At 44.4% G+C, this 72089-nt stretch overlaps 2 long non-coding RNA genes across 6 annotated transcripts; one reads left to right on the top strand and one right to left on the bottom strand.

The window, feature by feature from the left end:
- The first annotated feature begins 3369 nt into the window (after nucleotides 1-3369).
- Nucleotides 3370-21679, top strand: LOC108352977 (uncharacterized). 5 transcript variants are annotated; one of them, XR_010058068.1, is made up of 4 exons: nucleotides 3370-3973; nucleotides 4444-4496; nucleotides 5385-5457; nucleotides 21525-21679. It is a non-coding gene; the product is annotated as an uncharacterized LOC108352977 (long non-coding RNA). The 5 variants fall into 5 exon arrangements; XR_010058069.1 differs by lacking the exon at nucleotides 21525-21679 and adding an exon at nucleotides 17722-18614; XR_010058067.1 differs by lacking the exon at nucleotides 21525-21679 and adding an exon at nucleotides 14484-14651.
- Nucleotides 21680-44440: 22761 nt separating this feature from the next.
- On the bottom strand, nucleotides 44441-52427 carry LOC134482022 (uncharacterized). Its single transcript, XR_010058070.1, has 2 exons — nucleotides 50943-52427; nucleotides 44441-44599 (listed from the first exon to the last, which is right to left on the bottom strand). It is a non-coding gene; the product is annotated as an uncharacterized LOC134482022 (long non-coding RNA).
- Nucleotides 52428-72089: the final 19662 nt, after the last annotated feature.

The following is a 72089-nucleotide window of genomic DNA, read 5'->3' on the forward strand; positions in this document are numbered from 1 at the left end:
TGCTTGCCCTACATTTTTCATCAGCCACCACTACCCCAAACTCAGGAAGTGCCCAAAAGTAAAGCAGGTCCCAGAGCATTCCGCTGACAGGATTAGCTTGAAGTAATTGACTTCTGAATGATAAGTTTATTCTTCAAAGGAATAAGGATTTGGTGACAGTAAGAGTGATGGCCCCACAGGAACTGACAGCCAGTGAGCTGGTGAAATGATTGATATGCATGTGAAGTGCCTTCTATAAGCAACTATATTCTGTGAGCACACACATACACAGGCACACACACATACACATATACTCACACAAACACATACACAGCACACACACACACATGCACACACACATACACTCACACACACATACACAGGCACACACACATCCATAGCACACACATCCACAGACACACACACATACATACATACACATACACAGCACATACACACACATACACATACATAGAACACACATAGACACAGCACACACACAGCACACATACATATACACACATACATACACATCAACAGCACACACACATACATGCACATACACAGCACACATACATATACATATACACATACACATATACAGCATATACATATACACATACACAGCACACACATACATAGCACATACACATACACACATACATACACATACACAGCACATATACACATACACAGCACACACAATAAACACGCTTACATACACAGCACATACATATGTACACATAAACAACATACACACATACATAGCACATACACACATACACAAACAGCACACATATACAAAGAGCACACGTACATATAGACACATATACATATACACACACATACACAGCACACACATATATAGCACACACCCATACATATAGCACACACACTTACATACACAGCACAGAGAAAGAGAGAGAGAGAGAGAGAGAGAGAGAGAGAGAGAGAGAGAGAGAGAGAGTTGCTGCGACCTGGCAAGGGTATTGCCGTCCAAGCATATTGCTCCTTACATACCAGGCATTGTACTGGGCACTGAGCCTTGACAAAGGCCGGGGAAATGAGGATGATCACATGAACAGGCTGAGTTAGCACTGGGAATGATGAATTCTGCCAAGGACACTGGGGAGAATACTCAGAGGGGTTAATGGCCAAGCCGAGCTCTGAAGAACAAATCTGATGAATGCATTGGAGAGCTGACTCACTATGGCAGGGATGAAATCGCTTCATTATCTGATGCTCTGCTCACTGACTGTCTGTCCTCCGCAGAGTTTCGAGCTGGGAACACGGGATGCAGATAAGCTCATCTGGGGGGTAGCCAGAGGCTCTTCTGGGGCGGTGATTTGGCAGAGGAACTCTACAGATGCATGACTTCTCCACAGGATGGAATATATGTGCCATGTCTCTCAGTGACCTCCTGCATTTCTTATAGCTGACCCTGGGAAACGTGCGTCCTTCTCTTATAAGGTTCAGAGCAAAATTGTGGGTTGCTCTGTAGAACTTGGGACCATACTAGAATTTGTAAACAATGTGGATTTTACTTTTTAAATGAAATCTGCACAGGATAAAAGAAGCTATGTAAAGGAGACAACTCCATCACATAACATTGCTTTTATCTAGTTTTAAAGGAGTTTTCATCACCCCAAAGTCACCCCACACCTACTGAGCAGCTACTTCCCAGACTCCTCCCTCCCAGGCTCCAGGCGACCGACCACACACTACTTTCTGCCTTTACTTACATGTGTCTCTACTTTGCATAGTGTACTTAAACAGAACCCTATCATGTGCAACCTTTGTCCTCAGCTTTGCTGGCTTAGGATAAGGGTTTAGAGGTTTATGTATGTTTTCCCATGCATCAGTAGTTCCTTTGAATAGACTTTCATGGATAATAGTGTGTGTATGTATGTTGTGTATACTGTGTATCTGTGCTTTGTGTGTATGCTACGTGCGTGTGGTGTGTGTGTTCTGTGTATGTGTACTATGTGTATATGGTGTATGTGCGTGCTGTGCTGTGTGTATGTGCTCTGTATGTATTGTGTGTGCTGTGTGTGTGTGTGCTGTGTGTATGTGCTGTGTGTATGTTTTGTGTGTGTGTGTGTTTGCATGCCGTTTGTGTGCTATGTGTATATGGTGTATTTGTGTGTGCTCTGTGTGTGTGCTTTGCTGTATGTATGTGTCTGTATGTGTGTGTGTGTGTGTGTTGTGTATGTATATATGTGCTCTGTGTGTGTTTGTGTGCCATTTGTGTGCTGTGTATGTGTATATGTGCTGTGTGTGTGTTTGTGTGCCATTTGTGTGCTGTGTGTATATGGTGTATGTGTGTATGCTCTGTGTGTGTACTTTGCTGTGTGTGTGTGTGTATGTGTGTGTGTGTGTGTGTGTGTGAGTGCGCGCGCCCACGCGCGCGCGTGCGGGATATATGGTATCTGTGCTGTGTGTGGGCTTTGTGGGGGTGTATGCGTACCTTCTCTCACTTGCTCCTGTGGAGGTTAGAGAACAGTTTTGGGGAGTCAGTTCTCTCCTATCCGTGCGCAGATTCCTGGCATGTAGCTGAGGCCATTATTCTTAGTTTTGAGTACTTTTACCGGCTAACCTGCTAGTGCACCTCGCTGGCCTCACACTTTATTGAGGCATAATCTCCCACTGAAGCTGAAGTTTACTACTGGCTGGAAGGTCGGTCCTGAGACACACCCGTCTCTCCCCTGTTTACTCAGCACAGGGATCCTGAATAGGCACAGCCCCCGGCTTTTACACAGACCATCTGAGGATCTGAGGATCTGAGCTCAGGTACTCGCGCTAACTGGGCCGAAACTTTGTCCATCGGGCTATCTCCCTAGCCCTCACTTACTGCTCATCATTTTAATTTTAATTAGGCTAACTATCTCTATCTGGTGAGTTCTAAGAATATTTTTTGTATCCTAAATATCGATCATAGACCGCTCAAAAATCTAGCACGACTTCTGCATCTTTCCTGCTTTCTGCAGGCTGCGGTTCCTCTCCTGTGATCACATCCCTGCTGTGTGCGTGTGTTTCACTGTAATAAAATTCCACTTCTCTCTTTTTTTCCTCCTGATTTTTATGACTTCAGTATCATATCTAAGAATGTTGGATCCAAAGAGACTTACCACTGTGTCCTTTGGGGTCTTTGGTTTCCTTTCTATTTAGTTTCCCAGTCCATTTTAAATTCATCTTTGTACCCAGTTCGAAGTAGAAACTTGACACTGGAGATTCTGTTCCCTGGAACTGTGTGTTTGTAAGATCTCCCCCCTGCCACACTTGTGGCTCCAGCGTCCTTGTTGACAATCCGGCCACCACAGATACAAGTACCATTACCATATCCTTACTCCTTGTATGTATCCGATTTTATAAAAACTCTCTTGACGAAGATCTCAACCACTGCATGCTCCATTTTATTCAGGTCTCTTGGTAACTTCAGGACATGAAAGCTCACCTGTTATTTTCCTTCCCTCTCTCACTGAAACACTTCTTGACTTCTAAGGCTGAGAAAAACTCCACTTTTAAGATTACGTTTGACCACGGTGTTGAGGGAGCCTCCACGCATGCTCCGGAAATATAGCAGCTCCACGCATGCTCGGAAATCATGGCAGCTCCAGGAATGATTGGGAAACACAGCAGCTCCAAGCATGCTCCGGAAACATGGTAGCTCCACGTATGCTTGGGAAATATGGCAGCTCCATGCATTCTTCAGTTGCTCTCTAGGCCCCTTCAGAGACCAATTATTAGAATTTAGACCTCCCCCGACACCTTGGACCTCCTCTGTTGACAAGGTTTTATTGCATATATATATTGTGTTCTTTCCAGGAAGTGGAGAGGCTCTTGTGTCCAAGGCTGGCTTCAAACTAGCTACAAAGCCAAGGATGGCCTTGAATTTCTAAATACCCGGATTAAAGGTGAACATCACTGAACCTGGATTGTGAGGTCCTAGAAACAGAGCCCAGAGCTACCCGCAGCCAAACAAGCAGTCTAGCAGGTAAGGTATGCCTCTAGCTACAGAGGTTTCCTTTCCTAAAAACTCTGTGTAGGAGGGCCTGTGCCCTGCCCCACATTGGTAGTCTGTTGGCCCAAGCCCTCTGACTGATTATTTACCTGTTAAAATATTTACACTGACTCTTTGAGGACACAGCTGGCCCTGGCAGAATTATGGTAGAGTCCCCAAGGGCCAATCTCTGAACTTTTCCAATTGGAAAGGTCAGGCCATTATGGGAACTGACAAGTTTTAATTTTGTAACCTCTGGAAAGGTGGATGGGAGTAGACTCAGACAAATAAATTAGTGTGAGCTTGACAGGAAGTCCAGGGAAAGGTACCACAGGAGGAGAGAAGAGGCCATTTGACTCCAGTCAACAAAAGAGGGAAGCCAGGTGTGCCACAGACACACGCAAGCTGTGTCATCATGCGGACTGAGGGAAGGCTGAGTTATTAATCCTTTAAATCTCCTCCAGGCCTTGTCCAGCTGAGGTTCGCTCACTCTGTTCTGATCCAGAGGAGATTGCTGGTGAGTTATGGTGCCTCAGAGGTACGGATGCCCCGAAACTGCTCTCAACAGGCCGTTTCGAGAACTTTAGAAGCGTTAAATGCATTGACCACAAAGAGGCCCTCACAGTTTTGCTCTTAACAAAGCCAGTTCCTACTAGCACTAAGAAAGTAAGAACGTGTTCAGGCCCTGCTTTAAAATACCATGACAGCGCTGGCCGTTTTGTTCTTTAATTCTCCTGTGTGCACAGTGGGAAGGAAAGTATGCTACACCACCATTAAGTCCTCTCCTCACCCAGACTGCTTCTGCTTCGGGCTTAGTACACTCTCCACATTACATTCTGGGCTTTGTATGAAAAGTTAGAGGAAAAAAAATGTCACAAGAGTCATGAGAAAGTCACAAAGCACTCAAATTAGCATGTTGTATATCTAGGCTCAGGATATATAAAGTTGAGAAATGCCTTATAATGGTTCTTTACATCCCTTTATTGTGTGTGTGTGTGTGTGTGTGTGTGTGTGAGAGAGAGAGAGAGGGGGGGGGGAAGGGGAAAAGGAGAGGAAGAGGGAGAGGGAGGGGGAGAGACATAGTGTGTGGTTACCTGAAGAGGTATATGTGTAGAGGCCAGAAGAAAGCACTGAATCTCATGGAGCCGGAGACAGGTAGTTGTGATCTCTCTGACGCCAGTGCTGGGACTTGCCTACTAGGAATCTGTGGTACCATGAATGAGAACACCTGGTCCTTGGTTGGTGGAACTATTAGAGAAGGATTAGGTGCCACCTTGTTGTGTAGGTGTGGTCTTCTCTAAGATGTGTCATTGGATGTTGGGCTTTGAGGTATCAAAGGCCTATGAAGTCCCCAGTTAGCCTAATGGTTGTGTCTCAAGATAGTAACTCTTGGCTACTCCTCCAGAGCCATGTCAACTTGCCTGCTACCATGTTCCCCATCATGACGGTCCTGAATTCTAACCCTCTGGAATGGAATGGTAAGTCTCAAATTAAATGCTTTCTTTCATAAGGTGCCTTGGTCATGGTGTCTTAACACAGCAATAGAAAAGAAACTAAGATAGACCCAAACTGGGCTTTTCCAGTAAAGTAGCAGATGTTTTTATATTTTGAAACATCCCTCACACAACTCCTATACTACTATTAACATCTCTTGAATCAGTTTGGGTCTCCTAAAACCTATTTTACCTACTAAAACATTCACGTCAAAAGCACACCTCCTGTGAGATTCAAAACTCCAGTTTCTTCAGCTTTTGGTCTTACTTTATAGGATCTCTCTCTGAGTCCTTCACCAGTTTCTCAAAGACATGTTTCAGTAAATGTGACCCAAGTCTCTGCTTCTCTTCCTCCATATTATCTCTTCCTGGATAGTATTATTATTATTATTATATCTCCTCTCCTCCTGCATTCAGGTGCCCCTCAAATCTGTATTTCTCTCAGGCTTCCTGTGGATATCCTCTAGTGAAGTTCCCTAGAAAAAGTACCCTACTCTTGCATCTACAGAATGTCTTTTAGAAGATGGGAAATGATCCAATTCTCTGTACTGTGCCTTAGTTAACAGCCATCAGCTGCTGTACCAGATTTTCACATTAATTGTAACAATCAACATCGCTTAAACCGGGTTTACACGCTTATCTAGGACTTGAGTCTTTGCTCTGTTTCAGATCATTGCAGTCTAATAGTCTGACGATCAACAACTCAGAGGCTCAAAATGAACAGGATCTTTTGTCTGTTTTGCTCAAAATGTATTCCTACCACATAGCACAGCCCCCAATGTATTATAGACAAATTAAAACATGTTAATAAACAAATAGTCACACTTTATTTTTAGATTTTCTCTCCTATTCTGCATAACTATCCCAAAAAACAAAAATAAACTCATGAGTTCAACATCATTTATCAATAACCTGTCAGTGGTCACCTTCCCTGTACATGAAATAATGACGACTATATTTGCTAGTAACATTTTGTCTTAGGGTTTTACTGCTGTGAACAGACACCATGACCAAGACAACTCTTATAAGTACAACATTAAACTGGGGCTGGCTTACAGGTTCAGAGGTTCAGTCCGTTATCATCGAGGCAGGCGCCTGACAGTCTCAAGGCAGGCATGGGACAGGAGGAGCAGAGTTCTACATCTTCAAGAAGACTAACCAGAACTATTCTAGAAAAGTGCTAGAAAACAGGCAGCTAGAATGAGAAAAAGGGTCTTAAAGCCCATTCCCACAGTCACACACCTACTCTAAGGCCACACCCACTCCTACAAGGCCACACCCATTCCAGCAAGGCCACACCTCCAAATAGTGCTACTCCCTGAGCCTAACCTACTTAAATCATCACACATGTGCTATCCCATTAATCTACCATCGAGTTGGTCTGAGAAGCTATGCCTCTGGGTCTCCTGTCATACATCTGTCTACCAGCAGCACACTAGTTGTGTACATTAAACCATCTCTATACCTTTGGTGTGCCACAAGTCTTTTTGTGTGAGCATTAATGTGAGTATATTTATGTGTGAGTGTATGTGAGAATATGTATTAATATGTAAGTGTATATTTATGTGTGAGTGTGTATTTGAGAGTGTGTATTTATGTGTGAGTGTATATTTATGTGTGAGTGTGTATTTATGTGTGAGTATGTATTTATGTGTGAGTGTGTGTGTATTTATGTGTGAGTGTAAATTTATGTGTGAGTATGCATTTATGTGTGAGTGTGTATTTATGGGTGAGTGTGTGAGAGAGAGTGTGTATGCATGTGTGGGTGTGGGTGTGTATCCATGTATCATACAAAGGATGAACAGCACTCCACTCCATAATTCCCACATAGCACCTACATGACAGTACTCAGTGTGCACATGGAGAAGTGAACAGAGCAAAGGGATTTTTCCAACCACCCAAACTGAGAGGCCAATTTCACTTACTGCTTTGGAAACAGTTGCCTCCAGCTCCCAGACATAAATCCTGACAATTCAGTCACAGACATGTGGTTTTCTTCTCTTATTTCAAATGTTACCTCCCCAGACACAGGCAACTGTTCCGTCCTCTGGCTGCTATTGCCTGCCTTGGGTCTCAGTCCTGCTCAGCTAGATCATGAGTTCTTGGCGAGCAAAGCTTTTGACTCAATAACCTCAGAACCTCACTTAGGGGTCCTCGTGCCTTGTGGCCACTCAGTAAATATTATTGATTTGGCTTTGACAGATGCTGTAACTGTGGCCCAAAGCAGCTAAATGGTTTTTCTGGGGCAACAATCAGCAGCAGAGTCATGATGGAATGTCAGCTTTTTCTCTTGGAGGGAGAGTTCATTTCTGCAGCCTGAAAGTTTTTAATTGTTTGCACATATTTGTCTCTAGAAGACAGTCTTCTACAGAATAAGTGTGATCCTTCTATTCCTCAACTATGAAATAGTAGTCTATGAGTTTTCAAGCAAGTAATGATGCCATGTAGACAGTGCGAGGACAGGCTTGTAAAACTAGATAGAACATTGCACCACAGAGCAAAAGAAATTGAGAGGTGGGGTGGGGTTGGGAAGACATTTCAGTGAGAGAAACACAACATGAGCAAGGTTGAGGTGGCAGAAGGTGAACAAAATATATCAAAATATTGAGTATGGAGCCATGAAGGACAAATAAGCAAATACAGACAGACCAGCCAGGCCCCTGCTTTGGTTTTGTGGACAAATCCCACTCTCCTGAACCCGTTCATCTCTCCCATGAGAAAACACTTGCAAGAGCTGAAACTCAGCCTGTGCTTACCTGGAACAGAGCAGAAGGAAACCCATGGGTAACTGTTTCTCAAGTAGATTAACTGTTTCCCTTGTTTATGAAAATTTGCCAAAACAAGAAATTCACGTTGTAAAATTAGCCCAAATATCAAAAAATATGAATGGAATAAAGTCTATGTTATTCGTTGACATGCTGCTTCTTCTATAATACTTGACCTCATCTAGTTTTTATCGAGGTGAAAACATAATGAAATTCGCCATTGTGGCCATTTTAGGGCACCCAACTCAGACATTAAGGAGTCCACATGGTTTGATCACAGCCACTTCCTGTTCTATCACAGAGCCTGAGGGAGCTTCTCTCTTACCGAAGTGCAAATGACACCCCACGTTCTGCAGCACCCAGGCCCTGAACATGTTGCTTTCTCTCTGACTTGTCAGAATTTTCTACTGAAAACTCCCTATTTCAAACCCTGCTGCCTCCTATGCTTCCGGGATTCCACATTAGGACTCTGTCTCAATACAGGTAGGTGTGCAAACCCTTACACAACCCCTGGAATGAGATTGGGTGCCTTTCCTCTATGCTCCTAGACATATGTCTCCCATCCTGACTTCTACTGGCCTTGTTCTTGTAGACAGTGACTCCTCCAAGATAGAAACTCTGCTCTGTTTGCCAAGATTCTCCTACACCAATGATTGACATTAGGTGACATCACAGAAATATCTGATAAATGAAGGACCAGCCAATCATCTACTAACTCTTATCTGAAGGCTACTTATTATTTCCCTTCACCAGATTATTGCACTTGGATCCTTAAACTCGTGAGTTAGCCATCCCTAATAATTTAAGAGCCAACAAATAATTTAAGAGTATTCTCTATGAGCCAGACACTGACCTTGAAACTACCAGAAAGAGACACACATCAAGCATATTGTGGAGGATATATTATACTTGACAATTGGAAGACAATGAGAAAGAACTGGAAAATAAATAAATAAATTATATTATCTTTTACAAATGCCCTGGCAGTAAGGAAGATGTCCTCTAATAACTAAAATCTGACACAGACCCACAGCTGTACACTGTGCAGACAATGAGAGACAGTGGAACACTCCACCCTAAGCAGAAAATAGTGGTTACCCCTCTTCTCAGGTCCTCCCCTTCCTAATCCACAACTTTTCTTGCTCTCATTAGGAAATAAGAATCTAAGTAATAATAATAATAATTATTATTATTAATTATAATAGAAGATGAAGAGGGAGGAAGAGAAGAGGGAGAGGGAAAGGGAGGTGGAGGGAGGAGGAGAAGGAGAGAAATAAAACAAACCTTAAAAGGACAAAACAAATAGCAAAAAAAAAAAAAAGGACAAGAAACAGATGCAGAGACAGATGCAATTGCAGCTGGTACACGAGAAAATTCCCTAAAATGCAAAATTGGAAACTATACTATATATTAAAAAAAGATATTTAGGGTCAGAAAAAAGTAATTAAAATTTTTTTAAATGCCCAAAGTATTCTGAGACAAAAAAACAAACCCTCCCCAAATACCACAGAATTAGTTTTATGTTCACCATCTATTGCAGAGCATTGGGACTACCCATTAGAGTGTCTTCTATGCCCAGTGAGAGTTAATTTAAGAAAACCAAGTTTTCTCAATTGGAGATAACTTTTGGGTTAGGGATGGGAACTTTCATGTCAAGTTCTCTCAGGGCTGGGACCCCATCTGGTACAAAAGTGTGCAGGCTCTGGGCATGCTGACACAGGCTCTGGGAGATCATATGAACATAGGCCCTGCTGTGTTGAGAAGGCTTGGTCAACTTGTGTCATTCATTCCCTGTGGCTCTTACAATCTTTCTTCCTCAATTTCTGTGTGGTTTCCAGAGTGGTTGTACCACTCTTGCTCTGGTACATTTTGCTTTCAGGTCAATAGTGTAGATCAAAGGGTTTTTTGCCTGGTTGATGTTTACCTTTTCTTAGTAAGGTGCAGAGTATCTTCCAATACCACAAACAATACTCAGTAGGGGTGAAGGCTCAAGGTAGGCACCAGATCAACTTCTCTGTGTTCAATGAGTTGTGTAGGAGTTATCTTTAGCCTTACCATCAGTTGGTGGAGAACAGCCAATAGCTTTGATGTCCTCCTAGTACCTTCTGAAGGGCTGGATTTGTAGATGATATTGCTAAAATGTGATTTTATTGTGGATTATCTTTGTTTGTCCATCTACTGTGACTGAAAGTTTTGCTGGGTATAGTAGTCTAGTATGCCATCTGTGGTCTTTGATAGTTGGTAAAACTCCCATCCAGACCCTTCTGGATTTTAGAGTTTTCATTGAGAAACCAGGTTTCTCTCTGGCCCAGTCTATTTGAGGCTCTATATGGTTGTTCTATCTTGATAGGCATCTCCTTTCTTTATATTGGGAAATTTTCTCTTCTGTGATTTTGTTAAAAACATTTTCTGGGCCTCTGACCTGTTTCTTCTCCTTCCTTTATTCTTAGTATTCTTAGATTTGACCTCGTAGTCTTCTAGATTTCCTAAGTGTTTTATGCCAGGATTTTTTCTTTAGATTTGATATTTCCTTTGTCAAAATATCCATTTCTTATAACTTGTCTTTAATGACCTGAGATTCTCTCTTCCAGCTCTTGGTTTCTGTTGGTGAGGCTTTCCTCTGAGGTTCCTATTCAAGATCCTAAATTTTTCATTTCTACATTTCCTTCAGTTTGTGTTTTATTGACCCTATTTCCACTTTCATATCTCCAGCCATTTTGTCCATTTCATTCCACTGGCTGTGTGTGTTTTCATAGATTCAACGTGGATTTATGCACACCCTACTTAAGGTCCTTGATCATATTCATATCAGCTAATTTGAAATATTTGTCTTGTGCTTCATCTATATTTCACTTCTGAGGACCTACTGCAGTGGGATTGCTGGGCTCTGGTGACCTGGTTATTAGATTTTATGCTAACATGTAGGCATATGGGTTTGGGATGATTGTCATTCTAGGTGTTGCTATCTGATCTTGTTTTGGTTAAATGAGTTTTCTGTTCCTTAGTTCCCGTTGCCCTCTCTAAATTTTAGGAGTGTGTGGTGGCTGTAGGTTGTCTGGGCCGTAGCTCCTTGGGTAGCTCTGGGTAGACCCAGAGCTTTTGAGACTCTGCCAAGTGTAACCCCTAGGGATTCTAAGTAGGACTTCTGTCTAAGTATTGGGAGTTGACACGCAGGGAAGGGAGTAAATTAGAAGAGCAGGGATCTGGGGTTGGAGATTTAGCTCAGTGGTAGAGCACTTGCCTAGCAAGCGCAAGGCCCTGGGTTCAGTCCCCAGCTCCAAAAAAAAAAAAAAAAAAAAAAAAAAAAAGAGCAGGGATCTGAGAGGTTCCACAGAAGATAGAAAAGCTGGGTACTCCAGGAGCATCCAATTCCTTAGCCAGCATGTCCTATGGGTCTCAGGAGAGTGATAAGAAGACTGGCTTTCCTTGAGGATTCTGGGAAGGCAGACAAGGAAAGTTGGACGGATAGAGAAAGGGAGGCAAAGTGCTGGAGTTGGTTAGTGTTAACAAACTCTAATGAAGAGTCTGTATCTTGGTAGGGGGAAATCAGAGATGGCCTGTGGGAGAGTTGTCTTTTCAAAGGAAGGAGCCAAGGACACTTTGCCTGACCAATGTCATACCATCGCACCTCCTGCTGTTACCCATCTACAGCACAAAAGGAATTTGGGACGTAACTGGCTTTTAACATGCTGTCAGAGGTGACAGCATGCCTCTTGAAGTCACTCATTAATTTTAAATACAAAAATGAAATATTGGGACTGAGGGGGATGTCTCAGTGAATAAAATGCTTGCTGTACCAGCATGAGATCCTGTTTGGCTCCCATTCCTGTTATAAAAGCAGGATAAGATCACCTGCCTCTATGACTCCATGTAACCCTAGCACTGGCTGGGAGAGAGAGAGTTGAGATAAGGAAATGCTTAGGGGTTGCTGGCTAGCTAGCTCCAGGTTCACTGAGAGACCCTGTCTCAAATACAATAGACAGACAATTTGACACAACATCCCCGTAGAACAGTATTCTCAGGTTCAGTCTAGGGTCCCGTGGTCCCCTCAACTGTGAGTTCTTGGTCAAATTTGCAGTACCAAGTTATCTGTTTCATCCTGGGCTACAGGATTCATGGGGGGGTTGGTTACTCCTATACCATGTGTGCTACTTCACCACTGTACACTTCTCCGTGGCCTCAGCAGATACCATGCACTTCGCTGGGTTCACAGCTGGATGAGATTGTTGATAACAGCAGTGCCTCCCAGTGCTGTGAAAGCTGGCTCACACGAGGAAAGAAGCTTCCCAATCTGTACTAACTTTATCCCTCCATACCCTGTAGCCAATGGCTGTGTTGTCTCCCACAGTGTGATCATACATCAAATTCTTGTACAAAAGTAATGCAAATGACCTGGAGCATTTTGGAGATCTCTGGGACATCACTGACCAACAACCCAAGGGGACATGTAGAAGAAACTCCCTTTTAGTTTAACTCCAGCTAAACTCGTAAACTTATAAAATAGTAACTTACCATATGGCTTACTCAAATATCCTTCATGGTAGCTATCCATCCGCCAACCTGTCCTGTTCACACCCTCCCGTCATTCTCCCCACACAAACTTCCAATTATTTTCCCTTCCCCTTCATAGCACCATGTTCTACTGTAATCCTCCCCTTGAGTTCTTTCTTCCCACTTTCCCACCAATGGTCCCTCCGCAGTCTCTTGGGTTCCACACATGCTTAAACACAGACATACAAAAATGTAATGCTTAGATCCACATATGTGTGAGAACAGGCATCTCTCTACCCATGGATTAGTCAAGTTCTCAAATGTTAACACAGAAATTTCTCCATGCAGTGGATGGTAATAAACTCACCACTGGTCAAAGTACAGGGAGTAAGAAACCTCGGGGTGCTCAATAAGGTTGGGAAATCGTTCCCCGTCCCCAACGCTTGTGGACCATCTCCAGAGAGAAAGTGAAAAATCCTAAGAACTATAGACTTGTGGTGGGGGAGAGGCAAACCAATGTCTTGTGGACAGAATGGATGGCTGTACTCATGAGAATCACAAGAGCTGTAGTTGCCTGCCCAACCTGCACGTCATCAAGGCAGCCAACACTCTAGCACGGAATAGAACATGCTTCTACCTCCAAGCATGGACAGTGGGTGGTTTCTGAGGAAGAGTCACTTTCCGTATGAGTGTGCCTGCTGGTGGTTGATTACACTGATGGCCCCACAGCCATCTAAATGGATACCAGAAATTGAAGTAATGGGTTATTAAATCTAAAATGAATTAAACATGAAGACACGGCTCAAGTGGAGAGATGAGGTGGGAGTGGGTCTGTGAGCAGTTAAGGAAAGGAGTTGGGGAGAGTATGATCAAAACGCATTGTATGAAATCCTCAAGAAGTCATAAAAATATATTTAAGTACTAGGAAGAGATGAAATAATGAAGATAACCTAAATTAACCTCTTACCTCTACATAGGTACCCATGGATAATGGATAAATACATACATACATACATATATATACATATATGTATGTGTATATGTATATATGTGTGTTATTTATATTCAACACATCATCGTCATCAAATAAAATAAATTCAATACAAGCCTGCATATCAGGATAACTACCTTTTGAAACTCTTTCAGAACTCTTTCAGATTGTGAACTTTTTTCTCTTTTCTTTTCTTTTTTCTTCTTACTAGCTTACAAATAATTGAGTTGCCTTATGTAATTTTTAAAACAAAGTTTGCCTTTGACGTTTCTCCACCCTTCTTGAGATTCAACGCCCTCCCACCCTTTCCCCTTCTACCCTGCATATCATCTTTTCCACTTCATGTTATCTGTGGCTTTTTCCTGATGCAAACATCTTTTGATCCTGTCTCAAAGACTCCTGTACCCATCCCAGGACCTTGTTCACATAGAGGAAACATTAAAACTTAGGATCCATGTTAGACAACATGGATCTTTCTGAGACTGAGTTACCTCACTTAGAGTAGTACTTTCTAGTCATACATTTTTGCACACTTAATAGTTTTGTTTTTCTTAAAAATCTCAGTAAAATTCCTATGTACACGTACATGGGCACATATATGTACTTGTGTGAGTGCATCTCTGTGAGTGTGCTTGTGTATACCATATTTTTATTATTTATTCTTGTATTGAGAGGCATCTTACTAGTTCCATTTTCTTGCTGCTGTGAGCAGCTATGATAAGCTATTTTAAAGCAGGGTGGCATTTTCTATCTTTCTTCTCCAGACTCAAGCCCAAGACCTCTGACGGAGCAGAGCAACATGAACCATGTAAGCACAGACCAAGAAAAGAGTTTAAGACTTTGTTTGGAAATACCTTAGCTTGTCTATGCATCTCCCTTTTTCACTTGAGGGCTTTTCCTTTCGTTTATTAAAACATTTTTCTCAGTATAAAGTAACATTTTCTTTACATGCACAATGCTTAGAGAACAGGGAAATACACAATCTATATTTTCTTGGTTCAGGTGATTCGAAAGCCTATAAAGAATTTTCACTGGTGTTTTTTCTCTTTCCTCCTAAGGCATGTCCTCAGATCTCTATATAGCTATTACTTCCCATTTAATAATTTTACTTTTCTTAAAATCTCAGTAAAATCCTTGTGTCTATATGTGTGCACATATGTGTGCATGTGTGTGTGTGTGTGTGTACCCTATTTTCATTTTCTAGTTTTCTATTAACAGACATCTTACTCGTTCCATTTTCCTGCAGCCCATTTATTTATAAACTGCTTTAGAAATCTGTATCACTTAGGATCACTCAGAGTGAAAGAACCACAAAGTGTATACTCACATTAATTATTGAGGCAACTATGTCCACAACTGTGTCATTGAGAAGAAACAGGTCACGTGATGGCATCTTAGTCAACCTGGAGATCAGGCATTAAATGATGTATCTCTCCATCCTCTGCCTTTTGTCTTCTGATGTTTAATGGAAGCGATTTATGAGGCTCTTCCTGGGAAGATTTGTATAACCATCTAGTGAGAGATCAGACGACAGTGTTCACCCAACCTTGCCTGACAGTAAGGTGGTTTATGGGGCCTACTTATATGTGGATAATTATGTAGATAATGCCCACCAACAATGAGGAGGGCTATCTAGTTTGTCCATGGGGAATTCATACCATACATCCAATGCTAATCTCATCCAGAAACACCCTTAGAACATACCAGGAAAATCATGTATGTTCAGGGAACTCTGTGCCCCCATCACATTACCACAAAACTAACCCTCAAAGAGTACAAAAGACCAGAGGACATAGGTTGGCCCACTGTCTGAGACATTTGACCCATTCTTTATTTACAGTTCTATCTACACTCAAAATAAGTCAGCTGCTTCCAAACTTGATGATAAGACCATGGACTCATCTTAATGTAACTGCTCCAAACTCCCCTTTCCTTGGAAATTGGACCTCTAGAGGCTTCTGTTAGCCAAAGAACTCTTGATGCACCCAGGGCTCTGAGAAGTTTCATGTAGACACAGGCATTAGTGATGATTAAGGAGTTTTGATCTTATCTTGGTACTTCCTAGATCTCTTAGGCTGGACTTGATGACCACAAAGTACACTCTCTGACCCTTCAATGACTGAGCCTTGGGCTCCTCGTTCTGTTACCATGGTCTGGATGCTTGTCACCTGAATTCAGCTAACATGTAATTACTAGCTTCTGAAACTATTGGGTGGAAGTGATTAAATCATGACACCCAAGACTGTGACTGGAATTAATGCCCTCTTTATGATGCCCCAGGGAGCTGTCTTACTCCCTCCACCATGTGAGTATTCACCAAGAAACTAGGAACTATTACCCAGAACACAAGTTCTTCCCTTCCAGACAATGAATCTGCCAGTGACTTGATCTTAAACAACCCAGACTGCAGAACTTTGGCTGAAACACTTCTATTGATCCCAAGCAACCCCACATGTGGCATTTTGTTACAGCAAGGTGAACAGCCTCTCTTCAAAAAATGTCCACCACTCTCCCCTCACCCTACTCTGTGCCAAAACACGCCTACACGTTTTAAAATGAGTGTTTGACAGATGGTTAGAGGTTCTCTTTGTTAACATTTTAATTTTTTTCATTCCTCTTGATGTCCATTGCATATTTATGACAAAGTTGCACTGTGTCGGTGTATGAGTTTAATATATGTTTTTAATTTGCTAATCTCAGGTACAGCACATTAAATATATATGCTTTCAGTTACAGATGGCTTCACCAATGCCTGTCAACATAAGAAGATCTTGTGTTTCAGGGTAGGGATGTAGCTTAGTGATAGAAATAGATAAGTATGTACCACTTAATATGTACATTGGATAAAATTGTTTTTTGTACTTATTCATTAATATACATGCCCTTTTCAAGAGTCTCATTTTAAATTTGCTGCTTTGCTTAGCTCTGCTCTTCAGATATATGGAAGCATACGCCATCCACTTGTCAATCCGTAGCAACTGTCATAGCCTCCTTCCTTTCTCCTCCAGTGTTGAATGTGCCAAGTGCTTTGCTTTCTGTCGACCACAGTCGCCATCACAGTGAACACCCCATATATGCTGCTCAGGTCCTGTGTGGGAAGATCTTCAGGGGGTGTATTCCAGCATGAGGTTACCTAGCCATAGGGGGACTCGTGTTTTTGGGAATACTGTCATGTTGTTCCACAGCGTCACCCAAGCCTCTACCCGCCACGTTGTTTGGATTTTGAATAGTGGACCCTTACATATTTTAGCACAATGCCTACAAACCCATATGGTTTTCTGTCATTCTTCATATTTTTGATTGCTACAGAATTTTAGCATGTTTTTATAGAACTGAACTTATCGGAGGCTGCCCCACTTTGAAATTTATATTCACAGTTTTATCGGATTTGTCTGATAAAATTCAGATGATTTTTGCACTAGGCAATACATCTTAAATATTTCCTCATACCCCTCAATACCATTATTTAGAACGGGTATATAAGGTTTCACAGTATTGCTTATACTGTTTAACTATCGTTCTTTTATTTTACTAAACCTTTGAGTGCTTTGCCATTTTTCTAGCCCCGATAAGCGTTCCTGTATATGAAATCTTCTCTACACGGGTGACTATTTCCTTTGGATCATGTAATGGGAAAATTGATTCATGTCGTGATTGATTTGAAGGGAATGAAACATTCTGAAGTCTCTTAGTGCCTACTGTCAAATGGCTTCTGGAGAAAGGGCGCACCATTTACGCTTCCATTAGGGGCTGTACAGTAAGAGTATCTGTCTTCCTAAACACTCACAAATATTTTCCAAATCGTCACCAAGCTCAGACATAAAAAGCTCTAGTTCAGACAAAACATTTCCCTTTAGCCATATCTAGACCTATTTAACATAAATTAGAGGTTTACATTTGATATAAACCTAAAGATGAACAAAAAATGATCCGTTCTCTCTGCTCAGCTTCTCGAGACTGCTTGGCTACTTTGGTGACTGCAGGAATTGTTTGTCTACATAGGGCTCTCACGCAGCTGCTAGCCGCTGTTTGGATGTACCACGATACTTTCAAAGATGGTGACTGTTTGGTGCTTGCCTTCCACGAGTACCTAACAACAGCAGATTGCTCCAGCAGACGTTTTAAAAGGTCTATATGCATAAAGTGTCTCCAGTCCCAAAGTGACATTGGGCTTGCTGAAACCAGAGAATCATCCAGAAGGCCTCCCATTTCCTCTCAACAGAAAGATCCAGAGTCACCCTCGTTCCACCTCTTGCTCCGCCTCTCCATTACGCATCATCTATTGGATCTATTGCTCCAAGCTTGTTTGCAATTCTCAGTAGGTGGTGACCCAGTTCATGTAACCCTGTCAGATTCTTCTGGAAGGTAGTACATTAACCTACAGGGAGCTTCTAACACATGTGACCAGTGCTCCTGTTTACATTTGGCCTAGACACATGTGAGGCTAATCATGGATCCATGTAGACATCTAGGCTGAAATCCCACCTTTCACTCTCTTCCTCTCTCTCCTGGGAAGGGACGGTGCATGGAGTCATTTAGCTGAGAGCTGTTTCTAAATGAGTACAGAACATAGGACTCATACTAAATGAAATTTCTCAGTTGATTTTTTTTCCATCCATTCCACAGTCAGGTAAGCTTCTGCGCAGTCCCAAACATTCTTTGTTGACTGAAGCACAGAGTCTCTACAAAGGTGCCTCAATTTATAGCAGAATTACACCTCTATAAACCTATCGTAAGTCAAAACTATTGCGAGTCAAAATGCATTTAACAGCTGTAGTCTATTGAACATCATAGATTATCCTAGCCTACTTCAAATATATCCCGGATGCTTATACTGCCCTACAGTTGGGGAAATTCTCTAATACAAAAACTATTTTATGAATAAATATTGAAAACCCTTCTGAAGTTTATTGTTCGTCTGTGTAAAACACGTAAACATCACGGTAGACTGCAGAGTGTGTGCTGCTTCCCCCTCGTAATCGCATAGCTGGCAGGGGCTGTGACCTGCTGCCACTGCCCAACATCATGGGAGTCTCACACTGGTTATTGCTGGCCGCCTGAAAAAATATCAAAATGTGAATTACAGCTTCCGCTGAATGCGGGTCCCCTCTGCCCCGTCGCAAAGCTGGTCAATCCTGATGGAAGTTGTGAAAAGGTGAATACTTACCACTGGAAAATCGTGAGTCATCTTCATTCCCTGTCACTAGAGTCCGCGCATCTGAACAGTATATTAAACACTGCCCTCATTATTTCAACAAAATCCCCAACCGAAGTAGTGTAAGGGTGAAAGGTCATTTTCTTCTAGCTCACAGTTTTAGGGAAGACAATCTAAAACACCGAGAAAGCCTTGGTGAGAGACAACTCCACAGCCATGAAAACTTATTTGTATAACCGAGACCCCTGACTTCCTCGCATCTCTCTGGAACAGGAATCAAAGATGAAGAAGTTAATGGGTGGCTTGTAAGTCTGCCTCTGGTACAACCTGCAGAAATGAGTTGGGAGGATGGGGGGGGGAGCGGGGCGTAATGGGGGAATCAGGTGTAGGGAGAGCAGGGGAAGAAAGGGGAAGTCAGAGTGGGAGGGAGCAATCTCTAGGTCATGCCAGAGACCTGGGATGGGTGGCCCAGCGGGTAAATAGGGGCAACTCTAGCTGAGATTCCTATCAGTGGGGCATGTGGATCCAGAAGTGGCCAGTTCCTCTAGCGAGGCAGGACTCCCAGTGGAGGGGCAAGGATAGTAACCCACGCACAGAACCTTTAACCCAAAATGTGTCTTGCCTACAAGAAGTGTAGGGACAAAAATGGACCAGAGATATGGCCAACCAATGACAGTCCCAAATTGAGACCCATTTCATGGACAAGAACTAATCCCTAACACTGTTATGATGTCTGTGATGCTTGCAGACAGGAACCTGGCGTAACTGTCCTCTGAGAGGTCCTACCCAGCAGCCGATGGAAACAGATTCAGAAACCCACAGCCAAACATTAGCTGGAGCTCAGGGCGTCTTATGGAAGAGTCAGGGGAATGGTTGAGGAACCCGAAGAGGACAGGGATTCCACAGGAAGAGCAACAGCCAACTAACCCGGACCCTTGGGGATTCTTAAAGCCTGAATCACTAACCAAAGAGCAGCCATGGGCTGGGTCTAGGCCCCTTGCACATGTGTAGCAGACGAGCAGCTTGATCTTCATGTGCGTCCCTCACCAACTGTAGCGGGGGCTGTCCCTGAGTCTGACACATGCCTGCCTGTGGATCCCGTTCCTCTGAATGGTTTGCCTTGTCTGGCCTCAGTAGAAGAGGATGTGCCTAGTCCTGCATCAACTTGGTGTGTGTGGTGGTGGGGTGCTATGTGGGAGGGCTAACACCCAGGAGGGGAAGGAGAAAGAGGGGTGCGAAATGAGAGAAGGATCTGAATGAGGGGATATAAAGTGAATAAATAAATACATTTAATAAATAAATAAATAAATAAAACCTCAAGTCTTGCCAATGTGAGTCAATGATATCACAAAGCACTCACCAACATTTCTGTAGAAGCAACAAGGCTGTGTGTGTGTGTGTGTGTGTGTGTGTGTGTGTGTGCGCGCGCGCGCATGTGCGTGCATGCATGTACGTAAAACAATACAATCAATAAAACACTTTGACAGAAACTCAAAGTTGTGGGCTCACCTCAAGTCTTAATGTAAAGTTCTATTAATCAGAAAAGTGTTGTATTGGCACAAGGATAGAAATAGATCTAGTGAAGCAGAATGGAGAGTAAGGAGTTAGGGCTACATACAATCGTTTTCCAACAAAGTTGCCAAGTCATTCAATGGGCAAGGGAAGCGTTTTTAACAGATTTAAGTGAAAAGTTGTATTGCATAGGCAACAAAAGATTAAAAAAAAAAAAAAAAGAACTCACAGCCTCTATCTTCCTGCACGCACAAGAACGATTGGAATATCTACAATAAGATTAAATTTAGAAAGCTCCAAGAGACAAGTACTGAAGAGTAAAGAAAATGAGTGTCTGTTTCCAATCTACAATTAGGTAAAGATTTCTGAGGCAGGGTGCAGAAAACACTTCACTGTAAAGGAAAGGAATACAAATGACTGGAATTCATCACAGTAAAAATTCTCTTCATCAAAAGACGCAGACAAGAAAACAGACGTGCACGATATGCATAGGGAGAAAATATTTGCTCTGTAAGTATTTGACAGAGAACTTTTCCTCAGTATCTGTAAGCAGCAAGCGCGGACAGCTGACTAAGATGATGACCCAGGGCAGGAAAGTCAGAAAGAAACTGTAGGGGTGGTCAATAAGTAACTGAGGAGTTTCAGTCAGAGGAAGCAAAGGCTCAAATCTGTACCGACTGGCCTTGTGCATCAACTTGACACAACCTATAGTCATCAGAGAGGGAGGAGCCTCAGTTGAGAAAATGGTCCCCTGAGACCCAGCTGTAAGGCATCTTCTCAGTTAGTGATCAAAGGGGAGGAGCTCAGCCCATTGTGGGTGGTGCCACCCCTGGGCTGGTGGTCCTCGGTTCTGTGGGAGAGAGGGCTGAGCAAGCCATGGGAAGCAAACCTCCATGGCCTCTGCAGCAGCACCATCCCGCCTCCAAGTTTCAGCCCTGTTTGAGTCCCTGTCCTGACTTCCTTTGGTGATGAACAGCGAGGTGGAAGTGTAAGCTGAATAAACCCTCTCCTCCCCAGCTTGCTTTTTTGGTCAGAGTGGTTGTTTTGTTTTGTTGTTTTGTTGTTGTTGTTTTTTTCAGCAATAGAAACCCTGACTACGACAAAACCCAAGTACAGACTTTTCTTTACAATCACTCAGGTGGTTAAAGCTCCAGATGATGGTGAGCGTGGGCCCAGGTGTGAAGGACCTGTATCCTCGGACAGCCTTACGGCAGAACAGCCCACCCACTGGGGAAGACACGGCTGGTTTATTTGTTCGATTTTCAAATAAAGCTGAACATGCCTTAACCTAAAGCAAAGGAATTTCAGCCATAGATATTTACTCAGACGAAATCATTTATATGTTGGTTCCATGGTCCTTTGCAGTACTGAGGCTGCCTTCTCCCACTCCACAGCCTGCTTTTCCTACTTGGAGCATGCATGCATACATACATACATACATACATACATACATACATACATACATACATACTCATTTTACATCTCAATAGCCACCCCCTTCCCTACTCTCCTCCCAATCCCACCCTCATAAGCCACTCACCCCATTACCCCCTCACCCCATTACCCCTCCCTTCCAATTGTTAGGGGCCCCACATGAAGACCAAGCTGCACATCAGCTATACATGTGTAGGGGGCTTAGGTCCAGTCCCTGCATGCTCTCTGGTCGGTGGTTCCTTCTCTGTGAGCCCCCACGGGCCCAGTTAGTTGACTCTGTAAGTCTTCTTTGGTGTCCTTGACCCCTCTGGCTCCCTCAGTCTTATCCCCTACTCTCCCACAAGACTCCCAGAGCTCCACCTGATTTTTGGCTATAAACTGCCGCACCCATTTCCAGCAGCTGCTAGACAAAGCCTCTCAGATGACAATTGTGCTATGCTTCTGTCTGCAAGCACAGCACAGTATCATTAATAGTGCTAGGGGTTGGAGCTCTCACAAGGAGTGAGTCTCAAGTTGGGTTCCTTCAATCTCTGCTCCGTCTTTATTCCTGCACATCTTGTACGCAGGAGAAATTTAGAGTCAAAGATTTTATGGGTGAGTTGATGTTCCCCTCCCTCCACTAGAAATCCCACCTGGCTACAGAAGGTGGCCACTTCAGGCTCCATATCCCCAGTTGCTAGGAGTCTTAGCTAAGGTCACCCCCACACACTCCCAGAAACTGCCCCCCATCCCAGGTCCCTGGCTAGTCCCAGAGATGCCCCCTACTGATTCCCATTCTCTCTTCGTGCTTTCTTCTGCTCCTGTCTTCCCAGCTCTGATCCTGATCCCTGTTTCCCTCCTCACCCTTTCCCCCACCCAGTTCCCTCCCTCCATTCCTTCTGAGTGAGATTAAAGCATCCTCCCTTGAGCCCTCCTTAGTACTTAGGTTCTTTGGGTCTGTGGATTGTAGCATGGTTGCCCTGTATTTTATGGCTAATGTCCACTTATTAGTGAGTACGTACCATGCCTGTCCTTTTGGATCTGGGTTCACTCACTCAGGACGATATTCTCAAGTTCTATCCACTTGCCTGCAAACTTAATGATGTCCTTTTTTAATTGCTGAGCGGTATCCCATTATGTAAATGAGCCACATTTTTTTCTTTATCCATCCTTCAGTTGAGGGACATCTGGGTTGTCTCCAGTTTCTGGGTATCATGAATAAAGCTGCTATGAACGCAGTTGAGCAAGTGTCTTTATGGTAGAGTGGGGCATTTGGGGGGATGTGCCCAGGAGATGTATAGCTGGGTCTTGGAGCAGAACTACTCCCAATTTTTCTGAAAACTGTCAGATTGACTTCCAGAGCGGCTACACAGGTTTGCAATCCCACCAGCGATGGAGGTGTGTTCCCCTGCTCCACATCCTCGCCAGCTGTTCCCTGAGTGTTTGATCCCAGCCATTCTGACCAGTGTTAAGATGAAACCCTGGAGTCATTTTGGTTTGCATTTCTCTGATGACTCAGGATGTTGAACGTTTCATTACATGCTTCGCAGCCATTAGAGAGTCCTCCGTGGAGAATTCTCTGTCTGCACACTCCATTTTTGGGGTGTGAGCTTGCAGCTATAGGCGGGCATTGGTGTAACAAGAAGGGTGTGGATGTCTGCAATGGCAACAGTATGCACAAAAGCTTTAGGGTGAGGGAATCGGGACGCTGTATTAGGAACCCGTGAGTACTTAGAAAGGTTGGCCATCACTGTAAGATCGGCAAGCAGTTACAAGAGCTATTATGGAGGAGCGACAGACACAGGCACTGGACGGACTGACTCGCCACACGTGCAGCTTTAATAATCATCGCAGAGCAGTTGGAGGCCCTGGCAACGCCTTGGGACGGGAGAGCGGTGTTGCACTGAGAAAGGTCACGGACTGTGATGTGAATGGATCGGATTACAGCAAGACCTCAGACAAGGAGACCTGTGGGTGCCACCGCCACAGTCTGGGACAGTGATGTTAGTAGCCCGAAATAAGCTACAGCCAAAAGTAGAATTGGAGAATTAAAAAAAAAATTAAAGACTAGGAATGATAGGCGGTGACTTGTGGAAGACGGAAAGGTAAGGAAGAAATCAAATCCTACTGTGACAAGCGGTCAAATACGGGTAGCATTGATTGAGATATCTTATACGGATAGAGAAATGGACTCGGGTGACACGTGATGAATTCAGGTGGAACAAACTACGTCTAAGCTGTCTGGGGATACGTATCTGACACTGTCCACTCGTAATAGTTCATGTCAGCCTGGAACTCAAGAGAGCCGTACTCACTCGAAATGTATTTGAGGGTCGGAGCAGACAGATGGCTGTTGGAGCTTTGATGGTAGAAAAGCTCACAGAGGAGCAAGTGTGGAGCGTTCAGAGGAGACTGCTGAGGAAGACGGACGTTTTAAAGGGCTCACAGAGAGGAGTGTGAACAAGATGGAGATGAGCAGCCGGTGAGGTGGAAAGAAAACGTTATGTTAGGAGCTTGTGAAAGGGCTGAACTTAAAACACCTGAGAACTTCCAGAATCCGGCCAGCTCAACAATTAATCTAAAGGCAGCTGTAGTATCCAGCAAACTACAAGTGGCCCACGATCCACTTCAGAACAGGAGCATCAGAGAAGTGACCAGGGAGGAAGACAGGCTACAGTCATGCAATTAACCAAGTGAGGGGGGAGGAGGCAGTTTGTAGAGGACAAGGGAAGGCAGCCAGAACAAAAATGGGGCTCCAAGTCCATTTCTCATGGAGATGTGAAGGGTGAGAGCCCACTGGAAGGCTACTCTGAGTCAGTGTAGCAATGCCTGGGTGACGGGTGACCGATGCTCTAAGGTGGCAGGAACTTGGTGATCACTAGTTTATCTGCGGAAGGAATAACCTTTTATTTTCTTTTGGATAGTACTTGGTTAATTCATTAGAAAAGCAAAACCCAAAACTGGACGGGTCTTATATACAAAACAAGATGTTTTTTTTTGTTTTGTTTTTTGTTTGTTTTCAAACAAACACTCTAAAAATTTAAGGTGGGAACACGGATGACACAAAGATGTTTATCCCAGAAACACTTGAACAAATATGCACATGGATTTATTACACACAGATCCAGGTCATTTAGGACCACAATGGGCCTACAGAGCCCTGTACCACGTCAAAAGCTCCAACATGGCAGCCACGGAGGATGGTGGGAGTGTGTGTGTCTGTATTTGGGCACAGAAGTGATTTACAATTCAGACCCAGGTAAGTAGAGTAGAAAACTCACGTCCATGTTAGAATACCAACAGAATTCAGCCACAGGGCAGACGCACAGCAATCCAGTGTACTGAGCTGCAGAACTCAGGGGAGACAGGTGTAATCACAGCGCAGATGTAATCCTCACATCCGGGGTCCAGCACATCCTCAGCTTCCAGTTGCCACAGGCACCGCAAAGAAGAGGGAAAGTCAGGCATGGAGTAAGATAGAGACGAGTGTCGTTACTGAATTGTACCCTCCGAAACTCACATCGTGAAATCCTAATCCCTGTCTCAGAACGAGACCATGTTTAGAAGCCTGGCCATTACCACTGTTACTAATTCAGATGATGTCATGAATTTGCTCTCCTCTGTCTCTGTCTCTGTCTCTGTCTCTGTCTCTCTCTTTGTCTCTGTGTGTGTGTGTGTCATTCTGTCTGTTACCCTGTCTCTGTCTCTGTCTCTCTGTCTTTGTGTGTGTCACTCTGTCTGTTAACCTCTCTGTCTCTGTCTCTCTGTGCATGTCACTCTGTTACCCTGTCTCTGCCTCTCTATCTCTGTCTCTGTCTCTCTGTCTCTGTGTGTGTCACTCTGTCTGTTACCCTGTCTCTGTCTCTGTCTCTCTGTCTTTGTGTCACTCTGTCTGTTAACCTCTCTGTCTCTGTCTCTCTGTCTCTGTACATGTCACTCTATCTGTTACCCTGTCTCTGCCTCTCTGTCTCTGTCTCTGTCTCTCTGTCTCTGTGTGTGTCACTCTGTCTGTTACCCTCTCTGTCTCTGTCTCTCTGTCTCTCTGTCTCTGTGTCTCTGTCTGTCTCTGTCTCTGTCTCTCTGTGCATGTCACTCTGTCTGTTACCCTGTCTCTGTCTGTCTGTTACCCTGTCTCTGTCTCTCTGTCTCTGACTCTGTTTCTCTGTGTGTTTCTCTCTGTCTCTCTCTCTCTGTGTGTTACTCTGTTACCCTGCCTCTGTCTCTCTGTTTCTGATTTTGTCTCTGTCTCCTCCCACCCCACTCCCTGCCCCTGTCAGGGTTTGGGTATAACTTGACTTTCTCTTAAGTGCCTCTCTCTTTTCTTAATGCCCGTGTTTACATCTATGCTCAGGCTACCGCTTAGGAAAAACCAACTTTGCTTCAAAAAAACAAATGAACAAAACTATGAGGTCACACTAGAGGCAGGTGAGCAGTTACTCAGTAACTTTAGTATCCACATAAAACTTTAGTTCAGTATCGCACAGAGCTCAGTCAGTACAGACAGACCAAGAAGGTACCAGAGAAGCCACAGGGAATGGTCAAGTTTGTCAGCAAGGAACTAGAAGCCCAAAGGATATATGAAACGTGTTTTTTATAAGCTCCTCCAAAAGAAATCAAATCTTAATTCCATACTTCTTGCCTCTAGTTAATATGACACACAGAAGTCCACCATATAGCAGTCCCAACCAGGCATTCCAAGACCCTCAATGAATGCTTGAAAGTGCAGACAGAATTAAATACCCCATTTCAGCCCAGGAAAATTGATCTGGAGCCATAAAGGTTTCTATAGGATTCAAAGGTGAATGCAATAGGTAGTATGCATACATTTGACAAAAGAACGATGTCATTCTTCCTGAACAAAGGGAAAATTCACATCCTGTGCCAACTGAGGGATAACTGGAGTCTTAAACACACTACTGGGAACACTGTGCAACCGTTTTGCTAAAAGCAAAGCAGTTATTAAAGAGCGACTAACACCTTTCCCAATAACGATTTGTTACAGCTGCAGTCCTAGGAAACTAACACTAACATTAGCAAATTCATGACATCATCTGAATTAGTAACAGTGGTAATGGCCAGGCTTCTAAACATGGTCTCGTTCTGAGACAGGGATTAGGATTTCACGATGTGAGTTTCGGAGGGTACAATTCAGTAACGACACTCGTCTCTATCTTACTCCATGCCTGACTTTCCCTCTTCTTTGCGGTGCCTGTGGCAACTGGAAGCTGAGGATGTGCTGGACCCCGGATGTGAGGATTACATCTGCGCTGTGATTACACCTGTCTCCCCTGAGTTCTGCAGCTCAGTACACTGGATTGCAGTCCTAGGAAACTAACACAGCCACCAGGCTGAAAGGCAAGGTGTCAAGATAGTCTTGACTGAACAGTGTTGCTCAGCCATGCATTTGGGCTGGGTGCCATCTGCCCAGTGAGGGTCAGATAATGCTTGCAGGTAACTTTGACGTTGGTGGATATGCAAAATAACCAGCCTGAATAGCAGCGGAAAGAGGAGAAGCATGAGACAGTGCTGGGCCCCAGTGGAGACGGAATTTGTTTAGTCTACGTTGTTTGTGTGTAGCCTGGAGTTTTGCTTCTGTTTTTTTGAAAAGTCCTTACCATGGCACATCCAGTGTTACTGTTTTGGGAATGTATTTCCTACCATGGAAGCCAAAGCCAGGTGTACTTCTCTGCACTGCCTACCTTTTGCAAGACCCTAGTCCTTAGTAAAGTTACAAATCAGCAGAATTGCTTTATTCATTGGAAAGTCACTAAAATTATTCAGCCAGGCCCTCTGCCAGTATGCTTCTCCTTCTTCCATTACTAGGAATTAATCCCCAGGGCTTGGCTTGTAAAACCCAAGGCTGAAGAACTTCCTTGTCCTCCTCATCATCTTTCTCACAGATGTGGTGGCTCTGAGCTGCACGTGGGCAGCGCTGAAATGCCTCCTCCAGGCGTCTTCTTCACCCTCAAATTCAAGGATGTCTTGAGGGCGTGTCTTCTCTGAGCATGAACGTGAATCATGTCTCAGCAGAATCTGCAACAAACCAGATCTCAGGAGGGACAGTAGCATGACCAATGCAAGAAAATGCAGTCACAAACCTTGCTCGAGGACATCTTTTTCCCTAGGAAGGGTAAGGCTTTTTGGATAAAACGTGGCAATTTCATGCAAACCGTACAGGAACTTGTGAAGTGAAGACAGACACCAACACTTATGAAATCTGTATTATCCTCACGGCTGAACAAATTCTGTCCCCAGATTACCATCCCGTGCAAGGCTGGTCCACAACAGGCACGGGTTTCTAAGAGGTCTGATAGGGGAGAGCATCTTCTGAGCAATGTTCACCGGGGAATTTCGGAAGACGAGAGCCTTAGAAACCTTCAAGAGGGAAACAGGTAAGAAAAGTCACAGCCAGATCTGGACAGAAGTGATGTTCTCTTCGAACCTCAAACCTTCCCACGAGTCCTTGTCCCTCTCCAAAGAGATGAACAGCTCAGACTGGGTAGAACAGGCTACTCAAGGGCTCACTGGAGAGGAAGTCAACTAATTAGCAGGTAGCCCTGGCAGAAGGAACTTCAAACCTGCAGCAGGATGTTGGCTTGAGAGGCAGGTAAAGTTCTGAATTCACATTGATTAGAAGTTACTCTGCATGCTTGTAAACAGAGCTCACACTCTGAAGCTACCGTGAGATTTTGAGATAGCCTAGTCCTGGCCTGGGACCATCAGCACCATTATAAAGAAAAGGAAGCGGGGGTTGGGGATTTAGCTCAGTGGTAGAGCAAGTGCAAGGCCCTGGGTTCGGTCCCCAGCTCCGGAAAAAAAAGAATAAAAAAAAAAAGAAAAAGAAAAAAGAAAAGGAAGCCAAAGCACAAGGGAGAGGGGGAACCAGAGCGGGGACAGACTCTGGAATGTAAGTAAGTAAATAAATAAATGAATAAATAAATAAATAAATAAATAAATAAATAAATAAATAGATTTACATAGCTTGACAGCACGGCTTCTCCCTGGAAAAATTAGGAGTAAACCTAAATTTTTTTATTTTAATAATTATCTTTAGTGCCCTAAAGCTTAAAAACCAGAAATCAGAAAAATGGAAACTTGAAGGCATCTTTAGGACTCTCACAGAGGCAGTTGTGGCCTGTGTGTTTCTTGTAGAATATGAGTGGGTTTTTTTTCCTGAACTACTTGGTTTTTATTAACACATGTTTAAGAACATGTGTTTCATTTTCTCCAGACTTTAAGATTTATTTGAAATCCCCTCTCCCAAACGGAATTTCACTTCATTTGGTCTTTACCAAAACAAACAAACAAGCACCCCTACTATCATTTAACATTGCTATCTGCACTGAACTTTAAAAATCAGAGACCAGGGGCTGGAGAGATGGCTCAGTGGTTAAGAGCACTGACTGCTCTTCCAGAGGTCCTGAGTTCAAATCCCAGCAACCACATGGTGGCTCACAACCATCTATAATGAGATCCGATGCCCTCTTCTGGTGTGTCTGAAGACAGCTACAGTGTACTTATATATAATAAATAAATCTTTAAAAAAAATCAGAGATCAGGAGTAAATGACAGGCCCAATTTTCTAAGTTTTGGCCCTATATAGGATCCCCACACCTCTTGATTTCCAGGTTTGGATTTCCCAACCATTCAGTGGACAACTCAAATAAGTCAACATACGTCAGTATGGATCTATGCAGGAGACTGGGGCAGTGCAGAGCTAACTAAAGAAGATGTTTAACATCAAGGGGGGCCGAAACCTATTAAGAAATCTACTAAGTAAACAACTAAATTATATTCAATAAAGAGAATTTTAATACATATCCCCCATTAAAGCACCATTAATCTGCATTGAGTCTCCACTTCCCCATTTATAATAATAACTTTTCTCAGGGCTGGATAGAATGGATGCAAAAAAGTATTTTAATGTGTGTGCTATTATAGTCTCTGCATGAAGGGCAAGATGCTAGCCTTTGTGGGTGGTGAGTGAAAGTTCCAGGCAAAATTGCTCCGACAAAACGGAAATTTGTTTCACTGAACTTAGAAGAATCAGAGTCCCGCTGATTCATACAATGCCCTCTGAGACCCTATAATTTTGAGGGGAAGGGACCAAAGCCTGCAAGACGCCAAGATGGTTCCACGCGGTATAATAGCTCTTGACGAGATCTATTCTGACTTGAAATTTGTTCGAAATGCCGAATGAACGAGAATTCCTTGCTTACTTTCTCTGATTCAGAGCCCCTGAGGGGTGGAAGAGCATAATTATCCCAATAAACAACATGGCATTATAAGTCAATAATAGGATGGCACCTTCTTGGCAGCTAGCCTGTAATCGCATGGATTCAGACCTTGAGTTTGCCAAGGTGCTTGTTACCGCAGGGCTACCAGAGCTTATTACATTCTTTTGGTCTCGAACGTGGTTGTCTCTGCAGCTGAGTTCATTAGGTAAACAGCTGGTGTAATTGATAGTGTGAACACCACTTCATTTCCTGCTGCTCCAAGGGAATTTGCTTTGAGGTGGGAGAAAATGACCCATTCCACCACTGTGAGATCTGGCCCATTTTCCTGAAGGAACACACTCACGCCCGCAGATTGCCTCCTTTCTTTTAAAAGATAGAAGACAACGGGGGGGGGGGGGGGGGGGGGAGCCTATCAGCCACTCTCTCTCTCTCTCTCCTGGCAGGGTAGAAATTCCAAAGTCAGAGGTCCTCAAACCTCTCTGGATATCTGTGGCAGTGCCAGAAACACCAGCACATCCACACAAAAGAAAGACAGTCCTTTGGGGAAGGGAAAATATTTTTGTAGTTGACATATGAAAGCAATTCAAATTAAAAAAAAAAAAAAAAACCAGAACCTCCAAAGGTCTTACATGTTTTCCCCAGAATGATTCTACAGTGCATCCAAGAGTTACGATAAAATAATCATCGGATTCAGAGTGATCAAGACAGGAAGTCACAGCTTTCACTCTGCCAGAAATAAAATATGCTATCAAGCACCAGTGATTATGCAGTGTGCTTCTGAGACCAGCGCGGGCACACATATTAACCAAAATGAACAAGCCAAACGGAAGAGACACAAGTCCATATGGGAAGCGCACTGCAAATGACATCATTTTGAATCGGGAGCTACTGTCACCTTGTCCCTTGGGTATGGCGTTGGGAAGGGCAGCCGCACGGTTGCTGTAAGGCTTGCCAGCTCCTGAGCAGAGCCAAGCAGGGGCCTCCCGGCCGTGGGGTTGCCTGGCACAGAGTTTGGAATCTCTACACTTTCTTCTGCTCCCTCATTTAGTGGCCTAATGGGAGCATCTGTAAGAAGACCAGCAGAAACAGAAGTACTTAAATGGAAAGAGTGGTCATGAAGAAAATGAAGATGAGAATTTCCATCTAGAAACATGAAAGTATTTATCGAACTCATTAAAATTTTATGTGGATTACAGAATATTATTGATTCTATTTTTAGTACGCAAAGTCACTGATAAAACTAAGACAGCCAACTTAAAATGGGGGAAAGGCCTGAGGATTTAGTTCACAAGACGGTGATCTAAAGGCACAAACGTTCACGGTGGTAAATGTTTTACCTTCACAAAGTGGCATTCAAGCAAACAGCAATAGCATCGGTTTTGTTCATCAAATAAGCAAGCAGAAGATGTGTGTCTAATGAGGAGACAAAAAGACCGTTTGACAGAAGCGTAAGTTAATGCACTGGGGACGACAGTATGTTGGGAATTTGGAAAACATTCATGCTTTAATGTTCGTGAATATCTCATCTTCACCTCTTGGCATCTGATGCACCCAAACTATCATAGATGGTCACAGAGATCTGTGTGTAAGTCATCTAGGAACAGCGTTAGCACAGCTAAAGATCTACAGACATATGAATGGGTTGTGCAATCCAGGACAATACAATGGGAAACTATGTAACCACTGGAAAGGACATTATAGAAGTGTATTTAATGATATGGAAAAATGCTCCTTAGAAAATTACTTTTTAAAAGTTTACACGTCTACATAATTACAATGATCTTCTCTTAGTGGTGAGATTGCTGTGAGTTTTTTTCTCTCTTTTGCATGCTTTTCTGCACTAACATCTTAACAATAAACCTTTAATGCAGTTAGAATTTAGATGCCATGATGTCCCGTTATATTTTCCGCCTGTAACTTGTTGCAAAAAAGTCAGAGTGTTTAATCAGCAACATCTGGGAAACAGTACTACCTCATGGTAGTACTGTGTGCCTGCCCATACCCTCAAGACTGCAGGGTCCCTCATTCCAATCGCAATTGTTGCCATAGATGTAGGCATCATGTCTGTCATTCAGGGCTGGTGGAGCATCCCATTTCTCAGCCAAGGCATAGGTCAGGAACACAATCCAGTCTTTTGGGTTCCACTGAGCTCGCCCGAAAATGTTTTCTTGGGTGACTGAAAAGAAAATATTTTCACTTTTATTTCATTGGACTTAAGAATTTTGAACTACCTGTATCTATTTTTGAGAATTATGAATTATAAGTGAAATGAATCCTTCTCCAAAATGGGGAACCCAGGGGAAAATGCATCGCAAAAGAAGAGACAAACCAGGCAGTGCCCAGGATGTGACTCAAGGCCTTCTCAACTCATATCAGAAGTCTACCTCACTCTGCCCTTCACCAATAACAACCCCAATGACAAGCCACATCAAGTTTTCAGTTAGGCAAGGACCAGCATGTGGTACTTCAATCAGCACTCTTGGTGTTGACTTGAGTTGGAGCCTCTCACTTGTAAATAAGGAAATGTAACCAACAGGGATTCCACAGAGCTTGCAAGAGATCACTGGGAAAGGACCAGGAGAGCCTGGGAGGATCCAGATAAGTCTGCCACAGAGATCTATTCACCTTCCCCCTTCTGTCTTGGAGCCAAAACAGCCAACCAGCCTGAAGACCCCTTACTGCACTTCCCAGGATGCAATAGCTCCTCTTACTGAGTCCTAATAACATCAAAAGGGGTGCTCACCTGAAAGCATTAGAGATGTCTGAAGTGTCCTGCAACACCGTTTGCAAAGCACACCCTTCATTCAGATGGGCATGAAAACGATGGAGCTAGTGGACTTGCTAAAAACCGGTAACTTAAATCATTTCTCATTCATCGTGAATGCAGCCTAGCTCTGTGTTTCCAAACTTCAGGCTCTGGGAAGGGGGCCACCAGAAAAGCACAAACACCATTTGGAAGATGGAGTCTGGCTTATTACAGGGATTGAATCTCACGTCCCACATGACCTGGGAACAGCTATGAAAAGGCCCTGAGAGCCCTTCAAAGCTTTTAGCTGGCATTGTCTGCTAGAGTGGACCCGTCAGAGCTTTCAGGGAAATCTCAGAAGCTAGTGGGGATGAGAAGAGGTGACCTGGAGAAGTCTACAGCATGCCCTTGGATCAGTGTCTGTGAGGAGGGAGGGGAATGAGACCGGGAACCCCTATGATGGAAGACCTAACAGTCCTGAAAGATCTGAGCATGGCGCGGGACAGATAGGGAGACAGGTGGACCTCGAGGACGTGAGTGTGTATGTCTACGCAGCCAGGATGACTAAAGAGGGTCTGGGGCAATGCTTCACGGCCACTTTGTGCAAATCTTCCTTTGAGACAATTCCTACTTGGGATCCTCAGGGACAAAGCCTCTAGCAAATGTACTTCAAGGTTGCCAGCGCACGTACAAACGCCACCAAGGTGGCTGCAGTCCACCTAGAAATCTATTTGAATGTAGACCTGACTCGTAACTCTCTGACTCTGGCCAGCACTTGCTTTTCCAGCAATGGATCAAGGGCTGCAGGCACCAGACTGTTCTTAGAGTAGCAAGATTGGTCCCTTCGTTACACCAGGAAACACTCATTGTGAGCGTCAAGGTGAGACTTGCGGGGGAGGGGCTCTCACAGACCTTGGCTTTCATTTCATTTGCTTTTGACGACAACAAACAAAACCTAAACAAATGCTCCTGAGAGAAAAAGAAAATTGGCTCATTTGTGATGAGCAGAAGCACATTTTTTTAAGGTGTCTTAATCTTTGGTTTAATGGTGCATTAAAGGGACTATAGCAACCACTTGTCTCCACTTGAGACTGGGTACTTGGAGTTAACTTTAATCCGAGTAACCCTTTAGCATCTGGCATTACATCGGTCCTTTGTGGGGCACAAACTTCCGTCTTTCTCCCTCGACCAGAAACAGCAAGGCCAAGTGCAGGCTGCAAGGAGAGATTTTCGTGTGTACATTTCTTCAACTTGCTTTCTTTGTGTAAAGCTGTCCCCCGGTTTTGATTTGTGGGCCCGTGACCAAGTGACAAATTAGGGCACAGAGATGGCATTATATAAGAGATGAGTTATGGAAGTAATAAGCACATGTAAATAGCATTTACATATTTAATGATCATTTTATTCTACGGCAATTTTGCATTAAATATTCAGAAATAATGGTCTCTTTACTCATATAAAAGCTTTCTCTCAAGTGCATTATTATTACTCTGGGAAAAGAAACTCTATTATGCCATTATGCGGTTCATGATGGCATTTACACCCTCATTTCCATGTCAGTCACCTCTAAGCCCTTCTCTCTACAGCCTTAAGGGGTCACCTTTCTCTGTAATAGTGAAGTGTAGCACTGAAGCGCCTCTTCCACATCTCTCTGCAGGCCAGGGCCACAGGAACCAAGGATTTCCAAGGGCTGTGACTGAGCCTCCTCTCAGTGGCTTCTCTGGTTCAGTCCGTTGGCAGCTCAGTTTCCTTCCCAGGTCGTCTGTCCACTTCCTCTCGCCCTCGGTGCACTACGCAATCCTGGCTGCATCCAGGCTTGTTTTGCTTTGTCTTCAAAATACCACTCACTGGAGCCATTTGTGTTTGGAGAGGTTTAGTTAGTTGTTTTTGTGAAGCAGAGGTGGAGGTTGACAGAGAGGTGTTCTTATATAGGCTTGAGATCAGGGATTAAGAGGGGAAACAGAGGCAATTAAAGAGCGATGCCCTCCAGAGGCAGGCCATGGGCATCCCGGAGAGAACCCGGGTGAGGAGGAGGATATACCCAAGCCAACGTGACGAAGCGCAGCCTTGACGTCCTATCCTACAAGAACTTCCTCCACTCAATTGAAACTCAGCACAGGCGTGCGGCACAACCGTGACTTCCTTACAGCTCCATGACATAGCACCCAGAGGTCCCCCAAATGCGTTACAGCCTCCCTATAAGCTCTCGGCTCACTAACAGACTCTCTTAATCAATTAACCTTCCTGAAACTCACGTGTCTCCTACTCCACAGCAAAGCAGTGCAGACCCTTCAACTAGGTGCTCACTAAACAGGACCAAAACGGTTTATCAAGGTACTTTACTACAAAACGTGCCTTGAGTCAGCAGGAACGCACTCACCGCCGGCGATGGAGCATGCGTGCTTGCTTGCCGTTGTTTCCTGAGTCTGTTTCTTTGTCAATGCCTCTCAAATTTTACCCAAAGCAACGTGTGAGGACAGAAGAAAGATCAGAATATACCATTTGTTTGGGATTTATAATTATTCGAGCGAATCCCTAAGAGAAAACGATTTTCATATGGCGATACGTGTAAACCTCCCATGCCTTGTGATGGGGTACCTAGAGTCGTGCATTTAAGCCTAACCATAAGTGGATTGCTTATCCTTCCCGGGAGAGGTCACTCCTAGTACAGCTCCTATTTTCTCTCTCAGGAAACATCTATTATACTGCATTAGAGTTACTTCAGGTTTTCTGTGAGGGAAAAAATGGGGTATTCAGCCTCCTTTCCGTGCCAGGGCTTGGAGCCAAGAGCTCTCCTCACATTGGGCCAAGCAACTTCCCTCTGTGCCCAAAGCGGCCCTGCCAGCATCCCCATTCAGAGAACGACAATGCTCCTACTCCGCTCCTCTGCCAAGCCCGCCTTCCTCATTCAGACCCCTGCTTCTTCCTCCCTGCTTGGACCACTATCAGGGCAGCTCTGGGACAGGGCTGAGCTCCCACCCCACCCCACCCCCAGCCTTGAGTACCCTGGTTCCCATTCTCCTGTGTCTTTTTTCTACTCTGTACAAGACCATGATCACCTAGTAGGTCACTGTCTGGCGCTGGCCATGGCCTCACCATTTTACAAAGACTGAAGACTGGCAGGACCTCTCAGTGTCAAGGATACGGCCTCTGGTCCCTAAACGTCAGCTCCAGTGTCACCCATGTCTGCATACTACTTTCAGTGCTATGTCCTTTGTAAGAGCAGCTAATTTTGCCCCCCAAACTCCCTCATCCTGATTTAACTTCCCACAACAGCACATAAGGAATTTTTGTAGATCTATTATACCAACCAGTTTGTTTTATTCCGGGGCGGAGGGAGGGGGCGTGATAACATACTCCTCTCAGAAATCTTTTTTTCTGCCTGTTTGGATATCCTTTAATGCTCTGTTTTACAATTATCTCTCCAGCTTGTCTTCCCTGCCCCCACTTTGGACTCTACACTCCAAATTTGTGCCTACAAGCCCTGACTATATCTCCCCATTGTGGACATTTATGAAATATTAGGCAAATGTTTCACAGTGGTGAACTCCCTAAGTTCTGAGTCCAAAACATCGTCAGTAGCCAAGCTCCACGCTCTTCTGTCTCGGAGACCAGCCACTGCTGCCATGCACACGCCAGGTATATTTCTCAGTGTTTCAATGCTTTCTTCCTCAATTTCTGCCGCTCTCGAAGGTCTGGATCAGCAATCTGAGGCACGGGGGATCCTGTTCCAATCAGCCCCAAACTTTCCATCTTCGGAAAGTAATCGCTTTCTACAATAACCAACTCTGTAATCGTGCACGCAGGTCTAGAAGATGGTGCTGGATTGTCTGGTTAACTTGCTTCTGTGGAGATAACGGGGTCGTGTGCATTCTCGGTTTCCTTGGCAAAGCTGGAGTCCAATTCGAGGGGAGCATTCAAGTCTCCATTTCATGGTAGGACGTGGGAGCTTAGGGGGAGGTTAAATCAGCGAGGGACCTATTATAAGAGTCACAATAGACAGTGCAGTGATTAAGATAAATAAAAATGTGATAAATTCTAATCAAGGCAATATTAAATAAATGCAAAGATCTGTAAGGAACATAATATCAAACTTCCCAGTGATGTTGGGATCAGTGTTACTGATTTTCCTCTTGCCTCAGGCTTTGGTATTGCTAGACGTAACACCATGGCCACTACGCCTTCGTTTAAAATGTGGATATTTATCAGTGATGTCTTTTTATTTCTGAAATACGGCATTAGATACTGTCAAACTTGATCTCGGCGTTTAGGACATAAAGTGTATAATGTTGGCCCTAGTCTGGGCTCCAATTTGTCTTCGTCTTGGAAAGTCATCTGAGGGTTACCGACAGCTCAAATTCTGGCAGACTGAACAGCAGGCTATTATGGGAGAGCTCCGAGTCCTTATGGAGTAAGAACCATAGAAGGAATTGTATTGAAGCCAAGAAGTCAAGCATCATATCACACACAGGGAGAGCCATCATGGTCCTTCACACAACTTTATGTCCTTTTCTCACTTCATTTCGTGGATGTTTTAAAAACTGTTTTATAGTAAAAATAGTAAATTTGGAAACTTATCTAGCCGAAGATGTATTATTTTATTAAGAGGAATTGAACCATCAGCTTTGAGACAAACAATTTCTCACAATGCTGTATTAATTCTTTGTGAACATCCACTTGTCAAAACTGGATCTGGCCTCGAAAAGGCTCTAGGGTCCAGACTGTTTCGGAATTTCATCTCAAACAGAATGAGATTGGATCTCCGGGGCTAGCGACACGGGGGTCTGTGGCATTCAGGTGGATTCTGAAGCACGGTGAGCACTGACTGGCAGGCATTCTTAGTCAAGGAATGCAGTGTGCACGGCAAAAGGAAAATGCAAGTGAACGAGCTATGGTGAGGTGGGAGCCATCTGAGGGAAGGAAGGTCAGAGAAGGCACAGTGTTCTAGTCAGATCTTGAAGGAGGAGAAGAAACTCCCAGGCCTCCACATTGCACTCTGGGCACTGTTTCTTCATAGTTGGCACAGCACAGCGCCTGTGTGAGTCAGGATCAGAGTGTAAACCTGTGAGGCACAGGACCTGGTCACACTGAGTGGCCATGAGGGGTGGGGTGGGGGTTAAAGGCATGTGATTCTGTGGTGAGAGGTGTCCTGCATAAGCTGCTGTGTGTTCTTCCCTCACGGGAGACTCATGTCCTATACTAACACAGGGAAGGCTCTTGGGACCCCGCTGATGGTCTAAAGGAGAGAGGGATTTAACCATCGTTTGGTAAAGATCGCAAGAGTCTTTTTCTGTCCTTTGCTTCTACCGCATGCTGTGACATCATAGCACGTCCACTGACTGCACCAGAGCTCCCCAGCCTCTACCTGCAGATCAGCAGCCCTAGGATTAGATTACACGAGACTCACGTGAGAAAAACGTAGATCAAGTGAGCATCCGGGAGCAACGGTCCACCAGCTGGTGGTTGCCTTACTTTCTGTTGCAGCGTTATAATTTATTTCCCTTTTAATCTTTTCTCATACTGATCCATACAGACACAGTTAACATTCTGTAAGCACAGGTGATACCTTGTGTCCTCGTTTCTGACTGTGCTTTATCTTTAAACCTCTTGTCTTACCATTCTAGTGATTAAACCCTGATTATTCTAATGATTCATTGAGGGCGTACTCAGTTGGCATACTACTTCCATTTTTATGACCCTAAAGTTTATCTCAATGGTCCTGCAATTATAAATAATTTTGCGGCAAAGGATAAGTAGAAAACGTACTTGCCTTTCTAAACTTATGTCCTTGAAAGGCATTCCCAAATGTGTGATAACCCAGCTATGAGACCTCAATATTATTATACTGGTGGAAATATTTGGTCTTGATGGAATAAATAAGTTTGTCTCTCTGGAGTGGAATTAGGGAACAGATGAGATTCTCAGGAGTTGTCACGCCATCTCCTTCATGATTTAGTTGCTGAAATCAGATTTCCCAGTGGACAGACTTAAAATACAGGAAGAATTCTTATGCCAGGGAGATCAGGACTCCCCAACGCTCTTCCTTTAACTGTTGAGTCTACAGGGACAGAAAAGTGCATATTTGAATTTTTGTGACTCTTAGACAGCCTGCTAAGATCTCCTCCTTGCTTTCCTCCAGGTCTCCTTGATCGTGGAACCACTGGCTTCTGGAACCAGTACCCAGCTCTGGCACTGGAGATAAACGCCAGCTTGAGGTCTTGTAAACGACCCCAACTCTGCAGCTTTTGAGTGTTAATGTTTATCTGCAAAAGAAGAAACAGAGCCAGGCAAAAACACTATTTCCTTGTGAAAGCTATTCACACCAGGAGAGAGGAAGCTTCTCTTTTAGAGAGGTTTGCTGCTCTAGAGTCTAAGAGGTCGAGTTCAGGTGTCACCGTAGCTTTTGTAAAGGCTGTGAGAAGAGGAGTGGCCCCTAAGCAAGCTTCACAAGCACACAGATAGTTTCCTCTCCGTCCTCCATGCTACCCTTACCAAGTCTCACACCCCGTGATACTCACCTGTTACGGGACATTCGATCATAGCTATGACCCTCAAGATTACGAACTGGGAAAACCTGTTTCTTGTTGTGGTGCGGCTCAGTCCTAGCACACACACACACACACACACACACACACACACACACACACACACATTCAACCCAAAAGTTCTCTGTAAACAAGAGCTAAATAAAGTGAAGAGGTAGAGCGAGCAACCATTTGACAGGGAGTGAACATAAATAAATAAATAAATAAATAAATAAATAAATAAATAAATATAAATAAATAAATAAATAAATAAAATGGAAAACAGGAAAGAGAGTCTTTGAGTTGAAGCGTATTTAAGACAGTGTAGAGAAGAAGGAACTTTCTTTTCTTCTCGGACATCAGTTGAGGAGGAAGAGAAACTGGGTGCTCTCTCTGCCTCTCAGAGCTAGCAGGCTTTCACCACAGCATCTGGCTCCTGCACCTTCACTTGGTAAATTGAATTTTGGTGATTTTGTTTTAGAAACAGCACTCGCTATACCATGTATCCTTCTCAGGAAACCTCCCTCCCACTCTTCACCTCATTTCTGTACTATAAATTAGAATGGCCTCCATCCTCTTCCCTTCCCCATCTCCATTTCCCACAGAGGAAAAAGGGGGCACCTGTGGTTTGCTTTCCAATGACAAGAAGGAAGACATTCAGTTAAATTCTTTCCCACTGAGCAAGAGTCTGGAACTCCTCCCCTTGTCCTCGTACCCTGGATATAGATTGAGTGTGTCACTCAAACAACCGAACCTTTAAAACATGATGGCTTCTGGGAGATCCTTGGGTTCACAGGAGTAACTAACTACCTTTAAGGAAATCACCTAACCCTCCTGAGCCCGCAAACCCTCGCCGCTGCAAATGTGACCTTGGAATTGGTCTCTTCTTCCTTTGGAGGTCATGAAACTGTTTCCTTGCATGGTGATGCCCTCCGCTTGAAGTCCTCAGCGTATCAAAGCTAGTGCTGGCATCACGGCTTATCTGCAAAAGGAAGCGGAGTGAACCCCTCCGTGAAGTCCCTGCTCACAGGTGTTTTGTTCTAAGAATAACTAAGGGTGGCACAGGATCTGCACACGACATGAAGGGTGTTCGTTGTGCCAAAGGAACAAAGCTAAGCACAGGAAGGCCAACACCGTATGTCTGCACTCCTGGGTGGTGTCTAAATCAGGCAAACGTGTGCTGGTTAAAATTGAGTGGCGGCTAGCGAGGGTGGAGGTAGAGGTTGTGAGATGAAGGGATGTCAGTCAAAGGCGCAAAGGTCCCTTCCTCAGGACCCATGCATTTCGGAGTGTATCTCATAGTACAACTAGTATTATCACACTGTAAGTGACAAATTTCATAAAAGTAGATTTTAGGGGTTCCCATTGCATAAAAATATAGGCATTTGGGGTGATGAAAATTTAATTACTTTGGTTTCCTCGGTCCTCGATGTATGCAAACATCAAGTACCAAAGCACATATGTTGTATTATTAATTAAGATAAGCGAAATATGTTTACATTCTTAACAAGATATGGAAAGAAAACCCTGTACTCACCCCCCAATAAATGGCACCACAGACGAGCTGATGCTATTGAAATGGCAATGACTTCCTTGTGACTTGTCAAAGAAAGGGAAAGATCTATATTGCCCTGTGTTCTGAGGACCCTGGAGATGTGAGCTGGTGACCTTCAGGACCAGAAGGAAACTTTAAGATGGTGATATCCATCTACTCTTAGAGCTGGCAATGTTGCAGCCAGAGAGAAAATTCATCACAGGTGACAGGGTAGGCGCCAGTCAAATCCCCTCTGTGTTCTCTTTACTTCCCATGCTAAGGCCACCGCCAGGTTTCACAGCTACGGTCCGCTATACATTGACCCTGCAGGTTCTAATATGCAAAATGATATTTTCAGGGCCCGTATGTAATCATCCTTGTGTCGTAAAGAACAATCATCACTACTGAAAAAGATCGAGGTGGGTAAAGAGTAACTATCGAGCCAATCACATCATCGTTCAGCTACGAACATTTGCCCTCTTGATAGTCATTTAGTAAAGCGACCTCAAGCCAACGGGTAAAGGCAATACCCACAGTGTTCCAGCGTCCGGTGTCCTGCTGAATTATGGTCCTAAGCAGTCCAGGTTCTGCTGAACTAAATATGCCATTCTAGAGACAATATCCAGACTAGAAATCTGTCCAGATGGTGCCAGTTAGAAATTTCACACGGTGGACACGCACAAGCCACAGGCACCGCTGGGCTTTGTGCCTTCCTCTTGTGAGATGTGGGGACCGAAGAGAGGGCCTCTAGAAATCTCCCTGACCCTCTGTGGATCTGGGGGATCCGGGGTCTTTGCCACATGATCACATTTCGAGCCATCCGTATCCTAGGAAATAAGCTCTCTTGTTTTTGTCAGAGCACGCCCGTTTCTGACATTCAGTAGGGTAACTGGTAGCGCATTATTTGACAGAGACTGGGTTACCGGAAGTGCATTTCCATGTTGGCTCTGAAACGGTACCTGAGGGTGGTGCCATCTGACTTCCTGGACACCGAGCTCCCTTGAGTAGCCCAGTCACTTGCCTGTGGAGCGAGAGAGGTCTTCTGCCAGACAGTCACAAGTTCTCACTCTTAACGACGAAGGGCTTGAAATATTTTTCAGACTCCAGGACAAGGTAGAATCCCTAAACCTCCCGTCAAGTGTCTCAGTCCCATCCTTTCTCTCCTCGGGGTTCTGGAGTACTGACTACTGACGAGTATTGGTCTAAAGTTTCTTTCCCCAGATCAGAGCATACGCTCCCTTAGAATTTAATTCCAAAAAAGTCATCTCCAGGCTCCTACAGAGTCCATCTGGTTAATTTATTCCGAGGAACAGGCACGGGAGACATAGGAGGTGAGATGTTAGATTAGTGGTCTTTCATTAAGTGGCTAATTAAGCACTTTTCATCATGACCCATGCTGGGAACATTTGCTCAGATTGTGTGGAATCACGAGAAGCCAACAGAACCACAGCAGAGCGCAGTGGTCATATGTGACATTTGATCCAAAAGGGATCGTCTGTGTCATTAGGATCCGAGTACATTCTGACCCGCTTTCCCATGCTTGGCAAACGGTGGTCCTCACACCTCAGGCTACCAGGATGAAGCAAACAAAGTCTGCTCCCCTTCTCTGTGAGGGGTGACCCTTTGGATTCTACCAAACACAGACTGAAGATCACTTCAAAAATTGTGCAGCCTTTCCCCTTGGGGTCGTCTAAGCAGTGTCATTCGGCAGTGATTTGCACAGTGTTTGCACTATGTTATGGATTATACGTGATCAAGAGATGATTTATAGCATATGGGCTAAAGTATGTAGGTTGTTTGCAAATATTGTTCATTTTATGCAGGAGACTCGAAAATTCATGAATTTTGGAATCCGAGTGGTACGTGAACCCGTGCCCTCTGGATGCTGAGTATCGCCAACAGCACCACCACAGGCGCATTTCCAGTACTAAGCTGTGCAGTTCGAGATTTATTCCATCACCTTCAACTTCTGTCACGCCTTGAAATGCAAATACCTCCAAGGATGGCATTTGACATCACACCACAGGCCAACGGAGGAGACAGATTGTGCAAAGAACTTATTTAGATAGCGACCCTGCCCTCCTCCTCTGAAATCAAGCCGTGTTTACCTACTTCTGCCTGCCTGCGAGATCGGCTCCGATAAGGAGGCAGGACTGAAGCCTCTTTCTCTGACACGCCCAAATCCCCTGTGATAAGGGATCAGAAGGAGTGCGGGTGGATTTGCACTCCACGGGTGTAATATTTGCCTTGCCTCATTTGTCATCATACACAAACATCGGCTATTATTTTTATGGCCAGGAGAAGGGCAGAAGCCGAGGCTCTCGCGGTGAGTAAATACTGTATTCTACAGTGTCGGAGGAAGACATTAAACACTGGTAAGCAAGGGGCTCACCCACGCAGAAGCCATCCTCCTGATTTACAGCTTCCTAGTTGGCTGCCTGCAGCCCCTCCCTGGAATGGCATGCTGACCCTTCTTTTTTTTTTTTTTTTTTTGTTCTTTTTTTCGGAGCTGGGGACCGAACCCAGGGCTGACCCTTCTTAAAATGGAAAACTGGTGGTATTTTATCGGCCTCCTTTGTGATCGACTGTGTGTGAAAGTGCTCATTGGTAAAGCCTGCGGGGTTGGAGAGGGGGTGATTCAGCAGTTAAGACCACAAGCTGCCTGTGCAAAGAACCTGAGTTTGATTCCCAGCACCCATGCCAGATGTCTCACAATGGCCTGCAAATTCAGCTCTAGAGGATTCAACACCATCGGCCTGTATGGGCACCTGCACTCAAAAGCAAATACACGCATATGCGTGCGCGCGCGCACGCACACACGCACATACGCACACGCATACACACAGACGCACATACGCATGCACGCACGCACAATTTAAAGTAATAAAAATAATCAGAGAAAGAAAGGAAGCTCGGGAAATAGCGCTTACCACCCGCTGTGCTTGGCTGCGTGGCCCTGTGTGCGGATCCCTGAGACTACCTTAGACACCACATGCGGAGTGCAGGAAACGGAAGGGTATGTTAAGAGCCTTGCCCTAGATACAAGATCGGCCCCCCGGAAGCAGAGGGTGAGAGCAGGAAGTGACACCAGGCTAGAAATCCTCAAAGCCTGCTTCCTCCAGGAAGGCTCCAGCTCCTCAAAGTTACGTAACCTTCCCAAACCATGCCACCAGCTGGGGATCACATGTTGCAATACAGGAGCTTTCGGGGATGTTTCTCACTCAGACCATCACTGTCCCAACTATCAACTCTCCGGAGGTGTGGTGACTAGTCCTTCTGACATCAGATAGACTCCAAGGCAAGGTCGAACGTGGGACTCATCTTTCCAGACCTGTGCCCTGCATCCCTTCCTTGCTGTGCCGCTTATCTTTGTCTGTACAGTGGCCATCATTGAAATTCGACTGCCTTTGCCAAAAAGCCAGATTCTCACCTTCACTACCGCACATTCAAGCGGTGTTATTGGCGGGCACATATTCTAAGCCGTGAGAATCTGGGTCAGAGTTCAAACTGAGCCCCTCATACTGCATACAGCTTTTTTACAGTTAGACATTGTTTACTTATACTTGTAAGCTGATGAATAAAACTCACTTTACTATCCTCTCCGGGAATATTTTTCTTTATATGAACCAAACAGATACAACGCTGTGACAGAGAAGCGTGGTTATAAATGAGATTAAGTCATTGATTGCCATTCCATTCCAGACTGCAAGTCCACATATCGTTGATGAGCCAGTCGCTGCCCTAGTAGGTGGAATGAACCTGGGAGAGAGGAGCCAAAAGCGAGGATTACTAGAGTCTCATGCCACAGCCAATTTTATCCAGGGCATCGGACGATTTCTACTCTGAGAGCTAAGCAAGATCGTATGAGCAAATTTCACATGAGTTTGGCTATACACAGTCACAAGGACACCATACTTAGAAACATCATCTGAATAATATTAAGATAATCTGCAGCACATACAGTCTGATTTGCTATACCTGGGAGGGCACAAAAACATGTCCAAGGACAATTATGTTTGGAGGACTGAGGTCCCCTGTCTCCTGTCCTGTTTTCTAAGAGTTTTTCTCGCAAGCAATCAGAATTTTCCTTACACAGCTTCTGCCAGACTGGCAATATATATTAGTAATAAACTAAAGAGAAAATTAATTCATGATTTTTCCATGTGTACTTCATAAAATGTATTTTTCTTTAATTTAGTTCAGCAAAATTTACAAATGGTGCTGTTGTAATTAATATTTCCTGGTCGTTTGTATCCTATTTTGACAATAATTTTCTGAGTAAATAAAATTTGTATGTAAATGCATTAAATGTTAATATATATCCATAGAAAGAATAAATTAAATGTAAAAAAATTAAATCTTATCCTCACAGTTATTTTCTTTAAGATATTTTAAATGTGCCTATTAAAGCAAAATGTATAAAATTGTAACTCTCATAAAATCTTTAAATTAAAAATTCACATAAACCTACACTTAAAATATTTTAATAATGTTCTAAATATAATTTAAAGATTAAGCTTCAAGTGTTGTCTAAACTAAAAAAGTTTTAGGTGACCATACAAGCAATTACAATGACCCTTCATGGATTAAATTTAAGCCTTCATGTTACATTTACCAGTAATATAAATTATGAGTATTACACAATATCTCTGGGTCAACCATGTGCAACTGTAGAAAATCTTGTGAATGCACAGTGTCTCAGATCTGGGAACTGGAACACCCAGAGAAACAGGAAGGTGAACGCTTAGCACCAGAGAGGGGATTAAAAACAAAGCATTTTGTTTTTCCAGTCCTTGCCTCACGACATTCTCTTGGAGAAGGTTGACATGTTTGTTCCCTCCTCTTCCTCCCCCCTCCTCCTCCTCTCCTCCTCCCCCTCCTCCTCCCCCTCCTCCTCCCCCTCCTCTTCTTCCTCTTCCTCCTCCTCCCTCTCCTCCTCTTCCTCCCTGCTCTTCCTCTCCCTCCTCCTCTTCTTCCTCCCCCCTCCTCCTGCTCTCCTCTTCCTCCTCCCCCTCCTCCTCCTCCTTCTCCTTTTTCTCTGCCTAGGGCTTCTTATATTGGAAAACATTCCTACAGAGCTTGTGTCTCTCCACAGCGATGCCCTTGTGGCTCCCAAGAACCCACAAGGCAAGAAATGGAAAATAATTTCAGGCCCTGAGCAGATTCAGTCTCAAGAGTAGATGTTGCCTGTTCCGGGTTCCTAACCATTAGGCCTCTGGTGATAGGAACTGTAGTTCTGATATTATGTCTGTGGTGGGTAAAATGCAGTCTCACTGCCCAGGGCTCAGGGCAAGAATGACACAAAGTAAGCTATACCAGTAGAAGATGGGCTTTTACTTGTACGGACAGGATCACATTCGTAGCATCTTTTACAAAAGTCAAAAAACAGGTCACGCATGGACATTCAGCGGATGAATCTGGACCTCAGAGGAAGCTTCCCCATTACACTCAATCTCCTTCACCCATACTTGCCATGAACAAACCCAGTGGAGGAAAATGGTCAGGTTTTACAAAGAGAAGTTAACTATTTAGACTATCCCTGCGGTTTTTCTACGTATGTATATACAGGCTTATCTACTATACTGGTGTGTCAACGACAGAGCTGTTTGCAGAAACTAAAAATTGCAACACAGTGAGACAACAAATATAACCACAGACAACTAGAGAATCCAGGGGGAGTCTTTGCTTTGGGTAGGTAAAGAGGCCATAGCAATGCTTTGCAGAGATGAGGAGTCACCAGCCAGGCCTGTGACTCCTTGGTAAGGGAACATCGTAGTAAAGGAAAGGTGGCCAAGCTCCTTGTGGGAATTTCCATAGCTCCGTTTATCTTTTAAGAAAACATCCCACAGTTGTCAGGCTGCGTTTGGGGGTCTTAAGAAGCATGCCATCTATTCATGTATTTTTCTAGGATTATTACTTTTGTATTTGTCCACGTTAAATAGAATGGTCTGTGTTCCAGATCATTCCTAAAAGTACTATGATCGGTAAGACCAAGAACAAGGTGTTGGTGTCAGATATGACACAGCTGTTCATTAGCCTTATGTGATGGTTTGTATATACTTGGCCCAGGGAGTGGCACTATTAGAAGGTGTGGCCCTGCTGAAGTAGGTAAAATAGGTGTGTTACTGTGGGTATGGGCTTTAAGACCCTCATTCTAGCTGCCTGGAAGCCAGTATTCTGCTAGCAGCCTTCAGATGAAGATGTAGAACTCTCAGCTCATCCTGCACCATGCCTGACTGGATGCTGCCACGCTCCCACCTCGATGATAATGGACTGAACCTCCGAACCTGTAAGCCAGCCCCAATTAAATGTTGTCCTTATAAGAAGACATAGTGTCTCTGTATAACAATGGAAACCCTAACTAAGACACCTTACCACTTCAGAATCTGGTGTGGGAAAATTTTTTTTTTATGAATCAAAGCATTTGTTTGACTCCTTTCAGTTCTGTAAAATGAGGATGATGCCCATGTGGAAGCAGGAGGAGGCCTGTCTAAGAACCAATGGAGGGATCTAGATCAGTAACAATGGGGCCTAGGTGTAAGGAGATGCGGTAGAAAGAACAAAGAGAAGCAGACTAAGGGTCTACTCCCCAGGAAGATTCTCAGGACCCCATAAATTACATATTTTGTTACCCTGCTTTAATTCACATTGGATGAGTTAGCACAGGAAACAAGAGAGATGCGTCCATGAGTGTGGTCCTTGGAGAAAGAGATAGAGTGGTTGATAAGTAGTAGAGAGAACTAGGCAGAGTCTAGACACTGTACTTAAAAGTGAAGAATTTAGGCTTGTGTTCCACAGGCTGGGCCATTCAGTTGGAGAAGGCAATGGAACCACCCTTTGATTGCTTCCCGTTCCCCACCCCCCAGATCCTTAAAGCTAGGTTCTATTATGAGGGGATCAAAAAGTGGGGAAGAAAAGTCGTAAGAGGAGAGGTACAAAAGGAGAGGTTAAAACATCATTTTAAAGGTGAAGACAGGAGGTATACCAAGAATTTATTAAGCATGTCCCCCAGGTGGTACTGCATGCACACTTGAAATGTGTTCACATGCAATAAAGCAAGAAAAACAAAGAATTCACAGCTGAGGAATGCCGAATGGCTGAGAAACACCTAAAGAAATGTTCAACATCTTTAGTCATAAGGGAAATGCAAATCAAAACAACCCTGAGATTTCACCTCACACCAGTGCGATTGGCTAAGATCAAAAACTCAGGTGACAGCAGATGCTGGCGAGGTTGTGGAGAAAGAGGAACACTCCTCCATTGTTGGTGGGATTGCAGACTGGTAAAACCATTCTGGAAATCAGTCTGGAGGTTCCTCAGAAAATTGGACATTGAACTGCCTGAGGATCCAGCTATACCTCTCTTGGGCATATACCCAAAAGATGCCTCAACATATAAAAGAGACACGTGCTCCACTATGTTCATCGCAGCCTTATTTATAATAGCCAGAAAATGGAAAGAACCCAGATGCCCTTCAACAGAGGAATGGATACAGAAAATGTGGTACATCTACACAATGGAATACTACTCAGCTATCAAAAACAACGAGTTTATGAAATTCGTAGGCAAATGGTTGGAACTGGAAAATATCATCCTGAGTGAACTAACCCAATCACAGAAAGACATACATGGTATGCACTCATTGATAAGTGGCTATTAGCCCAAATGCTTGAATTACCCTAGATCCCTAGAACAAACGAAACTCAAGACGGATGATCAAAATGTGAATGCTTCACTCCTTCTTTAAATGAGGAAAAAGAATACCCTTGGCAGGGAAGGGAGAGGCAAAGATTAAAACAGAGACTGAAGGAACACCCATTCAGAGCCTGTCCCACATTTGGCCCATACATATACAGCCACCCAATTGGACTAGATGGATGAAGCAAAGAAGTGCAGACCGACAGGAGCCAGATGTAGATCGCTCCTGAGAGACACAGCCAGAATACAGCAAATACAGAGGCGAATGCCAGCAGCAAACCACTGAACTGAGAATAGGTCCCCTATTGAAGGAATCAGAGAAAGAACTGGAAGAGCTTGAAGGGGCTCGAGACCCCAAAAGTACAACAATGCCAAGCAACCAGAGCTTCCAGGGACTAAGCCACTACCTAAAGACTATACATGGACTGACCCTGGACTCTGACCCCATAGGTAGCAATGAATATCCTAGTAAGAGCACCAGTGGAAGGGGAAGCCCTGGGTCCTGCTAAGACTGAACCCCCAGTGAACTAGTCTATGGGGGGAGGGCGGCAATGGTGGGAGGGTTGGGAGGGGAACACCCATAAGGAAGGGGAGGGGGGAGGGGGATGTTTGCCCGGAAACCGGGAAAGGGAATAACACTCGAAATGTATATAAGAAATACTCAAGTTAATAAAAAAAAAAAAAAAAAAAAAAAAAGTGAATGCTTCACTCCTTCTTTAAAAAAAAAAAAAAAAAAAAAAAAAGAAATGTGTTCACATGCAATAAAGCAAGAAAAACACACGGCCCAAACCATGTGCTTTGCTAACCTGGCATTTGCTATCCAGCTGCTGGGATGGGGTAAGCAAACAGTTCATTGTCCAGTGTTGGTGTGACCAGCCTTGCTCAGAGGAACAAAGGAATTGAAAGTCTTGTAAAGACAGTAAGACTGTGAAGCAAGTGGTGTCCAGCCCTAGTAAGTACACAGTAAAGCACTGAAGATCATGGTGGGAGCATGTATCACGATGGAATGAGTTTTCTCTATTTGACTTTCCTACTGTTATCACTAAACCTGGGTAATCTACACTTGTGGGGGAGGGGCTCTGAGTCCTCTCCTGCCCCTCCCCCATCCCACCATTTATTTGTAAAAGATTTGGGCCTCACCTGGGAGGAGGTAACCAAGGAGACCAAACAAGTCCTTCAAAAAGCAGGAATGGCATTTCAGACAGAATGGCTTGGTTTCTCCCCAAGACGGTCATGAAAATTGTATGTGACCTTTAATAGTCTGGATACCTAAGGTGTCAGCATAGAACTGAGCCGGGAGCGGGGAACCAGCTAAGTAAGAGAAGGAAAGTCTCCTGGGTGGCCCAATACATCACTGTACTTCTTCCCACTATTCGAATCCCCAGGGAAATTATGTGCTGCTCCTGCCGTATTCTCCAAGTTCTATTCTTGCCCTAAGTCCCAGGAACAGTGGCTGAATGGCTGTTCTTTCTGGAAACATCTTTGGGTGTGAAATAGGCAAGTCTCCATATTCCTGATGGTTTTGAAATTTTTCCGTGGTCCTTTGCAATGACCATTTTCTAGCTGTCATGTATTGATCCCAATGTCCTTTTCCCCAAAGACATCTATCGTGTCGTCTGCAAACAGGATGCCCTAACACAGGCACACATACACACCACACACATACACACACACACATACACACATATAATACACGCAAACACACACACATACACACATATAATACATGCATACACACACACGCATACACACACACACATAATACATGCATACACACACACGCATACACACACACACACACACACACACACACACACACACACACGCACCTGCATGTCTATTCAGAAGGCTCACAAATGTAAGGGCAGTGTCTGCTGCCATTGCCCAGTCCTTTTTCAGTCCACACACACTCTGACACCTGAACTGGCGAGCTCCAGGAACAGGTGTCTCTATGAGTCTCTGAGCACCATGGCTTGGATGACAGCTCTGCTTGGAGGGCCCAAAGCTGCCACATAAACACATTTGCTTTTCTGGGGTAAAGTGTATGTGAGTTGGATTTTTTTTTTCTGAGCCCAGGAAAGAGAAAGCTGAAAGGGTGCTTTAATTTATAGTTGTTGAGTATGTGAAAGTATATCCTCCCCACTAAGGAGACCACAATATCTTTTAGCAGGTACCCTGAAACACAAAGAAGTAAACAGGTAAACGAACAATGGGAGATCTTTCAGTGGGCAAGAATAATCCTCCTCTGACCCTGTTTCCTCCTGTACTGGTGAGAGTTGTCAGTGGTTCTGGATAAAATTAACATGTGCCCAGTAAACTCATTTTTTCATGAAGAGAGGATATTGAGCCACCCCACCCCTTCCAAGTTCCCCCCAGCATCCCTCTCCAAGAGCAATTCACTCACTGGTCATTTTCTCTTCACAGTATGCATGTACAGCACTCTTGGGATGGGCACTCACCCTTGTCCTCTTCTGGGAGGATGGAGGTGGAGCCTGTACATGGAGTACCTGTTCCACACCGCATCACAGATGAGAACCCTGAGCCACAGAGGCCCCTCCCAGCCTGGCTCACCCACCAGTGGCATCTGCTGTCTAGCACATTTCTGAAGCCTTTGTAATTCACAGCCTCTCAGTTCTTGGAGACTGTCTGCCTAGGCTGTTTGTTCCAGCTTGGTGGCAGCTTTCTTCAGGTGATAATAAAAGGGACCTGCTGCTTTACAGGGAGATAATCCAACCCCTGTGTGGGTCGCCATTCTTGTAGGTGGAATAGCTTATCTCCTTGAAAGAGGAGACAGATTATTGTTCTACCATCCAAAATCTTCCTTTGGTCCTCGCATTATAGAAAGGCACTTGCATATTTACTGTTAGGGGGAGCCTCAAAGAGAACACCAAGCAGAGAGGGGCGAAGAGGGGCAGCTGCACTGGCCAGAGGAGGCCAGGCCTGGGGATGGCTTTCTTTGCTGGCCAAGAATGGAGGGAGTCACCTGTCATTACTGAGGTCTCTGCCCTTACTCTTTCATTTGAGCTTTTGATGTTGCAGAGTGATCAGCTGTCCTGCTGTTTCTCATAGGAAACTAAATATCCTGTGTCCAAGGAACCTCCCCAGCCCTGGACATACTGAGGCAGTTAATTACTCTATTAAAAGCTCAGTTGGAAGAAGAGCTTCAAAGACAAAGGGTATATCGACGGGAAATAAAGCACAAGGTTCTTAGAAAAAAATAACTTGCACTCGGGAAAAGTGGTGTTCAGGTCGCCTTCCTACTCTTCTGGTGACAGAACGGGGACTTCTGAAGGCCAGGGAAAGCACCTTGAAAATCCATCCAATGAGGACTGGCTAAACGGAATCTGCAGCTCCGCTCGCTGGAATCTTACAGAACCTTATAGAAAGGCAGATGTACGAGAAAGCATGTGAATGACGGTGAAATTAGTAAAAGGAAAGAGAGAAGGAAGTCTAGGGGTCGGGGCCGGGGCCGGGCTCGTTTCCTCTGTCAGTTAAAGAAGTAAGGGGCAAGGAAACTCGGAGCACAACGGATGTAGCAGAGACGCCTCAAGAAACACAGACAGCAGAGGCAGAAGCAACAGCCAAAGAAAGGCACTTATTAGGGTGAGGAAGCACAGGGAAGAGACTCCCTGTGAAGTACAGGGAGGGCATGGGAAACAGAAAAGACACTGACTCCTCAAGGACTGGGAATCTTAATGCTACTGAAAGACGTGTCCTCCCCTACTTTAGTCAGTTTGAGGAAACTGGGGGTCGTTGATTGGTCCAGTATGGTGAAACTGAGGGTCGTTGATTGGTCCAGTATGGTGAAACTGAGGGTCGTTGATTGGTCCAGTATGGCGAAACTGAGGGTCGTTGATTGGTCTAGTATGGTGAAACTGAGGGTCGTTGATTGGTCCAGTATGGTAAGAGTGAGGGTCGTTGATTGGTCCAGTATGGTGAAACTGAGGGTCGTTGATTGGTCCAGTATGGCGAAACTGAGGGTCGTTGATTGGTCCAGTATGGTAAGAGTGAGGGTCGTTGATTGGTCCAGTATGGTGAAACTGAGGGTCGTTGATTGGTCCAGTATGGTGAAACTGAGGGTCGTTGATTGGTCCAGTATGGTGAAACTGAGGGTCGTTGATTGGTCCAGTATGGTGAAACTGAGGGTCGTTGATTGGTCCAGTATGGTAAGAGTGAGGGTCGTTGATTGGTCCAGTATGGTAAGAGTGAGGGTCGTTGATTGGTCCAGTATGGTGAAACTGAGGGTCGTTGATTGGTCCAGTATGGTAAGAGTGAGGGTCGTTGATTGGTCCAGTATGGTGAAACTGAGGGTCGTTGATTGGTCCAGTATGGTAAGAGTGAGGGTCGCTGATTGGTCCAGTGTGACTCAGTGTCATTGTCACATCAAGCCAGGCTTAAACCAGTTGAGCCAGTTCATTAGCTGGGGACCCGCTGACAGGAGACAAAAGTCTGCAAAGCCTTCTTTTAAATCTGCTAGGCTTTTGTTTCAACTGAGAAGGGTAAAGAAGCTGGGCACCTTGAAGATTTACCACCTTCATTACCTGGCCATGCCCTGTCTGTCCTGTCGGTCTACCTACCAGGGAGTCTGTCTCTTAGTCTCTCTGAAAGGAGAGACAGACAGACAGACTGACTGACAGACTGACAGAGGAAGCATATCGTGTATATAGATTACTTTTCATGACGATGACCATCCCTTAAGGATAAGCTACATCATGGAGGAATGATGTGATCTGGCTCACGGTTTGAGATGACACAGTCTGTCACAGCTTGACAGTACAGCTGTTTGCTTTCTGGCTGCGGAAGCATGAGGCTCCTTGCTCAGATGTCAGCAGGTCAGGGCACAGAGAAAGAGGAGGGATGCTGGCGTTCAGCTGGCTTTTCCCTTCCCTGCCTTTATTCTGTCCCTGAGCCCAGCTCACGGGATGATGGTGCACACATTCAGGGTGTCTCCCCCACCCCCCACCTCTAGTCAATCACACTTAAAAATCTGCCTTAGACATTTCTTCATCTAACCAAGCTAGCGATCAGAATTAAACATCAGAGCATGCATAGGTCTTTGCATGTACGGTGTTTAGGGAAGGATACTGTAGCAATTTTCTGTTGCCATGAGGAGATGTTCCCTCAAATGCAGATGCTTAAAATGCTTTCAGTGTTACCTCACTCTTCATGGCTCAGGAGCCTGGGTGTAGCTTAGTCCACCCTTACATAAATAAGGAAGGTGAAGCTGTACTCTCCTAGGGTCCCCACTAGAGAGAGCGCTTTCAAAAGCACAGGCTGTGACAAAGTCCAGCTCCTCGTAGTTTGAAGACTGAAGACTTTATTTCTTCAACTGCTGAGAGCTTGCCTGCACCTGGAGACCCTTGCTGCACCGAGTCCTCACTATTAGGGATTTTTAGAGCGACTAGCGGGACAAGGAGCGCCACAAAGTCACAGGATGCAACACACCTCATTCTAGAGATTTATTAGGGGGACTGGTGATGATGTGGCCACTGGTGTGGGTTTCTGAAGGCAGGCTGTGGGGAGCACCCAATTCTGGAGTGTGGGTAGTTCCCAATTTCCCAACACCCACCATGGCTCTTTCCTTCGCTGATGTCAACAAGAGAGCAATGAACCCAAACAAGACTGTTGCTGTAGCCTATACAACCAAAATCAGGTTGACTATCCTGTCTGGTCTGCTAGCAAACGAAATGCAGGGCTATGGCGGATATACTGTTTCTTCCAGTTGGCTAGCCATGTTGTCTCTTCCTGAACAGTGTACCCACTGACAGCTCAGAGCTAGTGTCTAGCCAAGACTCAGATTTCACTTTGCCTATACGCGAAATTCAAAGTGCTTCTTGAACATTTCAAGACTCTGTAGAGAAAGTATATCTAATTCATTAGAAGGGGAGGGGTGTGTTGTAACAGTCTATTCTGTACTAAGGAATAACACAAAGCATCTCCACTTATAATGTGCACACGGCCCTGTAGGAGACTGGTAGATGGACATAGGAATGGAACAAGAGCCTGAGGAACAGATAGCTACAATATCTCATAAGCCCCCCAGGCAACTAATGGATGGGCAACATCAGCACCACCTCGGCAGTGCAGAACATCTATGCCAACCACGCACTTCAAGAGTCAGAGTCTCCATTTGAAGAAGACTCAAATGCACATAAATAATAAGAGACCTTGGATTAGAATAATTAGAGTACTCCATATCACAGTACCACGTTCCCCAAAAACACATTTTCCCAGGGAATGATTACCACATTATTGTTTATAGTAGAAAACAGAGAAAACGTGGGGAAATAAAACAAATTGATCATCTATAAGGACCTGAGAAACCAGCTACTGTGTTTACCAAAGGAAACGCTGACAAAATTAAAAATTTCTAGGTACAGCCACATACATCATCAACATAGAGATAAATGGATGGATTAATTCTCCTGAAAGATACTGTTGAAGTCAAGGAGAAGAAAAAGGAATATGCAGTATAATAGTACCATTATTCACTTGTATAAAAGCCAAAGTCTTCCTATACAGATATACAAAGGAGGAGTAGAACACGGACTTCCAGGTAGAGTCCTCTGCAGAGAGAGTGGTGAAGAGAAGATACACACAGGACACTTTCAGTGTGCAGTTTTCTGCCAGATGGAGAGCACACAGATGTGTGTCGTGTTTTCTTGAATTTTTATACACACAAAATATTTCTTAGTAGAACTAAAAGGAGAGCTCAAGCAATTAAGAGCATATACTGCTCTTACAGAGGACATGAGTTCAGTTTCCAGTACCCATGCTGGGAAGAGACAACTGTCTACTCCCTTTATCTCCAACTCCAGGGGATCTGACCCCCACTCTGTGGACTGTGAGGCAACCTGCACCTGCATAGTCTCTCTCTCTCTCTCTCTCTCTCTCTCTCTCTCTCTCTCTCTCTCTCTCTCTCTCTCTCTCCCCCCTCCCTTTCTCTCTCTCTCTTTCTCACACACACACACAGAGACAGACAGACACATAGAGACACAGAGACAACACACAAAGACAGAAAAGTGTCTTTAAAAATTAATTTGAAAACTTTAAGGATAGAAGAAAAATGTGCTCTTCTAGAGGGCAGTCTAATTGTCATTCAAAACACTCATGCTAATCTGTAATCCCTTAAAACACATATGCTAATTTATAACCCCACAAGCTGGGAGGAGATCTCATGACTCTGGTCCCCACCAGTTTCTGCTGGTCAGACTTCTAACTTGGAGCCCATCTGTTGGGCGGGTAAGAAGGAATCCCACTGCTCCATCCGTGATCCTGTCTGCCTGTCAAGGGAGGCTGAGCCTGTCTTGTTGACAGCTTTCCTCTTCTGTGAGTGCTCACATCCCCACACATTCTCTTTAGTTGCTTTTCCATATCGATTTGTTGGAAACACTAATTAAAGCACCCGGAATGCAAGCTGACACCCTTCCTCTAAGTTACAAGAGGCTATGGCTCCAAACACAGGCAGTCCAAAGGCTAATGGACACTCTCCAATGTCATTCTGGGCATGAGCTGGGTCACTACCTACATTAGTGTCCAAACCCAAACCATACATTTAATATTTTTATTTGTTATTGTTAAATGCATCATTATCAAATGGATAGTTACAAAAAAAAACACAAAATCAACTCTAAACATTAAAGAAACAAACTTGCTCTTTCTCTGAAATTTCTATCTTACGGTATCCTCAAGTTAATTCTAGTGGTTTTGCTTTGAGCAATATAATAATTAAAAAAAATACATGGGTTAAGCAACTCTCTGTATGTTTTGTCGTGATAATCTTGCATTAACTTTGTAGAGATTCATTATTTTATTCACATTTTACTGTCTTCTGAGGGGGAAATAGAAGCAAAGGCAAGGCACCAGTGAAGTGAGAATTGCATCTAAAATTTGTATCAAGAGGCTGAAGAGATTGTTCAGTGATAAAGAACATTTGCTGCTCTCTCAGAAGACATAAGTTCAGTTCCTAGTATGTGCAGCAGCAGCTCAGTCACCTGTCACTCCAGCTCTAAGCAATACAATGCCCTCTTCTGGCCTCTGCAGGTACTCACACTTATGCCTGTGCATACACATACACACATACACACACACACACACACACACACACACACACACAACACTAATGGAAACTTTATTTATGTTTTATTTATTCTATTTTAATTATTTTAATTGTATGTGGGTGTATGTTGGGTGTATGCCTGTATTTGTGTCTGGATGTGTATGCGTGCATTCATATGTATTGTGTTTGTGTATGTTGTGTGTGTGTGAAGGGGTACAAGCATGCATGTGTGGGTGGGTGTGTATGCATGTGTGAGAATGTCTGAGTGAGTCACATGTGTGTGTGGTATGTGTGAGAAAGCTTGTGTGTGCATGTATGTGTACATGTGTGTGTGTGTGTGTGTGGTATGTGTAAGAGCACATGCATGCATGTGGGGGTTGTATATGAATGTGTGAGGGTGCATATGTAGTATGAATTGTGTGGCGTGCGTGAGAAACTACATGTGCATATGTGTGTGAGTGTGCATGTATTGTGCGTGTGTGTGTGTGTGTGTGTGTGTGTGTGTGTGTGTGTGTGTGTGTAGTTGTTTGAAGTGGTAATGGCCTTTGAGAAAACAATGACCTCTGGAAATGATTTCATGGCGAAAACTCCCTTTCCATTAGACACAGTCAATCTCTGGCCATCAGTGTTTTGTTTCCTTTCCTTTTCTTTTGTTCTATTTTCTTCTGTTTTAAGATGCAACTTCTTATTTAAACCAAGAGAAATCAGTTTCTTTAGTATGCTGGGAAATCCTTGTGCTAAAACAATTAGGAAAACTCATTTTTGTGATGGATGTTCCTGAGAAAATTTTTGTTAGCATCCCAGAGAGAGCTGTAGTTTGTGTTTATAATGGAAAAGGCACGTTGCCCTGGTGAAAAAAGCCAACTGCTTTCAGAAGGAACAGGCATCTTTCAGCCCAAGCATCAGTGGACTGGCTAAGCACTGCAGAGTAAGACCCCATGACATGAGTTACAGAGCTCAGCTGTAAGGCCTAATCCTCCTTCCAGGGACTGGCTCTGTATTACTTTAAGACTTCAGATAAGTCTGAAGTCTGCAGGTTTTGGTCATTTGGCGAGTCATGCTTGGTAGACCTCCCTAGGTGGGGTTTGAGCCCTCTTCCCTTGTCATTAGTAACAGAAGGATTGTCTAGGAACAGTGAAAGCCACCGGATGATTTGCTGAGCAAAGCAAGCAGGCACAGAACAAGAACTCTCCTAGACTTGCCAGATGAAAACAGAGAAAATGTCATCTGCCCAATGGAACTCCACCATGACTGTGACCAAGAGATTACTGAAGGCAGGCAAGGTCAAGAAAGGATTTGCTTGGTGTTGAGAGAAAGGGGGTTCTTAGGGGTGAGCAGAAATTCACCTACTCCCCATTGTCAAACTCTTCATCCAGATTTGTTTGAAAAGCAGAGATTGAGATTAAAGCTCACAGACTCCGGGCACCTGTCCTTGTATGTTGTCACTCTACAAGCTGAGTGCAGGCTGAGAGCAGATGTAGACAGCCATTGCCCTGTACCAAACACAAACCAATTGGGGAGTTTTCAGAGCAGAGAACTGAGAATGCTCTGGGACACTAAACGCTGTGTCCAGGCTTCTCGGTGCTAGGAGGAACAGAACTGGGGTTAAGTCCATAGGCGTGCACTTAGAGCCATTGTGAGTGCCTAAAACTGAATCTCACTCAACCTCAAAGTGGTGTCACAATGTTCTATCATCGTGCTTTTCCCAGACCACACTTCTTAGCATGATCTTTGTATCTCCTCTGCACGTGTGCACGACCCTGTCTGTGCAGGCACACATGTTTAAATGCTTCCGGAAGTCAACCTGAGGAGTTGCTCCCCAGGCACCAACTACTTTTTCTATCAGGGAGGTAGGGAGGAGCAGATTCTAATGGGTTAGATGGCTGGCCAGTGAAACCAAGGGATGACTGAGGTCTCTGCCTCCTCCCTGCTGGGATTACAAGTGTGTGCTATCACACCTGGGACTTTGTAATGAGTTCTGGGAGGTTGGAATCCTCTCAGAGCCTCATGCTTGCAAGGCTTACACATTACCTACTGAGCTCTCTCCTCAGCCCTTAGCTTAATCTTTAAGCCTTAGCTTAATCTTAAATGGAAATATCTCTCTCCTCTCCCTCTCCCTCTCCCTCTCCCTCTCCCTCTCCCTCTCCCTCTCCCTCTCCCTCTCCCTCTCCCCCTCCCTCTCCCTCTCCTCCCTCTCCCTCTCCTCCCTCTCCCTCTCTCTCTCCCTCTCCCTCCTGCCCCTCTTTCCCTCTCTGCCCTCTCCATCTCAACCTCCCTGTCTTTTCTCTTCTCCTCTGAACCTTCAGGCCATCTTGTCACTGATTTGCCTCCTCTTCAGCTTTCCTCAAAACGTGCGTGTGCCCAGCCTTCCATACTTCTCCCTCATCACTGCAGCACTGACTAGCACACAGTCACGCCACCAAGGAAACACAGCATCTTTCTTTTTCAGAGTTGCCTAAGGAAGCAGCCATACTTCCAGCTCAACACGAAACAAATGCTTCAGGAGGTCCGCTTGTGAGTGCACAGGTTACGGAAGGGCACTGTGAAGACCCTGGGCGCTTATATCTGGATGTCTTTACCTGCTTCCAGTCGGTGGGGCAGAGCATCCTCTCAGGCTGCAGCCACCCTCCTGCCTCTGTCTCTCCGCAGGGCTCCTCTCCATTTTGCCATCTCTTTCCTCAGCGTCCACCCTTTCTCAAATTACTTTCCTTCTCAAGTAGCTGAAAAGGAAAATTCTTATTAGTTCACAGTGGCATTACTTGGCTCCTGTGTCTCTCTCTCTCCCCATATCAGATTATTCCTTGGGGCCTTACCTGCTATCACCAAAAGGGTTGTTAAAATGTTTTGCTAAGGAAATAAAAATCTCTTACTTAATGACTCCACAAAGTAATTCAAGAACAGAAGGAGGCTTTAAAAATATGATACTTACATGATTTTACATGTCTTAGACCAAGAGCCTCAGAATAATTGTGTTAATACTTTCTGTAACAACCTGAATATGGAAAACAGTTTAAAGAATTTTGGCCCTCATGTCCGCCACCCCACCCACCCCACTCCTGGGTAGATTTGAATGTAATTGACAACCATCTGCGGGTGTGTGGTTGTTTTGATTTTTAAGCCACCTGGAATAAATCTTTTCGGTGTGGTTTTGTCATCAAATGAATACATAACCAAGGTCATTCGCTAATCTTTGCTTTCAGTTCTAAGTAATCTTTTTTTTTTTAACTTAAGTGCTAGTCTGCTGAATCACACACATATAACTTGTGCACGGGCATCCACAGCAATCTAATTACCATCCTCCGCCCCTTCTCTCCCCACCCCGAACTCACTCTGACACTCTACTTGCAGTCTGGCCCTGCCCTGACGACAACTTCTTATACTATATCTTTACTCTATTCTTTGAGAGTTACACACGACACATGCACTTCATTCATATTCACTCTCTCCCTTGTGGCCCAGATGCCCTCCATGTTCCCTTCCCGACTTCACCCTCTTTTAAAATCTGTCGATGTAGGGTTGCCAGCAGGAGCATGAGAAGTCTACCAGGAGTGATACCCCTGAAGAGAAAGGACTCTCCCTACCACGGCGGCCATTAACTACCAGCAGCTTCTCAATGAGGGGTAGGACCTGTGAGCCCCTCCACCATGCTCACTGGAATGTTGATTGCTTTGGTCATAAGCATGTCTCCTGCAGGCAACCACAGTAGCTAAGAGTTCATGTGTGTGACAGTGTCGGCATGCCCAGAAGACCTCTCCAAACATGGAGATGCTATCACCCCACACCAGTTCTGCTTCCATTCTTTCTTTGCTCACCGCTTACAGCACTTCCCCAAGGGTGTCTGGGCTCTACCTAGTGTCCAGTTCTCCCTTCTTCCTCTGATCTCCATGTCAGCGTAGCTCATTCCCATGAGATTACCACGCACAAAGCACTCAGGAGCAGCTATCCTCTATCTGAACACTGTCGTACGTACTCTCTGGTTCTTAAAGATTCTAAGTGATTTCTTTTTTTCCCTCTTTTATTGTAAATGTTATCTCCTCTCCTGGTTTCCCCTCCAGAAACCCCCTATCCCATCCCTTCTTCCCCTGCTTCTATGAGGGTGTTCCCTTACCCACCCACCCATTCCCTCCCACCTCCCCGCCCTGACATTTCCCTACTGGGGCATCAAGCCTTGACAGGACCAAGGGCCTCTCCTCCCACTGATGCCTGACAAGGCAATTCTCTGCTACATATGCAGCTGGAGCCATGGATCTGTCCACATGCACTCTTTGGATGGTGGTTTAGTCCCTGGGAGCTCTGGGGGATCTGGTTGGTTGATATTGTTGTTCTTCCTGTGGGGTTGCAAACCCCTGCAGCTACTTCAGTCCTTTCTCTAACTCCTGCACTGGGGACTCTGTGCTCAGCCCAATGGTTGGCTCTGAGTATCTGCCTCTGTGTTTGTCAGACTCGGGCAGAGCCTCTCAAGACACAGCTATATCAGACTCCTGTCAACAAGCACTTCTTGGCATCTGCAATATTGTCTGGGTTTGATGTATGTATGTGGGATGGATCCCACAGGTGGGGCAGTCTCTGGATGGCCTTTCCTTCAATCTCTGCTCCACACTTTGTCTCCACATTTCCTCCTGTGAGTATTTTGTTCCCCCTTCAATGAAGATCTGGAGCATCCACACTTTGGTCTTCCTTCTTCTTGAGCTTCATGTGGTTTGTGAATTGTATCTTGGGTATTCTGAGCTTTTGGACTAATATCCACTTACCAATGAGTACATACCATGTGTTTTCTTTTGTGATTGGGTTACCTCACTCAGGATGGTATTTTCTAGTTCCATCCATTTGCCTAAGAATTTCCTGAAGTCATTGTTTTTAATAGCTGAGTAGTATTTCATTGTGTAAATGTACTACATTTTCTGTATCCATTCCTCTGTTGAAGGACATCCGGACTCTTTACAGCTTCTGGCTATTAGAAATAAGGTTGCAATGAATATAGTGGAGCACATGTCCTTGTTATATGTTACAGCATCTTTTGGGTATATGCCCAGGAGTGGTATAGCTGGATCCTCAGGTAGTACAATTTTCTGAGAAACCACCAGACTGATTTCCAGAGTGATTGTACCAGGTTGCAATCCCACCAACAATGGAGGAATGTTCCTCTTTCTCTATATCCTTGCCAGCATCTGTTGTCACCTGAGTTTTTGATCTTAGTTTTGATCTGAGTTCTGACTGGTGTGAGGTGGAATCTCGGGGTTGTTTTGATTTGCATTTCCCTGATGACTAAGGATTTTGAACATTTCTTTATGTGCTTCTCAGCCATTCAATATTCCTCAGCTGAGAATTCTTTGTTTAGCTCTGTACCCCATTTTTAATAGGGTTATTTGACTCTCTGGAGTCTAACTTCTTGAGTTCTTTGTATACATTGGATATCAGGCCTCTATCAGATATAAGATTGGTAAAGATTTTTTCCCAATTGTTGGTTGCCATTTTGTCCTATTGACAGTGTTCTTTGCCTTACAAAGGCTTTGCAGTTTTATGAGGCCCCACTTGTTGATTCTTGATCTTAGAGTGTAAGCCATTGGTGTTCTGTTCAGGAAATTTTCCCCTGTGCCCATGTGACCGAGGCTCCTCCCACTTTCTCTTCTCTTAGTTTCAGTTCCTGTTCTCCTGCTATAAGCCTCCTCCCTTCATGATGACCCTAATTGGATTGTGCACCTATGGTGCTGTGCTTAAGAGGTATCCAACACACTGCTGCATAAGTGCCTCTTAGCATCTTCTCCTCCTCCTTACCTATAATGTGAGTCTCGCTAAGAAAAAGATGGTTTGTTCATGATTTTACACACACACACACACACACACACACACACACACACACACACAAAGTCAACAACAACAAAGAGCTCATGAGACTCCTTCCCCCTTACTGGTGAATAGCCAAGTGTGTTTTCATGCAAGGTGCATGCTGCCATATATGGCACACAAGACCTTCTCACTAAGTCAGTCCCAGGACTGTAAGAGCCGCTTGATGGGGTGGCATTTGCTGTGAATGCTGCCTTCTGGTTAGGTATTGCAGTGTGATCACAGAGCAGCCGTGGCTACCTGCACAAATACATGCACACACATTCATGCACAAACACATGCATGCATACACACTTAAGCACATGTGACACAGAAGTAGGAGGGGCACTATCTAGGAAGAAGAATGAGTTCAGCAGGATTGAGACGAGGATAAGAAGAGATAACAGAGGGTGAATATGATCCCAATATCTTGTTTACATGTATGACCTAGTCACGACCTGGTCATGGAGACATATAAGATGAACTGTGACCTTAAAATTCACCCCTTTGTAGCTCTACATCTAATTTGCAATTTTAGTGTTTTAGAGCATTCCCTACAGACTGATTTTTCTAAAAATGTTCACACTATCATTTGCCAAGAAGATATCAAAGTTTGTCATATAACTCTCCCCTTCCCCCTAGATGCCCACCTGGTCCATCTAGGGCATATGGAATTTTAATTGAAACCAGACTTCTACTCTGGTTTCCATGACTGAGGAGTTGACCCCACAATGCATCTTCTCCAAAGCTGAGAGGAATTTGAAAGCACAGGTTAGGATCACTGTGGTGTGGTCTGACCCACATTGTTCCCTAGCTTCAGGTGGCTCTGCCTCGTGGGGTTTAGTACCTCCCTGTCTCTTGAATGGTCAGGTTCCTCCCGGACACCTTTGCCACACAGAGAGCCTTCAGAATAACCAGCAAAATAAGCTATAGGCTCCCCAGCCTCCTTTCCTTATCATCACTCACAAAATTATCAAAAAAATAATAATTTTGTCCATGGTTAATGTACCTCCAAATGCCAAAATACTCATCGTGCATGCTTCCTCCCATGGTCCAGCAGCCCCCTGCACTACAAGAGCATCCTTGTCTGACCACTTCTAAAGCTCTCCTTCAGCACCCACTAGAACCCTACTGGGCCCCCTCTAAGACACCCTGCAGATCCGGAAGACTGTAGGCACAAAGTGTTTTTAGAATTCTGCCTTTTGGTTTCTGTTCAAAGAGCAGGAAGAACCAAATTAAGTGTTGGAGGAGGAGAATCTGGACAGAGACCCACCTCCCTTCAAGGGTTCCTTCCGAGGCTCCTTAGATTGAATCCTGAAATATTTATATGAGCAAACACCTTTGCTTATAATGAAGAAAGTCTGAGATAACACAGTCAAACAAACTCACCTCCTAAGGAAGATAAAAGCTCCCCATGGGCAGCGAGGTTGCCAACTGCTGCTCAACACTTAGATCTGCTAACAGCACTAAGTAAATATTAGCGAATGCAGGTTTCCCTTGGACTTCAACAACTGGGCGAGTACATGATCACGGAGATAATGCTGTGAAGAGAAGGTTTAGAGTCTTGGGGTGGGGAACACTCAACGTGACTCTTCTTCACGGTACACAAGGCAGAGCAGATTATCAGCGACGTCTTGAGCTTAGCCATTTTAATCCACTTTTATTTTTATCTTAATTTTTTGAGATTTTATTTACTTTTTTATTCTCCATATGTATTTGCCTAAATGCATGTCTCTGCATCACGGGCATTCGGTGCCTACAGAGTCCAGAAGAGAGCATCAGACCCCTCAGACTGATGGATGAGAGAGGCCATGTAGGTGCTGAGAATCAAACCCTGGTCGGTTGGGAAAGCAGCCAGTGCTCTTAACCACTGAGCCAACTCTTCAGGCTTCAGTTATTATCTTGAAAAGCCTTTAACTCACGACACTCAGTGCTGAGCCTGAGTCCTCCTGCCTCAGCCTCTGTGATAGCTGGGTTCAACAGCCATGCTATAGCCCTGTGAGCCGACATGAAGCCTGAGTGTTACTATAAGCTCAGTATACGAGACACCACCACCCGATGGTCACATACAGGTCACGATCACTAACCAACCTAACCACTGTCCTCCCACCACTAGTGGCTGTTGGCATACATTTTTTGCAACCTACGTTTAATAAGGCTTCAACCTCTCCCCTAGCCCACCACCCAACAGAGGCAGTGGAAGAGGAAAGTTATTAGGATATGCGGGAAATGGACCTGGTCAGCTATAGTTCTTTTCGGGCAAGCTCAATCGTCCTCGGCAGCAGCTCAGTCCTGTAGCGAACATCAAATAGGACTCAGCAGCTGCAGACCGGTCCTCTAGGCAGGTAGATCCCACACTGGACTGGCAGCTACAGTCCAGCTCTTTCGGCAAGCAGACACCAGGCAGGAACCAGGAGCTATATAGCTCAATCCCGAAGAAACCACCGGCTCACCAGGTCTGAGGTGAGGACACTGAGAGTAGCAAGCTGCAGCAGGAACCTCACCAGTTGGGTGAGTTTTTCTCAATGGTAGTGTTACCATAGTTTAGCTCAACATCTAACAATACGTACATGTCCTTAGCAAAGACTATCGAGGTGGAGCAAACCAAACCAATGCTCTATGTTCATCTCCCACTGTCTGTGGGGTTGTATTTATATTCCTTCATCAAACATCCTTTCCCTGTGTCTGCTTTAGGAAAACATTTTCCTGTGTCTGCCCCAGCAAAACATTCTTTCACCTGTGTGTTCCAGCAAAGCATCATTTGATGTAACTGACTCTCTCTAAAAACTAGAAGTTTCTACTTCAAGTGACTGGCTGGTGTGTCATCCCATCTCCTTCCCACACTGACCGCAAAGCTTACAGTGGTGCTGCCTTCTCTCATCCCCATGACAAACCCACAAGACCCTTTACAGACCTAAGTAACCAAGGAAGGAACTAGCAGACTGTAAGCAAAAGGGCCGGGGGTTGGGGGGGGGGGTACCTGGAAGAGAATGGGGAACAAGAGACTCGAAGAAGGACGCCAAGACAAGAGTCTGATCAAGGCGACAATTTTATTTTTTCCCAAGGCTGAATTTATACCATAACATGGGTAACAGAGGGAAGGGGGAGGTAAGAAACATTTACGCAGGCCAAGGACACAATATTTGTGTGGTCAGGGAGTAGGCTGATGTTGACAGGTTGTCAGAAAAGTCACGGGTTTGTCATATCAGTCAGCAGGATGTTGGTTTTTCAGGTTACAGGTCATCGCACTGGGTATCTTGACGTATCATATTATTATTATTATTCATTTTGACCACCAGATTTGTATTAGTCTTCTGCAGCTGGCTGGGGATTTTCCATGAACCTAGTCATATTTAATTCTAGCCATAATAATAACATCAATAATGGAGGGCTTCAAGGGCATCGCTCCCAACAGCAGACATCACTGTGCAACAAGCAAATGAAAATCAACAGTTTTGAGTGGGAAATTCCTAGAATTGGAGTAGAAGAGGCAAGGCCTGGTCGGAGAAACCTTGATGCTACCACTCTTTGAGTAACCGCATGGGCAGGGAAGATGAGCTTATCAATAGAAGAAAGGAAAGGGGCCGTAAGGCACAGCATGAAGGTCTTAGAGCATCTACTTAAACTGTTTTCACTCGCATCCACTTTAGTCAGAAAGATCTGCATACAACCCCAGTTAACCCACATATACAAATTCTGCATAAAAATCAAGTAATGACAACACAAAGAAAATTGTATCTCTTAAGATTCATGTTTACTTTTATATTTGTGTGTGTATGTGTGTATGTGTGTGTGTGTTTGGTGTGTGTGTGTGTGTGTGTGTGTGTAGGTGCCCATGAGAAATTATAGGCAGTTGTGATCCATCTTATATAGGTTCTCAGAAAAGTTCTCAAGATAGGCAGTAAGCCCTTATTTACATATAAACATACACATGCGCATATGTACATGCATATGCATACAGACACACACACACACACACACACATATATATATATATATATATATATATAGAGAGAGAGATTTTTACCAAATTCCAAGCCAAAACTCATTTTTTTCCAGAATATAAAGTGTTTAATAGGCTACTGAATTTTCACTTCTTCAACAGCAAAGAATAAAGACATCATTTCCAAGCCAAAACTCATTTAACAACTTTTTTTGTGAGCTCAAGTGACAATTTTTAACATCAAACATCCTAATACAATCTGAAGACGCTTTCATCTGTTCATGTTCAAGAATGATGGTTGAAAAATACTAAATATTTGTTTTCTGCAATTATACCATTATGTATCTGCAAGTGCAGAAAAGTTAGTGTGTCGACTATAAACAAGGGAAGGCTTAACATTCAGTAGTCTTGGTTTGGAGCTGAAGGGTTTCAAGCACTGTCTGTTGCATCCCATGGTGTAGATGCCCACGTGCTGCAGAGCCTATGTACAATACTGTTACACGGAGCATCACTGCAATGCAGTATCCCATGGTATAGATGCACACGTGCTGTAAGCGTGTGTACAGAACTGTTACACGGAGCATCGTTGCAGTGCAGCATAAGAGAGTGATGCCAGGCACAACTCAGAATTACTCCATGCTGGACTTTGAATTCATTCATTGTGGTTGCACATTAAGAAACCTTTTACTCTTACGGTGAATTAGTATTTAATTTCCAGTTGTAGAAATTACTTTCTACAAGCCATGCATTCAGTTGTAGGGCCCCATGCAGAGTTGTGAAGGTGGACGAAGTTGGGTTCTAAGAGACGTGAAGCAGACAAATAAATTTCAGTGTTGAATGGATTCTCACACATATTGCATAAAGTTGACGGCTCAAAGAACACAACAGTGATGTTGACCCACACAAAGAAGGGAGATTGGAAACTGGACAAGACTGTAGGAAACAGGGCCATAGCAGCCAGTTTATGCTTAGACACTACCCTCATATGGATATCCAACCTGGGCGGACATGATGACTCAGCACAAAATGGCTGATAAGCATTTCTGATAGAGTACCAAATTTGTGTCATACTACATAAATATGACCTTGGGGGGTCAAAGGACTTTTCCTTACCTTTGTTCACCTTTACCAAAGCCCTCTCTCCCCGTCTCTCACTCTCTCTCTCTCTCTCTCTCTGTGTGTGTGTGTGTGTGTGTGTGTGTGTGTGTGTGTGTGTGTGTGTGTGATATTCTGCATGTGTTCCTGCACCTGTCTTTGCACAGTCTATATGTACTGGTTTGAGTTTGGGTGCCAATTAGCATCTACCTATCTAGAGGTCTGTGTGGCAGCCCTTGCCAGGTAAATACAGTCTGTCTTGTCTGCCCATGACTCCTTATGATCTTTTGTAACTTGCTGGCTTCCCATGATCCCCTTCAATCTCCGGCCCCAGAGCTTGGACCTCACAAATCTTTGAAACTCTGCTTACTCTATGCTGTAAGCTTTTGATGGGAAGAAATTCAGTATCATCTAAGCTATGTTTTTACAATGAAACCAAACACCTTCATCTCCATGTTTCTAACACCTTTTGTCTCACTAAACGTAGCTTTCCTATTTTCATCATTTTCACATACATTTGCAAAGGAAGGCAAGAATGCTTAAAGTTCTGATGAAAAATGTATGAGGGTCATAGAACAATCGCAGCGTCTGTTGGCTATGAAGATCACTCTGTAGGACTTTAGTTAAGTGGGGACAACCCAGCTTTAAAGACTAGTAGGACTGCAGATGGCTTGGTGGGTAAAATCACCGTAAGCAAATACAGACAGGGTGACCCAATTCAAATCTCTAGCACCACATTAAGAAACTAGACTTGGCTGACCAGAGAGAGAGAGAGAGAGAGAGAGAGAGAGAGCTGGACTTGGCTGAGCATAGACACACAGAGAGAGAGAGAGAGAGAGAGAGACAGACAGACAGACAGACAGACAGACATATATACACACACATAAAAACCTGGATTTGAGTGAGCAGAGAGAGAGAGACAGAGAGAGACAGAGACAGAGACAGAGACAGAGACAGAGACAGAGAGAGGAGAAAGAGCTGGACTTGGCTGAGCATAGACAGACAGACATATACACCTGGACATAGATCTCTCCTGAGAGACACAGCCAGAATACGGCAAATACATAGGCGAATTCCAGCAGCAAACCACTGAACTGAGAATAGGACCCCCTGTTGAAGGAATCAGAGAAAGGACTGGAAGAGCTTGAAGGGGCTCGAGACCCCATATGTACAACAATGCCAACCAACCAGAGCTTCCAGGGACTAAGCCACTACCCAAAGACTATACATGGACTGACCCTGGACTCTGACCTCATAGGTAGCAATGAATATCCTAGTAAGAGCACCAGTGGAAGGGGAAGCCCTGGGTCCTACCAAGGCTGGACCCCCAGCGAACAGGATTGTTGGGGGGAGGGTGGTAATGGGGGGAGGATGGGGAGGGGAACACCCATATAGAAGGGGAGGGGGAGGGGTTAGGAGTTATTCCCAGAAAAGGTAATAACATTTGAAAAGTAAATAAGAAATACCCAATTTAATAAAAATGGAAAAAAATGAAAAAAAAAAAAAAACCTGGACTTGGCTGAGCACCAACAGACAGATGGCAGACACACAGACATAGACATATGGGTGCGCACACACTCAGGTAATAAATTTTAAAGGCTACTAGATGAAGGTGGGTGTGGTGGTTTAGTGTCTGTAATCTCAGCACTGTGGAGACAGAGGCCATAACTGCAAGTTCCAGGACAATGTGGGTGATCTAGAGAGAACGCATAAACAAGGAAATGAACCTGATGTGTAGATGGGGTTGGTTGGTTGGCTGGTTGGTTTGTTCGTTTGTTTGTTTGTTTGGATAGTGAAGCTGGAGGAAATGATCCCATGTGTTGCAAGCTTTTTGCAATGTTCATTGAAAGAAAGGTTTAAGGTTGTTTAACCAGTCACAAGCCTCCCAGGAAAAATCGGAGGCACTAAGAGCAGAAAGATGAGATCAGAGGGGAGATAGTCGCGACCCTGACCTGAAAAACACATTAAATCGGCAAAATGTAGTGTGTTGTTTGAACTCACTGGAAAGCTAACTCCAGCACGGGGATTGAGCCACTGTTCAGATGCAAGCGTGCTGAGATTCGTGTTCTCCAAGTCCCCTTTTCTAGGGTGGGCTGGTCCCCCAAAATCTGTGACAGGAGAGTACAGCAAAATGACTCCAGAGTAAAACCTCTGTCCCCTACACAACAGCTAGAAGGTAAGCAACTTACAACAGAGTTACCATTGTTCATCCCTTGATGTAAAAGAGCCAACAGTGGGGAGAGAGAAGCCAGTTTCATCCGTGGGAAATCCAGCCCTGGAGACCAAGCTCACTCCAGCTGACTGCCTCAGTGTCTCCAGTCTGTTTCTGCTGAACTTTTAAGCCTGGAGCTTGATGTTAACTTCTAATATGTGATCTTTTACTTGTCAGCCTCACCTGGGAACTCTCTGCTCTGTTGACAACTGTAAGTGATCACCTTGAGGGGTCTCCCTGCCAGTTCTCTGCTGGGCACACTCTGTGCCCTATGTGCTTGTTTTTATACATGTGTTCCTATTATGTTTTTTTATGCCTTTACTTTGGCTTGCTACATACTTAATAAGACCACTGGTTTGGGATAAAAAATTACCGCACTCATAGATTATTCTCCAGACTGGACAGAATGTGATGTAAGGAACTGACCTATAGATTTCAGTCTTGAGCACTGGCTTTGGTTTCATCTGTGAAATGAAGATGGTGACAGATGCTTTGCTGAACACATATATGTGAGCAAACCCATGCATGTTTGAGTAAGCAAAGTGCTGTGCACAGCCCCTGAGTCCCCGACACAGAGTGCTGTGCACAGTCCCCGAGTCCCTGACACAAAGTGCTGTGCACAGCCCCCGAGTCCCTGGAAGATACTAGGACAATAACGGCACTCATTTTCACAACGACATAAGAGCAGGGAAGAATCAAAGCGCTCATAAATGTGACAGTCCAGTGTGATCAGAGAGCACTTTGCTTGCCCAATCATGGGATGAACCTGCAGCTCATTAGGGGCTTAGGAGATGTCAGGTCTCTGACAGGCACAGCATCATTCAATCAGTGCAGGGGTGTGGCAGGACACTGCAGAGAGCACTTCTGAGAGCTTCTGATTGCAGCAATGACCTCGGTTTCCTTCCTACAGGAGACAGCCGTCACTGGGAGGTGATGGTAACTAAGATCAACAGCTTCTTCTATCCCTGGGGCATCTTGGATATTTCAACAAAAAAAAACTGGAGATTTTTGAAGAGGATTTTCAAACTCGATGGTTTCTTTTTGTATCTTCCTGTTTCTTTGATTCTGAATTCAGAGGGGATGTCCTTTAGTTTCCCTGCCTCCCCTTTTGTTTGAGTACAGTACAAAGAGAATCAAATTTTAATAACTACTATTATTATGTGTTTACATATAATGAGGCTATTTCCATGTTCGCACAGATGGTCCGGAATAAGCAAACGTTATTACAACCCATTCTCCTGAATGTGGAGCTTCACGACTACATTTTCTGATCTCTATCAATAAAATACTGTTATTTTGATATCGGTGTTCGTAATAAGCCCTACACTACGCTGGAAGTTTGCTGAAACTGAATTGCGGAAGTGAGAGGAAGGTTTTCATGGTGAGAGCATTCACTCCTGCAGTCTAAATCAATAAAGCTGGGTAGATCACCAGTCAGCTGCAGTATGAGAAAATGGCCAAGTGAAGAGAAAGGCAAGAACGTTGCCCCCACTGAGACTTCACGCCACATCCTGCCCCTCTTTGGAACATTCTTACTCTATCCACTTTGAGCCGACACTTCATTTGCTACAAATAGTGTGTCCTTTGTCTCAATGCGTTAAAACAACCTAAGAGCTCAGGAGCTTGGCAGCTCAAGTGAAGTGGAACCAAAGAAGAGAGTTGGTCTGCTTAGGGGACAGGGGAAAGAAAAAAGAGGAACACATTCTGGATGTACTCGCACCTAGATCTTTCAGCATGATTTAAGAAGACCGTTGTTCTACACTCCTGTACCCTTGAACTAATTATCAGCTATGGGAACCATGAACTTCTGGCACCTTCTACCCAGTCATTGTGGCCCCTTTAGAAGTTGGAGCCTCGAAGGCAGAAATGGTCACCGGGTCATGGAGTGAGCCTTGAGGTTTTCTAGGCTGGTACAACTTCCTTTTCTCTCTGCTTCCTGGCTACAGACACAGAGGATCTGCTAATGATGACTCACTCTCCAGCCTCTGGCTATGTCTTCCTCGCATTCTTGGGTTGTATTCCCCACACTGTAAGGCAAGGTAAGCCTTTCCTCCATCCTGAAGTTATCCCTTCTCGGGTATGTTAGCAATAAGAAAGGTATGTGCTCTACCGTCTGCCGCGTATTTTATTTTCACCATCTCCTGGCTCTGTTTGCCTAATATATTGTTCTCCCCAGTCTCCACTCCTTTATTTCCCATAGGAAAAAAATAGGATGATATTTCCATCGCGGACTGCGGTAGACAGAATGTGGCCCCTGCCTGTCTAGATTCATATGTTTAAATCTGATCATCAACAACAAAGGACTTGAGGAAAAAGCACTTGGAAGATGAACAGGTTATAAAATAGACCCTCATGAATGAGATCAGTGCTCTTATGAGGAGACAGGGGAGAAAAATCATCTTTCTTTCTGTCTCCCTCA

This window comes from Rattus norvegicus, chromosome 15 (genome assembly GCF_036323735.1).
Source record: "Rattus norvegicus strain BN/NHsdMcwi chromosome 15, GRCr8, whole genome shotgun sequence".
Classification (NCBI taxonomy): Eukaryota; Metazoa; Chordata; class Mammalia; order Rodentia; family Muridae; genus Rattus; species Rattus norvegicus.